This window comes from Tympanuchus pallidicinctus, unplaced genomic scaffold, assembly GCF_026119805.1.
Source record: "Tympanuchus pallidicinctus isolate F22 unplaced genomic scaffold, pur_lepc_1.0 scaffold33, whole genome shotgun sequence".
NCBI classification, from domain to species: Eukaryota; Metazoa; Chordata; class Aves; order Galliformes; family Phasianidae; genus Tympanuchus; species Tympanuchus pallidicinctus.
The window spans coordinates 1,978,729-2,039,676 of NW_026294751.1; the positions used below are offsets into that span (position 1 = coordinate 1,978,729).

Genomic DNA, 60,948 nt, shown 5'->3' on the forward strand with positions numbered 1-60,948 from the left:
GGAATCGGGCTGGTGTTGGCAGGAGAGCTCTGAAGGCACCTCCCATGTCAGCAGCACCTGTCTGATCCCAGGGATGGGGAGCTGGATGTCCTCGAGAGATGCCTGGGGATGCTGCTGGCACATGGGTGTCCCCTGGCTGTGCCCACTGGGATGTGCCACAGCTCCTCGCCCCTCCCCCTCTGCACCAGGGAGGGAGGCAGCAGCCCACAGTTAGGAGCAATCTCCTTTGTTTCACTATCAGAAAGATACAAGGAAGCAGCATTCCAGGTCCCAGGATCCCACGTGCTGCTGGTTTGGAGTTTGCTGGTGGGGGAGGTGGGTTCCAGTTGGCCCCCATTTGCAGCCTCACTGCACAGGGCTGAGCTCATTCTGCAGAGTGCTCAGGCAGGTAGGCAGGTATAGCTCCCTAATTGCAGGTTTGCTGCATGAACAAATTATTTCCGCCATGCCAGCACTTAACAGAAGCAGCTCCCTTCGGGGACACTCTTATTTCCCATATCACGAAAAATGTAAGTACTGTTTAGGGCCTGTTTTACCACTCCTGTGTTTGTGCAGCTCTCATTAGGAACGGTGGGAAGCGTTGTGCTGCGCTGAGGGGCAGTGACTCCAGTGCTTTGCATCAGCACAGCACAGCAATACCTCAGGGCTCCTTCAGAGGAGAAATGAGCTCAGCTTCCACCACTGCAATGAGCTCCCCAGTCCCTCCGGCTCCTTCATTTAGTCTGCAGTTAGCAACAAGGTGAATGTTAATTCCAGACCATCATTTTTCTCAGTCTTGCTGCTGTTTGTTTGTCGGCGTGCTCCTTTTTCCGACAACAATGCACCATATGGTGCCTCCAGCTCTGGGACTGCAGCCATGGGGGTAACAGATGCAAAGTGGCCCCAGACAATAGATGTTGAAGTCTGCCACTTTTGGAGGAGTGAGAAAAGCCACCAAACACGACATGAAATATTCAGCAAATGAAGCACAGCTGGGGCAGATAAAGGCCGTTGAGCTCCTGTGGGCACCCCTTGCAGGACGGCTGGAAGGCACAGCTCCAAGAAGCAGCTCTTGGGTTGGTGGAATGTGGGAAGTGCTCTCCAGGTCTGGGAGCTCTAAGAGGGCTGGGTTGTCTGATTTGCACAGAGCTCGTACTGCTCATTAGGGAAAGCATTAAGACGTGACTTACAAATGACTGTAGAGTTCTGCAAATGTCACTTCAATCGAACCGTTATTAGCTTATTGATTTGTATTAAGCAAGCAGATAAATACTTAACGGCAACAGCACTCTCATCATAAAGTGAATTAGTGCTTAAACTGTGTCTGGCTCATTAGCAGACTTAGTGCACCTTGTCACCACTCCCAGGACTGGCAGCCAAACCTCTTAATTACTCACTCATAGCAAAAGGGATCAGCTGAGCTGCCCCGACTGCAGAGCCGGGCAGAGAACAGACAAGAAATGGCCATTAGTTGGTAGAGGATGTTATAATTTTGTCCCATGGGCTGTTTTGTTTGCTTCATCAGTGCCTGTAGGAAAACGTCTCTGGAAGGAGAGTGGGAGCTGCAGCCACTGAGGCTCAGTGTTCCCCCTTCTGACCGCTCACCGTTCATACATCAGGACAGTCAGCTTCTATTCAGCCCCAGGTTTTCAGTTTCTATCTTAGTGGGTTTATTTAAAAAAGATCCCCGAGGTCGTGAAGTTCTTCCAACGTTTTCCCTTCAGGGGAGAAAATCTCTTTTCCAGTGTTTCCAAACGCTGTGAAATTCCAATCGATAACTGGGAAATGAAATTGCCCTCGGGCAGATTATAAACAAAGATTACCCCAACCAGGCAGACCCACTGCACTGGGACTGGGGCAGCTCAGCCCCACAACCAGTCAGGGATTCACTGTACTGAAGTGGGAGATGCCGATGGGAGGAGGTACCTGCTGGAGTGCCCTCCTCACTCTGCTCCATTTGTGCAGCTTCTCCCATCCAGGATTTGGGTTTGTGGTTTCCCACTGAAGTGGACACCTCCGCTGGGGACATCCCTGCATGGTGGGGCAGGCAGGCTGTGAGTGGGTTAGAAAAGTAATTAAAACTTGAGATGCCTTTCTTCTTGCAGCTGGGAACTGATATTGATAGCTCTCTTTCTTGGCTATTTCCCTCAGAAAAGCGACTGAATGTTAAAGAAATCCATTCTCATCACCCCCTGCGCTCTCCCAGGACACCCCACTCCCCTCTTCCCCTATCAGCAGCACTTGTGCCCTAATCACATCAGACAGGGCTGAGCTGGGACGGATGGGCACACACTCACCCACAGCTCCGCATCCCTGCGTGGTGCTGGGAGCAGTCTGGGCTGATTTCCCTTAGATTTGAGCAGGGAGTGAATTGGAAGACATGAATCATCTTGACGCAGACGCTGCTGAGATGGATTACCTGGCTTGGCAGCTCTCTCCTCTCTTCCCACAGCCCTGCTGGCTCGGTTCCTTTCAGTGCAAATTTCCAGCTCCCAGAGGCAGGAGGGCTCCTGCTCCCTGTGCTGCTCTGTGCTTATGTCCCCAAACAGGGACTGCAGTGACCTGGCCACGTTCCCCCTTCACCCAGCACTGCCAGACCACACTGCAGCTCCAGGCTACGGTACAACATTGCATACAGCAGGTGCAGGAGGCTCTCTGTGCCCAGGCTGTGTGCAGCTCACCAAGCCCAACATTTTCTGAGTTCTTTTTCCCAGAAGCTGCCTCTTTCAGGACACGGAGCTGTGATGTGCATGGAGGAGCCTTTTTCCCCATGCTCAGCTGCACTGCCCTCATTAACACCTGGCTTTTGCCATTGCTGTTAGTTGCCCTGTGGCACCTGGGGCTGGAGGCACTGTAAATAATGCTTCTCTCTGTTTTATGAACCATGAGCATCAATTTCTGCTGCTCTGACCAAGGCAGGGGATAAATGCATGACTTGCACACCGGCGTGGTTCCGCAAAGCAAGAAGCGCAGCCTCCACTCCAACCTGTATCACTGGTTACTTATGTCCCAAAACCTCCCCACCTTAACGAATTCAGCACTTCCCCCCACAAATGATGTGTAAAACAGCCAAATAACCCCATCCCTGTTGCACGGTGATTGCAGTAATCAGAGGCCAAGGCTGGCTCGTGCCCAGGGACTGTAAATCTGGAGCTCTGCAGGCGCAGCCACAGGCTGATAGCAAGTGATTGCCCTTAATTCCAGCTCTTCCCCTGCTCCAGGAGGGTTCATCCGGAGCCCCCTGGTGCTGCTCAGCACCGCTAATCACAGCCCTGTGCATTGCCAGCTGCTGGCTGCCATCTCCATTTCCTTTTTGCCTCCACCTCTGCTGGCACTGATGTTACTGGGAGGGGGATTTTGAAGCAGGGGAAATGCAGGGCAGGGAGCAGTGCCTTGCACCGGGCTGGAAGCAGTGCAGAGTGCTGGGGCAGGTGCCAGCTCCCACTGCGCTCACAGCTTCACTCTTCCCCATCAGTCCTCTGAAGCTGCCATCCCCACCACCACCATCTTCCCACTCCTCAGTGCTCCCACTGCAGCAGTGGGGCTCCGAAACCCAATGGGGGAAAATGAGGATGTGGATTTGTTTGCACTGTTTGTTGGAAAGGCAGTTTGGATTTTGAGGAGCTGCTTCTCCTCTCCTCTCCTCTCCTCTCCTCTCCTCTCCTCTCCTCTCCTCTCCTCTCCTCTCCTCTCCTCTCCTCTCCTCTCCTCTCCTCTCCTCTCCTCTCCTCTCCTCTCCTCTCCTCTCCTCTCCTCTCCTCCCCTCCCCTCCCCTCCCCTCCCCTCCCCTCCATCTCCCTTTGAACAAATCACTCCTTTTGCTCAGTCCCTTTCTCTAATTTTGCCGAGCTCTGAGTCTCAACCTCCCGTTAATTGGTTTTGCCCATCTTTGTGCATTCCCTTCAATGCGAAAATACCGCACACCAAATTTTAATTTTGAAAGCCTCCTTGTTTGTTTTATATTGAAATCACCCACGCCGCTCCGGACTCCAGAAAGAGACGCTTTCTCATTTCATTAAAAACTCTTTGTTATGATAAAAAGCGGCAGAAAAGAGATAAAAAGTGGTGTTTCCTTCAAGGCACATGAAAGCAGAGGAGATAAATCCCATGCATTGTAGGGATCAAACCCGCGTGGGGCTGCAGCGTGGTGATACCAGGAGGAGGGTGGGAGGAGGAGGCATGGAGCAGATCCATGCCTCAGCCCCACAGCCCCCAGTGCTCACAGTGGGGGGCTGCGTGTCCCCAGAGCTGCCTTGTCCCCTCCTGCTGTCCCTTTCTGATGCATGGGATCCTCAGGAGCTGTGCTGGGGGTGGCACTGTGAGCCTGGTGACATCAGGTTGGGTGTGAGGCTGCGTGGGCATCGCTTGGGTCAGATGGATGCAGTGTCCAAAGCCACACTGAGGATCACTCCCTGGTTTTCCATTGCTCCCACCAAACAGGACCTGAAAATCAATGCAAATGGAGAAAAGAAAATTCCTGCTTTGCACTTGATTGCTTCACTTCTTTTTTTTTTCCCCCCATCCCTGAACATCAAAGTGTCTTTCTTTTTCTTCTTGATTTTCCGTATTCTTTAGCGGTTGCTGAATTGCTATTCAGCTTTACTGATTTTTTTTTCCACCCGCTGCCATTGTAAAGGTCATTTAATTATTATTACAAAGAATTACAGAAAGATAGAGAGTTGTCTAAATGCCTTCAGCTGCAACAGGTTATTAGCATGGATTTTTTTAATGGCCGTGTTAAATGGATTACTGTTTGCAGCATTGCATTGAGGACAGCCCAGAAGTGTCAGGACAACACTGGGTGCGACAGGCAGCCCTGCAGGCTGCCCTGTAGCAGGAGGAGATGCTCCTCTGTGCATTCATAGATACCCAAAGGGATTCTGTGGACAATTTCAGAGCTGGTTTCCCAGACCCCTGCTGCTGGCTGTCAGAAACAAGAAATAAGCCATCCCAACGAGTCCCGTGGTTGTTGTTTCTGAGTAAGGCTTTAAAAGATGATGTTAGATGCTGGCAAAATGAGAGGTCTTTTATTCTTCTTGAAGATATAACATTGCTAATAGAAGAGCTGGTGATGTATGAAGGGTGTCTGGCTTGTAACACTGGGGAAGACGAGAACCGAATTGTTAGCTGGGTGGGGAGGAATGAGCACTGAAAGAAACATTAGCACTTAAGTGTAAAATGTCAGAATGCAAAGAGTACAGGTGAATACCAGCCCCATGGATGGCTGTCAGCCCCATGGCCATGCATCTGCCCCATGGCTGTGTGCCCTAAGGGTGGGTCTTAGCCCCATGGCCATGGGTATCTGTCCCATGGGTGGCTCTCGGCCCCTCAGAGGGGCTCTGTCACCCACTGATGCCCTTTCCCAGCACACAGCTGAGCTGTGCCTTGCCCGAAGCTGCAGCGGTGATGGAGGAGTGCAGCACCCAGCACAGCCCTCTAGGTGGGAGACTGCGAACGCAAATCCACTGCTTGTGGCCTTCCCCAAAGGTTGGGACAAGGGGTGACCTTCTCCTCTGCTCCCCTCAAAGTGCTCCTGGGTCCTTCTGGGGAGTGCTGGGCTCTGTGGGTGCAGCCCGTGTGGGTGCTGGGTTTGGGGCAGCAGTCTCAGCTTGGAGCTCAGGGACCAGAGGTACCCATGCAAGAAGTTAGGGCCAACCACCATCAGGTTACTGCTGCTGATGTTTCTTAAGGAGCTGTTGCACACACTGTCCTTCATTTCAACAGCACATCATCGTGCAGTGTCACTGCAGGATGGCAAAGAAAGACTTGGAAAAAGCTCATGAGACTTATGTCAGCTCTAAACATCAGAATGTGGGGGAAATTACTGTACAGGGAGTTCAAGACTACAAACTGAAGCAAATGTTTCTATTTCTGCTCATAAGATTCAGTCAGACTAGCCCCGAAATGTTATGTGCCCTTTCTCACATGGCACGAGCTGAGCATTAGCCCATCAGTAATGCACTGTCTCTTATACAGTGCATTCGCAGCCCCAGTTTTCATTGCACTTCATAGCTGGGACAAAGAAACAGAGGGTTTGGACAAATGTGTAAATGCTTCTTCAATCCTCTAGGTGGAAGACTGAGAAAAATCTAATTAGGGAAATAACTTGTCCCAGCAAGCAAAACCACAACTGCAGTCACTCTTTGGCCTTCTTTGTTCCATGTCAGCTGTGAATCAGGCATGTGGGCTGGGAGGATGGTGTGGGTCTGCGAGGTCGTCCATTGAAACAGTCTGACAAACAGACCTCGGAGCCCACAGATGGATGTTGTGTCTCTTGACTCCTCTATTCCATATGCTGTTTTGCAATAAACACATCACTTCTTCTGTACGTTGTTGTGCAAAAGTGGAAAGACAGGCTGAGCCCCAGCAGTGTGCTCCCACTCCTGTGCATCGGTTGGGCTGAGCAGTGTGGGGCTGGTGCAGGTCCAGCAGGGCCGTGATGTGCCTCGCTGTAGGAACGCCGTGCTGCAGCAATACCCTGCTGCAGAAATACCCCACTACATCAATACCCCATGGCAGTGACACTCTGCTGTGGCAGTACCCTGCTGCAGTCACAACAGCAGCAGAAACAGCCCGCAGTGCAGGGCAGAGCTTGGCACAGCACCGCGGCACTCCTTGCGCCGGGGAAATCCCCAGCCAAAGGTAGCGAAAGCACAGCGTTGCCCCACGGAGCCAGACTGCTTAATCCCCAGGTAAGTGGAGGGAGAGGCCAGCCTTGTTTGCACTTCTGCATAGCCCACATTGCACAATGGCTGCGAGCTGTGCAGAGCACTGAGCCTCTGCTCCCAAACCAGGTGGCTCGTGGCTGCCAGCCAAACATTGCTGACGAGCTTTGCCTCAGATAAGCAGGCTGATGAACTCCTTCCCTGCTTGTAGCTGAAGCAGGTAGGGGAGCAGCTGCTGGACCCAAGAGCTGAGTCACATCAGGTCGGCAAGCAGAGCTCTCACTGCCACTGACATCAGAGAGCGGTGCAGCACACTCATCCCTGCCCCAGGTGACGCACATCCATCCGGTGAGAAGGCTCTGAGGCTCTGTCCCACATCGTGCTGGCAGTGTAGTCCCAGCACCATGCCTGTCCTGGCCAGGATGAAGGAAATCAGAGCTTCCTGGGCCGTGCTGGATACCACTCAAATGCTCCCAGGCACATCAGGGAACAGCAAATTATGTGCAGCTCTAACGGGAGCAGCAGGGCTGTGGAGTGAGATGCTGCTCATATTCCCAGTGCTCACTGCAAGCCCAAAACTCCCAAAGGAATTAACCTCTTGAGTTTTAGAAGGGCAGGAACAGGGGGTTCCTTCCCTGAGACCTGGATGCACAGAGTCCAGACAGGGGTCAGCATCACAGGTCATCCCATTCCTGCTCTGCCAGCTGCTGCCAGGTGATGCTCCAGCTCTGTGGCCAGACCTGCAGCAGCAACCACGGAGCAGCATATGTGCCTTTTGCTCAGGAAGTATTGGAGATCTTTGCCACACATTGCAATCCTTCCAGAGACAAGCCTGTGGGTGACTGACAGCCCCAGCCCTAACCAGGGGGCACACTGGGGGCTCATGGCAGCGGGCTGGGAGCTTGGCAGGATCCTGTGCCACGCTCGTGGTTCCTCAGTTCAAAACATCCTCTTCCCAAATGACTGTGACTCCTCCAGAGGTATTTACTCAATGCTAGGCATAAATCCTCTGCTCTTCACTCCGCTGTGCGTGGGATCAAATCTTCCCCGACACTCTATTTAAACATCTTACGTTAATTCCACAAAATGTTTGTACAACATCCATTATTCTTTTAGCTGTGAAGTGGCAAACACTTCCAGGCACATCAGAACACAGCAAATCCACGGCTGTGATGCTGCACCCAAACAACGCTGGGGCTGAGCAGGCGGGGGCGATTCTGGAGATGTTTTTGGGGAAGGGACTGCGGGTGTTTCCCAGCAGAGGAGCAGAGCCTGGGAAGGGCTGAGCACTCGGTCACTGGCTGCTGTCACTGTCATTGCGTAACCACCTGGGTTTCCCCACCATTGTTTGTTCTTCGTGTCTGTTGCTGTTCTCTCCTTTGGACTCCGCTGTGGTAAACATGAGGTTACCCTAACGGGGTCCAGAGCAGGGCTTCTGAAAGGAGAGTGATTGGGAAAGCTCTGGGTCTTTCTGTGGAAAACATTTGCTGGGGAACTCATTGCTGGCACTTGGAAAGAATCATCTGGATAATCAGTCACGGATGCATCCTGGGCAGGATTTGCAGTGGATATGTGGGTGAATCACTTTCTCAGGCTCAGCCAAACCCTCTCTTTGCTGCCAGCACAGCCAGCAGTGGGTTTGGGAAACAGCACCATAGGGCTGTGCCAGTGCCTGGCTGTGAGCTGATTCCACTGAGCAGACCTTGGGACATGCTCAGTGTGGGGTTCCCAGTGGGGCAGGGGGTTCATTCTGCAGCTCCTTTGCAGGATCCCTGTCTCAGCATCCCCAGATCAGACCCAATAGTGCTGGGAGCCTCCAGGGCACCAGGGTGATATGAGGATCCTGTTGGATCTGTACCTTCAACTTCCAACAACGACACGGGTTTATAAAACCAGAAAGATCTCTGAAGGATAGCTCAGGAGAAATAAATAGCCAGGGTGTGCCCAACCCAGCTGTCATGGGGGAAATGAGCCCATTCTCCTGGAGCTAACACCAGGACCAAAGATGGGGATCAAGGCTGCTGCTTGGAGTGGCACCCAGGGCTGCGTCTATTGAAGTGTACAGGAATCATGATGCCAGCCACATCAATTCCTCCAGTGTGGTTCCTTCAGAGGGGTTTGCTCTCATCCTGAGCAGAGGAGCTCTGCAAGGAGCCTTAGGCTGCGTGGGGAGTCAGCACCATGCAGAGAGCTCCTAAACAGCCGGGAAATCAGTTCAGAATATTTCAGAGAAAAGTGAGCATGTATTTCTGCAGCTGCAAAGGGATCCCACACTCTTGGATGAAGGCAGTTAGCAACACCATCAGTACTGTGGGCATACAGGCTCAAAACACAAGCAGTAACTTCTGCAAATCCTCGTTACGCTTCTCCATTTAGTGCTCCCTTGTGCCGCTTTCCCTTTTTTTGCAGAAGCCTCGAGCAACCTTTGCCCCTTTCGAGTCTCTCTGGCCACAGCACAGAGCAGGAGGGCTGGAGCAGGGCTCTGCACCTCCACCAGTGCCCAGGCACAGCTCCAAGGGGAGCGATGCCGATCAACACTCGCTGACAGCCAGCAATGCTGCTGCCATCGGAGACGTCTTTATTGCAGCGAGTGAGAGGAGCAGATGGTCTCTCCGTCAGCATCTCCATAAATGTGAGTGCTTGTGGCTATAAAAGAAAACTGCCATAAAGAGATGTTGCTAAGCTTTCCTCTCAGTGTTATTGCTCAGCTTTCCTCATGAGCCATAGTGACCCTCTTCCAAATAAAGAGCATAAATCATTGCTTGCTTTCCCCTTTGACTCCTGGATGTGCTGAGAACTATGTAATAAATCACACTGCTCACTTTTAGAGAAAAACCAGCTGCAGCTCTGCCAGCCTCTTGGATCTGTACATCACCAGTGATGGGAGAGCTCCATGGAACTGTTGGTGATTGTTCTCACCACACAGGAACATGTGTTGATAAGCAGTGAGACCAGAGGCAGGTCACTGGTTTATTTGCAGTCTGACTTCTGGGCTCCAGCCATGGCAAGCCGGCACCTTTCTGTTCTGGGCTGAGCACCCTGGCACAGGGAGCCCATGGAATTCCATGCAGCCCATGGGCACTGAGCACATCTCCAAGTGAACAGTCAGACCTCGGGCTGCCTGCAGCTCCGTGGCTACAGGCAGAAGTTGTTTGCGTGGTCACACAGCGCAGCATTCGCTGCTGCCACTGCTGTCTGCCCTATTTCCTGCTCTGCGATAAGTGGGATTTAGGACTGTGGAGCTGACGGGAATGCACGGCTCCCGGGGCAGCCCAGCTCAGCCCCATCCCTCCCAGCTGCTGTCGGATGAGCTCAGGCTCTGAGCAGATAGGGATGTGCCTTCCCCTAATTGCCCAGGGCTTGTCTACACAGGCTTTTTAAGAAAGTTAACATGAAGCAACAATCTAAAGTGGATTAAAGAGCATTAAAACTCTGCATAAAACTCTCATTGAGAATTAAAGTGGCCTTAATTTAGTTTAATTTAGTCCCAAAGACTGCTAAATAAGGCCACCTCAATTGTCCTTAATTAACATAAGTGTTCCCATATAGGCATTTGTAAATGAGGTTTAATTAGCCCATTTTAAGAAGACAGATCTGAGGGAGCTGCCTTTGGTTTCTGTAGGCAGGCAAGCCAGGTCGGCGGCCACTTTGCTGACGAGGCTCCCAATTGAGGCCAAGGAGCAGTAGCTTTGCAGTGCTGGCATCCCTTCACCAGGAACTGGCCCCAGGCTAGCTTCCTCCCAAGCAGCAGATTGTAAGATCCTCACATCCCACCTATTTTGACTGCATTAAGTATACGAGTGGGAGATGAAAGGCTTTGCCAGAGAATGGGCTCTTTAAAATCTGAGATACAGGAGTGGTAATCCCTAGAAAAATCCCTAGAAAAGTGTGATGTCAGGACTTTATGGGACTTGTTTGCGAGCAAGAAACCAGACAGGAGAAGAGCAGTTCTTTGCATTGAGCCAGGAAGGAACTGGAAGGAGATGGAGCAGGAGCCCATCCCTGGGCCAGGGCTACTTCAGGCAGCCTGGCCACCACCAGTGCTGTTGGCTGCTTTGGTTTCTTTTTGGCTTACTGAAAGCACTGATTCTGAAAGATAACCCTTCCGCAGCAGGAAGCACGCTGCTGTCCACCCTGCCAGCCAGGTTCGGTGTATGACGTGGTCTGGCATCATGCTCCACCAGCCCTCTGCCTCCCCCTCTGCTCACCAGTTCCTTATCAGGAAAGGCCACGTGCCTGTGTGCTCCGCAGAGGGGATTTCCGAGCTGCTTTCCTGCAGGCGCACATCTCCAGCGACAGGGCTGAGACGTGAGCACCAGAAATAGCAGCCAGCAGTGCCAGAGGGGCTGCTCTCTGCCCTTTTGACAGAAAGGGGATGATGCAGCGCTCTGCCTTCTGCTCAACCCTCTGTCCTCTCCTCATTATCACTCTGTGCTGCTGTACCAAAGCCTGCAGCCCTCCAGCTCAGACTCCCACCCCTCTGGCACCAGCAATGCCTGTCCCATTGCCCCGTTCTGCCTCGATAACCCAGCAGAAAGAACACTGAACTGATGTCAGACCAATGAGGATCCGACCGTGTGGGACAGACTGGCGCACAACTCAGCATCTTTGCGGTGAGAGACCACTTCCCCAGCACAGCACGGTGCTTGTCAGCATCGAGACAAGGAAGCAGTGTGTGAGACAGAGTGCACTTCAGCAAAACGCTGTGGAAGTGCTCAGGTCCCATCATGGAATCTATGCAATGGTATTAGAGTGTCTCTGACTGAGTCGATGCTATTCGGACTCCTCTGATCATGCCTTCCGTCTCCTAGACAAGTTCTCTGTTGTGCAACTCCTTCGGCATTTCCCAGCCCAGGACAAGTCACTGCTCAAAAAGTGATGTTTGTGGGCTGCTGCTGTCAGTACCTCCTCCTCCTCTGTGCTGTGGAGCAGAGTGGGTCCATATCTTTCCAGACCACGTCACTTAAATGAGAGACGGGTTCTATCACATTGTACGGGGGCTCTGTCCATCAGTGATCCAAGCAGTGGCTTTGTTCTGGATATCTTCATGTCCTCAGAAGCCACAGCCTCCACAAGAGTCTTTGAAATGCCAAACAATTGCAGTAAACTTTCTCTTCAAAGCAATTTGCAAATGTAAAAAATATCAAAAGTAACCACTGAGAGTGCTGGGGTGTGGGCAGAGTCTGACCCCTTCTGACTTTTAGGGTGGAGAAGCCAACATCCCCTCTCTGCATCCTGGCTTCTTTTTCAATGAAAAAGGCAGCATATGATTGCTGTTTTTGCATAAATCAAAAGATCCAGCTCTATGGATCTTGCGTGGGGTATTTCCTATAAAAAGCACATCTGTGGCCATGCTTTTTAGTGCAACAGACTCGAGCCTGGAAGCAAAAGTACACAAACAAATGCTAAATTCAAGCTGACTGGAGAAGATTCCAAGGGAAAGAAGAGTTGGGAAAGCACCTACTTAAGTACTGACTAAGGATATTATCTCTGATCAGAATCTAGCCTCTGTGTGTGTGTGACTGTTGAGTATACAGTGCGGTTTCAGACATGGCCAGAGACAAGAAAAAATGATTGTTTCAGGGTAACCACAAGGAAGATGAATGCAAATGTATTCCTGTAACTGGGAGAGTTCCCTTGCTCCTAACTCGGGCTCTGGTACATGGCCTCAGGGAAGCAAATTTGCAACTACCTACATTTAATTGTTTAGGAGTGATTAATCAGAAGTCAGAGTGGAACAATTTTTGCACGTTGTGAAATGTTAGCTCAATTCCCGTAGTTACAAATGGTCCATCTAGTGGTTCTAACAAACAGCTGGTATCAGTCCTATTTGCTGCTGGGTGCTCTTATCTCCTTCAGAAGCCTGGTTTGATAAGCCTCTGCCGGCTGAGTCACAACTACCTGCATCACATCAGGGTCAAAGCTGCAGCTTGGCACGACAAACCCACGCCAGACAGCCCTGTGTGCCTAATGTGGCATGTAGGCACTCTACAGGATGGCCACCTCCGGCCAGGATGGGCCACTATAGCCAGCACCGCTGCTGCCAGCCCTGAATAACCCTGCAGCACCTGTCTGTCAGGTGACTGCAGTGTCAACAGTGCTGTGCCCATGCTTCAGCTGCTGGAGGTGCAGCTCATAAAGGACATAAAAATACATGGAGCACCTTTGCTGATAGGCCTTGTGGCTGTACATTGTGGCTGAACAGTTTTGGTCCCTTCATTACGTGAAAGACATTGAGGCCCTGGAGCACGTCCAGAGAAGGGCAACAAAACTGTGATGAGTCTGGAGCACGGGGCTTATGAGGAGTGGCTGAGAGAACTGGGGTGGTTCAATCTGGAGAAGAGGAGGCTCAAGGTCATCTTGTCACTCCCTACAGTGACCTGAAAAGAGGTTGTGGCAAGGGGGGGTCAGCCTCTGCTCCCGGGTAACAGTGGTAGGATGACAGGTGGTGGCTTGAGTTGTGACTGGGGAAAAAGGCTGGATATTACAAAATATTTGTTCTCATAAGAGTGGTGATGCATTGGCACAGGCTGTCCAGGGAGTGGTGGATCACTGCGCCTGGAGGTGTTCCAGAACCACGGGGATGTGGCACTGAGGGATGTGGTTAGGGTGAGGATGGGTTGGGATTGGACTTGGTGATGTTAGAGGTCTTTTCCAACCTTAGCAATTCCATGATTCACACATTCCTTTTGCTTAAAGCTGGCTACAGCTTTATAACTCGTCACTTTGTTTCTGTCTCCCTCAATCCTGTTTCTCTCCTTTTCTAGTTTTGGGTTTTCTGTGGACTGAAGTGTGCTGAAGTGCTTCATGACAGCTCGTAGGTCAAAGTCTGGTCTTTATGGTGCTGAGTTTCAGCAGGTGTAATGCCGCAGGTCAGGTGGGTGCTCCCTCAGCAAGCACCCAGCACAGCACCCGACATCTGCCTCTAACGCCGCAGCTGCACCTCACCTGAGCTGGTGGGAGGAAGTAGAAAAAAAGCCAGGGCTGCAGTCATTCCGAATCATGTCTTTTAGTGGTTTTAACCTCAGAAGAGCAGCAGGCAAGAACAAGCTGGAAAGCCATCTGAAGAACCAGCAGCTCCACGCGTTTCTGCGGGGTGTGCCGACGTGTGCTCACCCAGGGCTTGGCTCCGGGGCTCAGTGGGCCTCCTGCACCACGCACAGCCCAGCATCAGATCACAAAATCGAGAGTAAACAACGGCCCTTGCAGCAGAGCAGGAAGCAGGAACAAATTTCCCTTACGAACTCACTTGTCAGGGCACATCTGCCTTTATTGCAACACGATTTGCATAAAAGCCAGGTGTTTGCAGAAGAGGACCTGTCTCTACACCCAGCGTGGTTATTCTGCGAGGAGGCACTCGGCGGGGGGGGGGGGGGAGGGGAGCTGGAAAGAGACCAAAGGGAACCGAAGGGGCCGGGGGAGGCGGTTGGGGCAGGGGGCGCAGCAGGCCGCAGCGGGCCCCACGCGAGCCCCACGCGAGGCCGCGGGCCGGGCTGTGCGTTAGGCCGCACGTTAGGCCGCAGCAGGCGGCAGCAGGAGGCAGCAGGACCCACGCGAGGCCGCGGGCCGGGTTGTGCGTTAGGCCGCGCGTTAGGCCGCAGCAGGCCGCGCCGCCTCCCCGCCCCGCTCCGCCTCAGGGCCGCGGCCGGGCGTGGCACGGGGCGGATCGGGAAGCGGCCGCCGCTCCGCCCTCCCCCTCTCTGCCCTTCCGCGTTGGCGCAGCGCTGCCCCGGTATAAAGCGGGGCCGCCGCCCGGCCCGCTCCGGCCCCATGGAGATGCTGCGGTGGCTGCGCGGTGGGAGGCCGGTAAGGGTTGGGCTGGATTCGGGGCGGGGGTCCTGCGGAGGGTGGGGGGCTCTAGGAAGGGCTGAAGGCCGGGGTTGGGGAAGGAGAGAGAGGCCCTACGGGCTGTGCCGCATCGCCCCTAACGCCGTCGTTTCGGCCCGCAGGTCTGGAGTGCGAGTGAAGGCCAAGAGACAGCTGAGGGTAGCCATGAGTGCGGGCAGCTTGTCCTCCCTGCTGGGCTGCCCCGGCTGGCGTGAGGCGTTCCCAGTGTTCAGACAGCAGTTCAGTCGGCTGGAGGAGAGGATGAGCTCCAGAGATCCATGTGAGAGTGGTTACCTCAGCCTGGGCCGGGCTCTGAGCTGTGAGGAGGGGGTTGGGCCTGCTGTGCTGGGCATGGAGCCCGTGGGGAGCCCCGCACAGGAGCCCCCCGACAGCCTTGAGATGCAGCTGAAGGTGGACTTCTTCCGCAAGCTGGGCTACTCCTCCGAGGAGATCTACGTTGTACTCCAGAAGCTTGGTCTGAATGCTGATACCAACACTGTCCTCGGGGAGCTGGTGAAGCATGGCCCGGCTGAGCGAGAGCCCACAGAAACCCCTCAGGAGACCAAGGAAGCTCCTTTGGTCCCTCGAGGAGGAGCTGCCAACAAGACTCCTGCACCTGTGCCACCTCTGGAGGAGAAGGAGAGTGATAACCTGAAGCCCATTGTTATTGATGGAAGCAACGTGGCAATGAGGTGTGTCTGGGGCTCGAGAGTAGGCCCTTCTGGGGTAGTTTGTACTTAATGTGACCCTTAAGTGCTCCTGTGAGGTGGTGATTTTCTCTACTTCTGTAGCTGTGAGGCGTGCCATGATCTAACAGCCTGGGGTCTGAAAAACTCGGGGTTTTTCACAAAACTGGATGTTCTGGTGGTGGCTGGTAATATTTTCCAATGTACATCACCAGTGTGTGTAGCTATTTCTTGAGGGTGATGGCCCAGATGGCTCCTTCTACTTGTGGTCTCTACCAGCTCTTACTGTGGTCAGTACCTATTCTGCCGGTAGCGGATGTGTTTCATGGGGAAACAAAGTTTCCTTCCCTCCTGTAGCTGCTGAGGAGGATAACTGAAGATACATTGTCCTCTTACCTAATAGTTTTATATAAGCTTCTGTAGCACTGAGTTGCTCAATACCTAATTATGGGGTTAATTAGAAAAGGCTTTAATATGATTCTGTCTCTGGCGTTGGAGGCCAATCTCCAGACTGGGAGTCAGGTATTTTCGTGCATTGTGGAAGATGCTCAAGTTTGGCATGGGCCACTCTGCTAAAGAGTGGCCAATTCTGGCGCTTCTGACAGCTGTGATAGCAAGGCAGGGCTGCAGCCCATCTTCAGCATGTTGGATGTTCTGGTGTTGGTCGAGCAGTTTCTATCAGACAATGTAGGAAGGCCACTGGAGTTGTCTGACAGTAATTTGGGCTTACAGGAATCCTAATAGTCATGGGGCACAAGTATCCTTGCACTGGGCACTTTTCAGTTCAGTGATTCTCCTTCCACCTTTGTTTTTGGTCCCCTTATGATGGGAGTTGCTTGCCACCACCCCAGCTCTAGATGTTGAATTTTCCTCAGCTGCACACAAATGGGTGCCATTAGCTTAACACACCAGATTTTGAAGTTGGGCTCCGTGGTTAAGAAGCACTTCTTCACTGTTTTAGTTTAATAGGTCTTGTAATGCATGTTCGTGTACACGTGCTTGCTTATTAAAAGAAATGAGTGCACATAGCTGTTGTGTATGTCATTGTAGACTTCTTCCTAAGGTGAAAGTGCCGAATGCAGGCTTGTTTGCAGGTGTGGTTTTCACTGAGCCATGGCTGGCAGTTCTAAGAATAGAAATGAGAAAAGGTGGGGTACGATCTGCTGTGTGCCCAGCAGACAGAGCCTCCAAGTCCCCATGCAAACATGATGCTCCCTGGCCCCACTCTGTTGTCAACAGAATAAAATATTTAACTTTGGAGTCTTCAGGAGAGTCCTGTGCTCAGCAGCTGTGCTGTTACCTGAGATGTGGAGCTGATCCGTGTGATTCTTGTGGTGAAGTTTACCTTAGTTAAGTTAAGCTTAAACAACAGCATTGGTTGCATTGATTGAATGAGGAACCTCTTACCCATGAGAGTTACCCCATAAAGTGCAGCAGATTACAGCAGATGTGACTCAGGCAGACCAGGCAGTAATAACAGTGGCAACAGGACAGAGTTTGACATGAGAAACGCGGTCTGGCTTTTCTTTTTTTTTAAGCAACTTGCTAGAAGGGGAATTCCATTCTGAAACTTCCTGTATTGATGGTGTGTGATGTTCCCTGCTGATTCATTTGCAGTGTGTACAGCGGCCTCCCTGAACAGCTCTTGACAAACATATGCAAATCATAGTGGAAATTAGCTTTTACTTCCTTCTAAGGGAATTTTTTCTTGGCTGCTGCCAAATCAGATCAGCCTGGCTGTAGGCTCTAGGGTGGTAGCAGGGGCTCATAAATGAGAAATAAGCAGAGGATGTTAACCTGTGTCTGTCTATAGCGAAAGCAGTCTGATACTGGCAGAGTTCTAGCTAATCTTTCCTGTGATTGTTAATGCTAACCTTTCTGTAACTTGGGATTCTTAATGGAGATAAGTGTCTCTTTAGGTGTGTGTTCTCTTATTAAATGCATAGTTCTTCTGGAATAGTTCATCTGGAACAACTCTTCAGTTCTCTTAATAGCTTCCGAGAAAGGTGGCTTGCTGGAACCAGAGCATGCAGGCTTGGCTGGGTTTGACTTTTCAAGTCCTTTAGAAAACAGAAACTGTTGGATTTGTTTGCTGTAGAGGTGGGTGAGGGGAAAAAACACTAACCTTATTCAGCTAGGAAGTGGCTTTTTACATATGCAAAACAAATCTGGGTTATATTTAAGAAGCCTGGTGGACTTGCTTTGATATAGTACAGCACAATGTGATGACAGTTGGAGAATAATGCTAGATTCATAATTGCTTTACAAAGAAGCAGTACTTATTCCTAGACCTGGGAAATCTTGAATGTTTTTAATCCATTAATAAGATAATAGGTTTATTTCTATCCGAATGCATACAGCTTTTAATTTTCCTTCCTTTTAATGCTTTTTTTCATGATGGCCTAAGAAGTTTGGTGTTTCAGAAAGGGGGGAGAAGCTTAAATGTGTCAGCAAATTAGTACAGGGTTAAACACATAAGCTTGTGACTTTGAGGACTGGGCATGAGCTCAGCAACACTGCTGTGTTGTGTGAGGTGTTGGGGCATCTGCTCACCTTCCCTGTCTTCTTTCCTTTCCTCTCTGGCATTGTGTGAAGATGCTTCAGCCATTTCATGTGACCTGTGCTTCAGCTTTGCTTGCCCAGGTTTGATTTTTGTACCATCTCCCTTGTGCTCTTTAGGGATGTGTTCACCCACTGCCTCTCAAGTCTCCACATCTGGGGGCATCTTCCCTGATTACAGAACCCTGCTGTGAGCCTGTGTACAACCTGCTAGGCTCCATGTGCTACAGGAGGCTGTCTTGTACCTCACAGTGCTTATATTCATCTTTTTCTGCCTCACCTGTGAGGCCCTGTGTGCATTCAGACAACATGTAGCTGTGGTGTTTGCTTTGTGTTCTGTGTAATGCGCTGGGCTGTAAGTGTCTTGGAGTTGGTGTCCCTCTGTGATAGACAGGATGTGTTTGATTAAGCTTGTGTGCAGCTTTCAGCACTGACCCAGCTGTGCCCTGGAGCTGTGGGCCTGTTTCTAAGGTGCCTTTGGCTACAGAGCTCAATACAAATATCCAGAGGCACAGCTACACAGCTGTGTCCTGTGCAAGTCCACACAAGACACTTTGCTTACAGAAGTAAAGATTAACAAACATTTCTCACAAATGCCCCTAATTTGCTGTTCAATCTTGTGGCTTGACACCACTTATCTTCAACATAATAAAACATGTCTTGGTGTCACTACAAAATGCAGGCTTAGATCCCCAGAATGACAAATCAGGCTGCAACAGAGAGTCATTGAAAGTCTGCCAGAGCCATTATCAACAGCAAAGCTGATAACACTGTAAATAGTGGCACTGATAGAACACAACTGGTAGTTTCCTCATAGAGGTTCTGCAAACTTACTGATATGGAGTAATGAATAATGAAGCAGCTTTTAATATTGTAGGTGGTTTCTGACGCTGTTGCTAAACTTTGTGTCTTAGCTGCCAAGTGCTCTTGGGACATTGAGCACCGGTGAAGGGAAATGTTGATATTTCATGCAAATGTGCTATTTGCATGAAGCATCAGCAACTGAAGAGGCATCCTGCCTCAGTGCTGGTGTCACTGGGGTAAGAGTGCACAAAATGGTGTGTTTTCCCTTAGTTATCAAAGCAGCTTCGTAAGCAGATCCCTTTGTGGAAGTGCAGTTTGCCCTGGCTTGGCCGTTGGCACACGCTAGCAGAAAAGGACAAAGGAAGTTCAAGATCACGTTGTACTCAGGGCTAAAAATAAAGAGCTGAAGCAAAAGGCCCTGCTTCAAAGGAGCAGTTACAGCTGCTTTGTTCTTCCCACTGAAAACTTGGCTGTTTGTTGGTGTACTGAGGTGCTAAAAGCAATGGTAAAACCTGGTGCTCTTCCTTGAGATCGGCATGTAATACTGATTCTTACTGCTCCAACGCTGAAGGTTGTTTTAATTGCTGAATCTGTTTGCTTAATCTGTTGCCTCACTGATCTGTACATCACCTGAATATTGAAATCCTTTATTTTCTTCTTCACTGCAGCCATGGAAATAAAGAGGTGTTCTCCTGCAGAGGAATCCTTCTGGCTGTGCAGTGGTTTTGGGACAGGGGACACAAGGATATTACAGTGTTTGTGCCATCTTGGAGGAAGGAACAGCCACGACCAGATGTACTTATAACAGGTGTGGAAATATGAAAGCCAAGAGCAGCTTTTCAGGCTTATTGCTTTGTCGCTTAATGAGCTTGCAAAGTTCTGGGTAGTTAGTAATTAACTTATGAATGGAAGATCTGAGCAGTAGGAGATCCAATAAGCTGTGCTGACCAGTGAGATTTAAAGTCATTAAATTCTCCCTTAAGCAAGTTCTTGCCTGGATCAGTTGGAATAAATCAGAGAACAAAGAATGTAATACTGCTCTGCTTAACTTGTCCTTCATGATTTGAATTCTCCTTTCAGGGAAACACCTTTATGCTATATTTGACTAACATGTTTGACACTAGAAAGTACAGAGTTGCGATGCACTAGAAGTAAAACCTCAATAGGAGTACAGTCAGGTTTCTTCAAATAGAAGGAAGTTTGCTCTCAGCTTATGCGGAGCTGAGATTTCCAAGTAAACCTACTCAAAAGTAACGTGTGCACACAGTGTTACTATAAAATATGCCAGTCTTAAATGCAAATCAGTACCTTGTAAGCAGGATTTGGATGGGACTCCCTGTGTTTCAACAGCCTCATGTTCCTAAGTGTTCCCAGGTGGGAATCCACCTCTGATAGACTCAAAAGATAGTATGAAAAAAGAGGGGAGGGTTGCAAAGAAACGAGTTGGCGTGCATTTTGTTCTTTACAGTGTTACCTTATGGGTGGGAAGACCTTCTGGGCTGTGCACATTTGTGATGTGGTGACAGTTGTGTTTGTTGTAGATCAGTACATTCTCCGTGACCTGGAAAAGAAGAAGATTTTGGTCTTCACTCCTTCCAGACGGGTTGGGGGCAAACGTGTTGTCTGCTACGATGATCGATTCATTGTGAAACTGGCACACGAGTCTGATGGCATCGTGGTTTCTAATGATACTTATCGGGACCTGCAGAATGAACGTCCTGAGTGGAAGAAATTCATTGAGGAGCGTCTGCTGATGTATTCCTTTGTTAATGACAAGTATGTTCCCACAGCGAGGGTAACGAGGCGTGAAAAAGGGAAAAGGGTGGTAGAGAATGGGAGAAAACAATCCCATAGATACTTCTGTAGAAGGAAGAGAGACAGGAAGAACTCCTCCCTGGCTGTATAAGGTATGAAGAACTGGAGACAATAGCTGCACGTGGTTTGCAGGTAGGAGCTCTGCTCTGGAGGAGTTCTTGGGAAAGCTCTAGTGCTTGATTTCCTCCCAACGCTGTCATTAGCAGACCCAGCCCCAAGTGCTGCTTTTAGTCAGCAGCACAGCACAAAACCTCTTCTGTGCCTGAAGAGAAGCACTTCTTGCCAGTCTGTACCAGGTGATAAGCAGTGAAATGGGAAAGTTTTTTAGGGCTCATAACTTTTAATGCTTGGTGAAATGGGAGACTTCTATAAGAAGTGAAACCCTGACCCCAGAAAGTGAGCTGTTCCTGATTAAGATATCTATTTTTTTTTTTTTTTTTAAATTATTTTTAGGTTTATGCCTCCAGATGATCCATTGGGGCGGCATGGCCCCAGCCTGGATAACTTTCTGAGAAAGAAACCTGTGGTGCCAGAACACAAGAAGCAGCAGTGCCCTTATGGTAAGATTTGCCTTCTGAACCTCAAAGCTTCAGTCCCTGTACAAGTGTAACTTGTGCGTTTGGTAAAATTCAGCTGTCATTCCTTGCTATCGATGCTTTTTTTCCTTGCAGGGAAGAAATGTACTTATGGAATTAAGTGTAAATTCTACCACCCTGAAAGGATCAATCAACCCCAGCGCTCATTAGCTGATGAACTCCGTGCCAATGCAAGATTGTCTCCTACCAGAAGTACCAGTGCTGTCAAGGAGGAGAAAAAGGGCAAAAGAGGCTCCCAGGCAGAGCTCTTGTGCTCTGGGTCTACAGAGAGTGATAAAAGCTCTTTGCAGAAGATCTCTGCAGAGAGGAAAAGCTTGACACATAAAACAAAGCCCAATGATGTTCCGCTTCAGATCAAAGGCTGTGTGTCAGGCAGTGCTCCTGCTAACAGTGGGAGCCACAGGTCCTCTGAAAGGTACCAGCATCCTCATATGGACTCTCTGTCTTACATCTCTCAGGAGCATCTTGACTCAGGCATTGGGTCTCTGGAGAACCAAATGTCTGACATGTGGCCTTACAGATCTACCAGTCACTGTGATCACTCCCATGCCGAGCAGGTGACAGTCTGCTCCTGTGGTAGGCAGAGACCTGTCTACCCACACTCTCCCAGCTTAGAGCAAAACGGTCTGGTCTCTTACAAGCATGGTTCCCATAAATCTTCTGCCTCTGGTGCTAGCTTCTTGCAGTACAACCCTGAGATACCTCACTCAGGGCCACCTCACTCTTTCTCAGGCTATGGGGTACCTGTCCATCCAGCTAATGCTGGGCAGTACAGTCTCCCCAGTGAGTACAATGCCCCTTCTCTTCCTTCACTTCATTCTCGTGAGTACTGGTCTGAGCCCTACCAGATGCCTCCTCCCCAGGTGAGATCTACCAGCGTGCGAGATCCTCACTCAGTGCAGAGAGCCCCAGGGCCAACGTATGGTGATTCCTGCCAGTGGAGTGTCTCTGATCAGTTTGCAGAGGAGAGGGCCAATGTTCATGTCAAGCTGTGTGGCATATTCCATCCCCATTTAGTTGATGCTGTGATGAGCCGTTTCCCTCAGCTTTTGGATCCCCAAAAGCTTGCCGCAGAGATATTAACCTACAAATCCCAGAACCCAGGTATATGAAGCAGATGCCAAGGGTAGCCAGCATGCTAAGCTTGTGGGCAGTGTTTGCACTCTGTAGCTGCCATTCGAGGGCTCCTCTTTGTTCCCTGCAAGTCCCAGCTGGAGGCTGGATACCAGATGTGGCATGTTCACAGCGATTTCTGGTCTGGTCATGACTGTGTCCCTCTTAAAGATGTGAGAGTAGGTTATGGTCCCTGTCATCCTCAAAGGATGCTGAAGAGAATCTAGGTGCAGGACAGGAGAAAAGGCTGCTGTTTCAGAGCAGATCTTTCCTATGGGATTTACATGGTGAGTTAGGCACACCCTAAATTCCTGCAGTTCAAAACTGTGTATGGCCTCGTTCCTCCCGCTAGCTCAAGCTTTGTTTTGGCTTGGATTGTTAGCAGGCATACAGAGGGAGGATTCTGTGGGGCTTGTGAAACAAAAACATGTATGTGAAACATACGATCTCTAGTTGTGTGAGGCTCATTTCTGAGGACTGAAATGTGTTGTCGAGGCTGTTCCTAGCTCTTTGCTAAGTTATCAATCCAACGTGAAGTTAGGTTTAGCTGTCTTAGATTTGACTTTATTGGTGCACTTGTTTAGTGATACCCCTCCCACTTCAGCTCGCCTCCCTGAGCTGAGGCAGTTCTATGATATACACCACAAGTGCTCAGCAAGCTGCTCAGCTCCTAGAAGCACTGGGGGCTAGGAATAGAATTCATCCTGAGAAAGGAAGGAAGACCCGACGCTGCTCCGAAGCCGCAGTGAGCTGTGTTTGCTGGAGAAGGCAGTCAGTTGTCAGGATGTGGATGGCCGTGCTGTTGAGGCTTCTCTACAGATTGTCCTTGCCTGGTATCCTATCTTTGGCTATCTGTGTAACACTGACAAAGAGGATTTATGATACAGTGCCTTTTGTCTTCAGACAGCAATAGTTTTGAGCATTCAGTAAAACAGCTGCTGCCAATACTGTTCCTGAGGACTCCTTAATACTTTTCAAAGCTGTTGCTTCGTCTTCCTTCTCACTGATATTTTCCTGTCCCCTTCAGCTTTGTCAGACTGTAACAGCATCCAAAAATGTAGAATGAGACTTACTTGGTAAGGCTGTTCCCCTTTCGTTCCTTCTTCCTCTAAGAAGTTGTGTGGTTTTGTTTTTTTAATTGTAGATACTGTAATAGATTTTAAATATGCAAAAAAAAAAAACCGATTGCTGTAGTAATTGGTTCTGGTCCTGGAATTTCACTGTGTTACGGTGCAGGGATGTTTCCTGCACTGCAGGCCAGAAGCAGTTGATTTGTTGATGCACATTGTATCTGTGTTTTGTGTGTTGGGTTTTTTTTAAGTACGTCCATCTCGTGGTTAAACCAAGGCTGTCGAGTGGCAGATCATCAAGGGGAGAGTGGAATACAGTGGAAAGCTGAGGAATGGTTTTGTCTATTACCCACCTTCCCTCTGTCCAAGGAGTGACCTACCCAAACAGGCACCATGTGCCATAAAAACCACAGGGACACAGAAACCTGTATACCTGGTTAATGATGATACATTACAAATTAGTAATGTTTCATGTTAGTAAGCAAAATGCTTCTTAATTTTAAGTAACCTGATACTGCGCGTATTTGTAAATTACAGGAAAAAGAAAAGAAATGGTTTTTAATGTTATTGTCCAACAACTTGATGCTTGATGCTGTTGTTCATTAGTGCTATCCTTGACTCAGCCACTGTGTTACTTGGCGTGGTGTGTTTTGTTTTCCTGGCAGAGTGCTGATAGACTCCTGCAGTCGGAAGGCTAACGATTCCTGCTCCGAAGCTGACGTGTTACTGAACTTTGTGTATCATTATGCAGTGTGTAGGTTATGTACTGAGTGGAGGCAGCTGTGTGGAAGCTGTGGCGAAGTAAGAACCCGTGTTATATAAATAAATACTGCTGAGTTGAACTTTGGGCTCTGCTGGCTTTTTGGAAGAGGTTATCCTGCCTCCCTGGGGTTCCTCTGATGCTCTCAGACCTCTGCATGGAATCTAACAGCAGCAGCAGTGGCTGGATGTCGTTAATTGATCTAAGATGGTAGGTCTTAAACTGCTTTAGTAGGTAACACGTCCAGTTACTGAAGTGAACCCACTGTGCAGGGGATGCAGTGGTCGTTAAGGTGCCACGAGGCTGCAGTGCGATGGTGTGAGGGCATCTGACTTGTTGGTGTGACAGCTGTGCTGTGGTTGGGTGTCTCAGGTGATGGGGGTCACGCATTCCTGATCCTTCTGGGGGAACGTGTGGGTCGTGCAGCAGTTCTGTGGCAGAGTATGGAAACAAATGCACACGTTGTCCAGTTATACAGCACAGCTGAGCCAGGTGCAGCTGCCACGTCAAGCTTTGCTCTATAGCTTTGTTAGAGCTCAAAGGAAGTGCATAAGGGTATGAAGTGCCTGTTTCAGGTGCATCTGCTACCTGCTGTACTGTAGTGCAGCATATTATGTGACTTGGCATGGTTTTTTTTTTTTATTGCCTTTAATAAAGGTCATGCTCTTAATTTAATCCAAGGTTATTTTGAGTTCATAAAAAGGCAAGGAAAACAGTTGCTCCTGGTTTTTGAAGTGAAGCACTACGTGAAAGGTGACTTATCTGTTGCAGAGGACTCCTTTGGAGGCTGTTGTGTGAAGCCTAAGGAAGCTCATGGTGCACTGTGTGTGACCAGGACCTTGGTGATGGGTGAACCAAGTGATGTGTCAGCTCTGAACCTGGTGAGGACTTCTGTTTGTTGTAGTGGGACCTGCATCTGCTGCTGTAGTCGGAGATACTTGGCTGAGTGTGACTTAGGGCACACGGTGTGCCCAGCTCTGGGCTCTGCTGTTGCTGAGGGATTGCCAGCACATCCTGTGGCTCTCTGCTTCCTGGTGCTCTGCAGGGGAGGACCTGTCACGACTGCAGTGTCTGCATTATTTCTTGTCCATCTAAATAGGTTAAATCTTCTTGTCAGCTTGCTCGTAAATTAAATGCAGCCGAGGAGATCAGCTGCAGCACCCTGTGGGGAAGCTGTCTGTACTTTAATGGGGTGACAGTGCCAGGGAGAGGCCAGGGCAGGAAAATCTCCTTTGATGTGAAATAGAGGAGGCCGAGGGGCTGTGCTGTGGTGCTTAGAGGAGAGCTGTCTCTTTGTCTTCCCAGCAGTGCTAGAAATAGGTGCAGAGGTAGTTCAACATCATCAAGGCTTTGCTTCCTCTGTGCAATGAAAGGAAGGGGAAGAGCCCTCCTTTGGAAGTCAGTGCAGCAGGATATCTTTACTTGCCCTTTCTTCGGAGTACTGAAGAGGAGCACAGTGCTGTGGCAGAGGTTGGGGCAGAGCCTGCTGCATTGCCACCTTACCTCTGTGTGAAGTGCAGCCTGGTCCTGGAGGCTCTGCCTGCTGTGCCCCCAGCTCTCCTCGCTGAATTACCCTGTGAGCTGCCCGGCTCTCTTCTGCAGGAGGATTTCCAGGCTGTGGCTGGCTCAGCTCTAACATTTCTGTACATCTTTTGAGGCAGGAATCTGACCTCAGCCTCCAGCCAGGGCCATGGGAAAGGGGCAGGTGCTCTTACCTGTGTGGGGCAGGCTGTGCTACGAGGAAGCATTTCCAGCATGAAGGGTAGAGGGAGAGAAAGCAAGGCAGGAAGCAAGCAGAGATGCCTCAGCTGGAAAGAAGCTGCTGCTGTGAGATGGGAGAGAAGTGAAGCTGTGGGTGCTGCCTGCAGGCTCCTGCCAGTGCTCACCCTCCGGCCATGCTGCTTTACAGTGCTCCTCTGGGCCTTGTGCTCCTCAAGGCCAGGGTTTGCAAGTGACATTTTTTCCTTTAGGGAGCTGCATCAGAATGGCAGAAATGCTTTCTCCACCCCAGCAGCTCCTCAAGCAAAGTTCCCTGAGAGCAGCATGGAGCTCTGCCCCATGGCAGCACGGAGGGGAGCAGCAGCCAGCGTCATCCCACAGGGAAGCTGCAGAGCAGGAACAAGAGGCTGCCCTGTGCTTCCTCTGGCTGCCTCCCCTGAAGGCCTGCATTGCACAAATATGTTTTGGAGTAAATGCAGTGTCTGCTGAAGCAATAGGTCAGGAGGATTTGCATGGTGTAGTGGCCCAGGGGAAAGGTTTCTGCAGCCTGGGAGCAGCTCTGGCTCAGCCTGGGGGGAAGAAGCAGAGGGTAGCTGTGCTGTAGAGCTTCACCCAGAGCTGGGCCAGGGGCACAGAGCAGGCAGTGGAGAGGCTGTGCTGCGCCCACACTTGCAGGTGTGCTGGCCTGGGGTGCTTAGCTTGGATGCTGCTTTTCTTCTTGCAGAAGTTGACCAGTTTGTGGCTGAGTTTTGCTGCAGCAGTCCTGGGAGTGAGTAGCTTACAGGGCCCCTGCTTCTGGCAATTCTATGAAGAGTGGGGCTGTCCCATTTCAAGCACGATGCAGGAGCCAGGTCAATGCAGGATGAGTCAGGCTGCTGCTATTTGCATTGCATCAGTTCCCTGAGGTGTGGGCACTGCATGGGCACGTTGGGAGGAGCGGTCCCTGCATGCAGTGCCCTGGGAAGCAGGGGCTGCAGTGGGGCACAGTGCAGGACTGGGTTGGTGGCAGCTGTTACACAGTGACACAGGGTTAATGGACAAGCAGCAGCAAACAAGTCTGCCTGGTGCTGGCATGGAACTATGCCTACAGAAGCTGTGGGGCTGGACGCCAGTTCTGGCTGTAGGACAGGGTCATACACACTTGGGCTGACCTTCAGCCACGTGCCAAGGCACAGTTCTGTGCTGATGCCAGGCACAAACTCCATATCGCAGCAAGCGGCAGCTGGAGAGGAGGCAGAAGAAACATGGAGTTTTCTCCTGCCCAGCTCAGATAGTTGCATTCCCCTTTAGCTGGCACCTGTTGGGAGCTGCTCAGAGCTGGGCACGCCTGGCTCCACCACTGCCAAGCTCAGAGGCAGCTGGTGGTGGCCCTGGTGCTGTACCTACAAGGAAGGGCTGAGCACGGGGCTGGAGCTGCAGTGAGAGCAGCTGAGGAGCAGCTGGTTTGCATAGGCTGCTCAGAAGGCAGGATTATCTGCAGGGCGGCAGGAAATGCTGCTGCCACACGCTCCTTTGAACAGCACGAGCCTATCTGCACATCCACAGTGAACGTTTCCGTAAGTGAATCACGGCTGCAGCACAAATTCACCTGGTGCTCAGCACAGTGCTGGCTGCTGCCACGTGTTGGGCTGCAGTGAGGGCCTGGGGCAGGGCTGGGCACCAGGAGCTGCAGGCATCATGCTGAATAAATGAGACCTGCAGGAAGCAGCCATCCTTTATTTCTTATCAGCAGAAGAGAGGCTGAGGGCGTGCAGCCCCCTCTGCTCTGGGGGAGGTGGGTTGGTGTTGGCTGCTCCATGCTCATACTGGAACAAATCCCACCTCCCATCCGGAGCTGTTCCCCATGCTGCGTCCCTCCACCAGGGGCCTGACAGAGTTGCAACACGTGTGGGAAGATGCTGATGGAGGGGATGTATTCATCCAAGAAGGAAGTAAATGGGGCAGTGCTTGGGTTTTGCAATCCCTCCGTTGCCACAGCTCCTCCAGCTCGTGAAAGGTGATGGTGGGAACTTTCAGTGACCACAATCCTTGTTCCGGGACACTCCCGAAGCGTTGCAACAGCTGAGGAGGATGCTGGCTGGGTCCCCAGGGAGCACTGCCATTGCTGTGGACACAGCAGTGACTTGCCCTGGGGCAGAGCAGGAGGCAGTGGGTGGCCTTGAGTGGCGCTTGGCTCCCGGGTTTCTGCACTGAGTGTGAGGACAACTTGTAGCACCGTGTTCCAGCACAGCACTGGCTGCAGTAAGAGCCACAGCCAGGACCCCGTCTCCAAGTGCACGGGGAGCTGGCTTACAGCGAGCTGCCTCCTGGCAGTTTTGTATTTTTGGGAAATGGCTGCAGTTCTGCTAAATGGGCTGGGCAAGGCAGGGCTGGGCAGGGCCCGGCTGGCACCAAATCTATCAGATGAGGCTGATGAGATGGGCACATACAGGGACATGGAAAAGTGAGGGGACTGCAGTGTCCCAGCTCTGGGTTGAGCAAGCCCCTGGTACCCAGCTCTCAGTGGCACTTACAGCTCCTGCCTGGCACAGAACCGCAGGCTTCCAGAAGCTGCCTGGGCATGGGATGAGCTGACAGTGTTGCTCCATGCAGCAGAGCCCTTTGGCAATGTGCAGGGGCTGGGAGCCCCTTCCCCAAACACCAGCTCCTTGTTCCCCTGCTGCAACCTCACGGCCCCAGCTCTACCTGCAGGATCCTGTCCTTCATTCTCATTCAGCATCTCGGCTTCTCCCAGCAGCTCAAGGCTGTCTCTGCTGTCCCTCTGCAGGAGCTGGAACAGGGTATGAGTGACTGTATTGGGGGGGAGGGGGAGCAAGGGGATCCTTGAGATCCTGAGGACCCTGCAGGGGTACCCACCCGTTGCCGCAGCTCTTGCTGCTCCCGCAGCAGCTCCAAGAACCGACTGCTCCACAGCAGTTTCTCAGCCCCCAGCTCGGTGCAGAGGAAGCGGACATCATCCTCCAGTGCCTCCAACCTCCCCACTGTGGCCTCGTTGGCATCACGCAGCCGCTGCAGCTCCAGCACTGCCCAGGCACCACAGCTCTGCTCCACCTGAGCTGGCACCAGGGTCTCACCTGCCCCTCAGCACCCACCTGTCTGCTCAGGCTCCAGCACAGCAGCAGCCGACCCGTCCTCCTCTTCCTCGCCCCCCTCACTGTCATGATCCACTCCCAGCAGCTGGAAGGCACCGTGGACTGAACCCCATTGTGTGGTGCCCATAGGGACCCTTCTGCCACCCAGCACCGCGTCACCATGAGTCCCCGCTGCTGGAAAGCCCCTGAGGGCACTGGGGGGTGTATGGTGGGGGGGGGGCTTTACCTCTTCAGCAAACTGGAAGGTGATGTCCCAGCAGCTTGTGTAGCACATCAGAAGGTACTGAGGGAGAGCACAGTGCAGTGGGACCCACTGAGGATGACAGGGTCTGAAGGGGGAGCAAAGACCCCACATCCTCAGGGCTCTTCACAACCTCCTGCCCAATGAACCCGGTTGCAATCCTACAACAATGCGAAGCCCACACATGCATGCAGTCCCATAGTGAGGGAGCCCCATAGCACCAACCCACAACAGCCTCCAGAGCCACTGCAGCCCCTGCAGAGCCGTCCTGGAAAGGGACAGGAGCTGCCAGCACCCAGAACGCAGGAGCTGCCTCCACCACGGCCTCCCTGGGCTGCGCTGCTTCCTCATGGGGATCCTGCAGACAGGGATTGGAATGGAGACGTGCTGCAGATCCCAGGACAGGCAGTGGCTGCAGGATGCTCCCAGCCCTGCCAACAGGAGGGCGAGCAGCCCTCCTCCCCCATTGCTGTGCCCACTTACCTGGCAGTGCAGCCCAGCTCAACTCGGGCAGGAGGTGCAGGGAGAGCTGCTGGGCAAGGCTGTGGAGGCTGCTGCTCCTCCTGCCTGCTGCTATGCCTTCAGCCCGTTGCTCAGGATTGCTAAATGCCTGCCTAATCCTCTTGCTGATGAGGCTGTGCCAGGGATTAGGGGTACTTCTGCTCTACCTTCAGTCACCATAAGGACAGTGGCTGCTGGGCCACCACCGCTCTTTGCTCGGGATTCATCTTCTGCAAGCAAAGGACTTTATTGTAACTGTATTTGGCTTTCATTGGCATTGAAGTAAAGCCTGGGCAGCCAGGTTCAAGGTCAGCTGTCCCGGCCTGGGGAGCTTTACACCCTCCAGCTGTGCAGGAAGAGAAATAAAGGTCTCAAGAAATAGAGGGGAAAGTTCAGGCGATGCCAGCCTGGCCCAGGCTCTGCCACACACCCCTGGTGCAGGTGGCAGTGCTGCTGTGCTCAAACTGAGCAGACTCAAACTCCCATTACAACAGCACCTCGAGGGAGCTGATGCTGCAGCGCTATCACTGCCGACAGCTTTTGCTCTGGGACGCGCAGTTCTGCTCCCTCTGCTGGAGCAGACCCCAGTGGACACCGTGGTTTCTCAGTCTGAAAGCTGCAGCAGGACGGGACGGGGCTCCTTGAACACCGTGATGGGCAGCCATCTCCTCAATCAGAACCGACTGAGTCTGTTTGTCCCTTTCCCTCAGGGACAAGCACTGCTGGGGAAGGTTGCAGCACCCCCAGTCCATATTGCAGGGACGCAGACCCGACGGACGCTTTGCCATAAAATCTCCGGCACGTGAGGCTCTCTGTGTGACATGAAGCCCTTTTGCTGTTTCTCTGCAGGGGAGACTTTCCAGCCCAAAAGGTCCAACGCTGTCCCTGAGGTCAGAGGTGCAGCACGGACCCCTCGAGGTCAGGCCTTTATAAACCTTGCTTTGGAACGGCAGCACCAGGGAAAAAGAGCCCCAGAGAAAAGCAGCTTTTGTACCAAGGTCAAGTAGTCAGAAACCATCAGCTAAGTCGTCTTTTTTTTCCACAGCTATAGCAAAGCAGGCCCTGTTAGGACTGTATGCTATTTCCTACATCTTCTATTCCTCTCTCTTTTACCTCTTAAGAGGAATAAATTTAAACACAAAAAAGTAGGGCAGCTTTACTGCTCTCCCATTAAGCCACTCTGTCCTAGCAGCTCCCTGTGGCCGAGCAGCAGCACCAGCACACACTGCTGTGGGCTAAGGCAGGAGCCACCAGGAGCAAACACAGAGCTGCCTCCATTCCCTAACGAGAAAACAAGGGGGAACTGTGCTCCTGTGTTCACCTTCACCTGCAGGTCCTGCATGGCAGGGTTGCATAGGGGAGATGGTGGCTGCTGCTGCCACAAGGAGCTGCAATGCAGGACCCCAGGAAAGGAGAAGTGCAGCAGAGCAGAATTCAGGCTCCGCTGTAACAAGTGCACATAGAAGTACATGGAAGGCTGTAAGGCAAGTGCTACAACTTTTTACACAGCACTCTCTCTCCCTCCGAACTGATTAAGCAAGCAAAAGCATCCCAGCACAGGAAACTGGCAATACCCCACCTTGGGAAAGGCACAGCTGCTTTCCACACTGCTATCTTGACTCGGCCACTGTGAAAAGCACCAAACATTCACCCCTCTGTGTGCTTTCCCAGCAGCAATCCAAATTGCTCATCCCTTATCTGCAGGCACGCCGCCAGCAGCACTGAGGACTGCCTGCCATCCAAGCCCTACCTTGATGCAGGATTAGTTGAACATGGCTGGAGATTAATGCCTGGCAATCCTTTCAAGCACTCCATGTTATGTCTACCGCAGGAGAGCAAGCACAAATGATTCCTCCAAAGGGTCATGGGACGAAAGCAGCTGCTATGTGAAAGTGGAGGAGCTGCAGCAAACTCCCCACAAAGCTGACGGAGAATAAAAAGCACCGGGAGACAATATTTTGACTGAACAGAACACGGGAAGAGAGACGAATGTGACTTTTATTGTTTATGTACAAATGAGGGAAGTTTGTATTAAAAAGAGAATCTACCCAATGTCAAAAGATAGCAGAGAGCAAGGTGGCTCTGAGCTCCAGCCTCCTCTGCGTCTAAAAGCACTGTGCCAACTTCAGGGGATGGCATTCAAAAGAAAAGTCAGAGAAACTGGATGACTGCTTTGTTCTCTGCTTACCTACAAACCAAACTGAGCTGTTCCACAGAACGAAGAGCCTTCCTCTCTACAGGCATTAAAACAAACCAGAAGCCCATTTATTAACGATGCACTTTGGTTTAAAAAAAACAAAACAAAACCACAAAGAAACAAACAAAACCACAAAGCTACGTCTCAGTAACAAAAGGAACCTAAGTCTTACAGCGTGGATGGGACACAGTGAATCACAGCCCTATTCCAGCAGGAAAGGAAATGCCTCCCCACGGTTTTACAGAGGCAGCACTAAGATCAGCCAATTGAAGGAAGCTCCTGACTGAGCTGGAAGCACAGAATAGCCAGGAATTGAGGACTACTACTACTACACCTTCATCTCCTGTCAGTCAGGGTGTCTACAAATGATGCAAAGACATGTCCAAGGCTTTCTCCCCCTTGAGCTGGTTAGAGTGGATGGCTCCCTTCTGCACACACGTGGCCAGAGAGCTGCCACTGTGCTCGTTCAGATGACTGGAGTTATTCTTGGTGGGGATTCATGTAGGACCGGATCCCAGAATCTTCAGCACTGATGTGTCTAGTAGTCCTGCAGAGACAGAAGATGGGCACGTTAAGACCTTTCTACTTCCACCTCTGCTGGCAGAGCTGGGATTCCTTGCCTTCTCTCATTCTACACGCCATGAGCTGAAGGCAAAAGAGAAAAGAGATTTGTTTTCAGCCCAAACCAGGTGCTTTTATTGGTGCACTTCATGACAGAACAGAAAGATGCAGAACAGCTTTTTTGTTCACGTGCACACGGCTGAAGTGCAACCTTGCTCCGTAATGAGCCCACCTGGGCTTTTTCACTATCAAATCTGGAAGACAACGCTTACACTTCATCCCTACACATTCCCCAAGCACAACAAACAACATCTCCTATCACGGCAGAGGAGGCTTTCCAGGATGAGCAACAAAAACAATGACAGAGCACTGATACTTACAGCTCTCGGCTTTTTGTTTAACTTGAGATCAATCCTGTGGTTGGAAAGATAAGAGAAACGTCCATTTCAATACACGACACAAACAGTAGGTTGCAAAGAACCAGCTACTGAATATGGCACAGGCTACGACAAAGGCTATTCGGTTAATTCAATCCACATTCTCGATTGGGCTGAGCCAAATCACTGTCCCAACATTACAAGAGAACAGCAAAGAGAAGGAGAGTGGATTCTTTGTTCTTTGCCACAATGCATATTCCGTTCCATTCAGGAAAAGAGTTAATAAAAATCACAGGGAAGTTGTGCAGCACAAGGAAATACTGTTACACATGCATGCTCTATGTTCACTGTTAGATGTGTAACTATGCCACAGGTAATTATCCAGACATAGTGGCAAGGGTTATTTACTAGGGACAGAGAGAGGAGTTTAAGATGGCAGGGATTACAGGAGACAGAGGTACGGAGTTGGTTATGGATGTCCAGAAGGAAACAACCAAATCTACACTGATCTCCTTCAGAAGCAAAGCCAGAAGAATCAGTTTTTAAACGACACGTTTAAGTTAAAGAGTTGATCTACTTAAAAAACGGAACAGAGAGGTCAAGGAGAGTGAAGTTAATTTAATTTTGCTGAAGTTATTAAATAAAATGTTACCTCCATCACGCTTTTCTGTTTTTTAAAAAAACTTCCCAGCCTAACCTAATATACATACCTACAATTAAACAGATAAACTATGGGTTAGAAAGGTCTCAAAAGGCACATTGGTGTCTACACACTAACAACACAGCACAAGTACTAATTCAAGTCAAACTTACTCAAAGTCATAATCAAACATGCCAGACGGGCTGAGGGGCAGCATTTGAAAGGAAGAAAGCAATAGAAATTAATACACTAACGAATTAAATAAATTAGTCGATTAGCCACCCTAGCGAGAATACTACAAATAAATAAGTAAATAAACCAATGAAAGCCAGTGTTCAAAACGCCACAAAGTTCCGAAAGGTAACTTGAAGGTTCTTGAACCAGAACGGGGCACAACAACAACAACAACATAAGCACTGCAGGTCTGACAGAGCCCCAGCCCCAGGTGGATGGTGGGGATGGAGGTGTTAGGAGCGGTGTTACGCAGGGAGCGCTGCGTGCTGAGGGCTGCAGAGCTCACAGATCAAAGCACGGATTTGCTCACAGAACCCAACGGGTGGTCAGGAAGCAGCGGCTTTGGCTGGATTACTGAGCAAAGCAAAGCTTGTTCAGGCAGAGGTGGAGACAACCATGAAGCTGCGTGGCCACGCAGGCGCTCGACGCTCCCTCAATGCACACCCCACTCCCCTTGCACCCAAACATCCCTTTGGGAGCTCTCAAGTCCAACCATGGCTTGCTGCATTCCCACCCCACCTGTCAGCACCCAGCACTGATGGCACTGCGCTCTGCCCCAAAGCTCTGCTTGGCGCTTCTCAGCGCTGGGTCTCTAAGAGGAAGGAGGGCTGTTTTCCCCTGAAACACTTTTTAGCCATGAGAATCATCATCTGGGCCTTCTGTGGTCTGAGGGAACAGAGGGTGGTTTCAATAAAACACTGCCACGTGAGCTCCTGCTTTAATTGTCAGGAATTATTACCAGCTATTCACACAAGCTCTGCTCAATCTGAATCCAACTCTCCTCGCTGCCACTGGTGGCACAAGAGTGAGAAAAACTGGAGCTACGTGGAGTCAGTGCACCTTCAGAGCATCCATTCCCAGCACCTCCCAGTCCTTCAGGAACAGGTGAGCAGAACTCAAACGCATGCTGGAAATGAAAGAGCTTCTGAATGAGCTGTGCCATTAAAAAGATTGAGACTGGCTTTTGTTTGGTTCAAACCTTGAAGATCATTTGGGCTCTTCTGCTGAAATTTAGGGGACAGCAGCAGCAATCGTTAGCAGCAATCACAACTTCTAACAGTTTGCATTGCAGACCAACGTAATTACTTTCCACTACCTGGCCTTGTTAAGCATTACACAATATCTGCAAAATCCTTTCTGTACTTGGATGCATCTCTTAGGATGATAAGAATTGCCATACCAGTGCAGACCAGGGCTCCTCATGTCCAATATTCTGTCTCCAACAGTAGCCCGTATCAGCTGCTTCACAGGAAGGCATGCAGAAGAAAGCCCAAAGCCACACAAGCTTCCAGTAGGGCAGTTTCTTCCTAACTCTCATCACTACAGTTTGGGTTATGCAATGGAGCAAAAGAGTTTATATTATTTATGGCATTTGCACTGGCCCCCACTGTCCTGCAGCAGATTGCTTCGTGCTCCATGTAAGTGCTCAGCAGTGCTCTGTAATCTGCTCTCATGCTGTACCTCAGTTGTACAGACTGCTTCTCTGAAGTGGTTTAGAGATGTACTCTGCTACTTCTGGCCTTCCTCCCAACTGTCTGCGGGCTAAAAAACACTTCTGAACTGCTTCTGGTTCCTAGCTCAGGAGGAACCAAAAAGGACATCCAACACTTTGGGATGTGTGCCTGATGAAGGCTGCTGCGGGAAGAAAATCCTGACCTAGCAATTAAAAATGCTAATGACAGAAAACCTAACTAAGAAGAAGCAGTAGTTAATTAGTTTGCAGGCACTGTACCTACCTCGGTGTCTCTCAGACCTTTTCCCAGCAGTCACTGTGACATCTATCGCTGCTATTTAAAACATTTGCAATTGAATGGGAAGGCTCCTCAAAGAGGAACCTCCACCCGGACCCAAAGCCAACCAGCTCAGTAATGATACCTAATGTGCAGGTTACACTGAGCCAGGGAAAGCAGCTCTCGAACTCAATGATTCCCAATTTCTGGGCCTTCAGCCCACTGTGCCTTGAAGGCAAGCCTTAAGGGGTAGAAGTGGTCGCCTAAATTCAATCATAAAGAGTTGAGGAGAGCTGTTTCACGTGAATTTCAGGGCAGTTTAATAACAAAAACTAGTGGTCTGTGTGATAAAGCAACTTGTACAAGCTGTAATCAAATGACCATGGGACATGACAACAGAAAAGGTTTGGAGTAGAAAATGCAGTAAAGATACTGAGAGTCAGCAGCCCCCAAAACACTCTAAGTTGTTTTCCCATCCTCCTTCTCCAGAGAAAGCAGTGACATTCCTATCTTCCTTGGCTCTGTAGAAACCAAGGAACAATCACAGGAGACCAGGACTGTAATCTTCCCCTACTGCAGGGAAGACAGCTTTATTCTGCTTGAAAGAGAAAAGAACCGACGAGGCCTGGTCAAAAACACCACCGTCTCTGAGCTGTGAGTACCCTGTGCTGACTGTTGAGCTGCCTCACATGCCTTCCCCTCCCTGACACAGCAGGAGCACAGGCTGCACACAGCTTCCAAGCAAGTGATGTCACCAAACGACCTGAACACTTTGTTATGCTCACAACTTATCAGCTCCCTTCACATAATTAAGCCCGTTCAACAAGAGCTAACCATTCCCAGTGCGCTACTAGAAGGCTGCTGGTGCCACTGACCTGTGCCGATTTTTGTTCTTCCGTTTTTTGTGGCTGCTGTGGTGGCTCCCAGAAGTGGAGGAAGCGGCTTTTTGGGGTTTCACCCCCTGCACAGATCCATCCAGCTCCTCAGCATCCTCCTGGCTGGGTTCGTTCTCCTGATTGTGGAAGTCTGGAGAGGTGTCGCTTTCCGTCCCGCTGCCCGGTTCACCTGCAATGGGATGAGAAGCAGAGCAGCCCAGTGGTTACGTCCCCACACTTCACATCTCAGGCTGCTCCTGCAAAGAGTCGGGGAGAAGAACTACAGACACTACAGAAACTGAAGTTTCTGGTGCCAAGAACTGGAAACGCAGCACCTGATCAGCACACGGTGAACCCAGAGTTATAGAATCATAGAATCACCAAGGCTGGAAAAGAACCACAGCACCACCCAGCCCAACCATCTACCATCTACAGTTCTCACTAAACCACGTCCCTCAACACAACGTCCAAACGTTCCTTGAACACCTCCAGGGTCGGTGACTCCACCACCTCCCTGGGCAGCCCATTGCAGTGCCTGATCACTCTTTCAGAAGTTATGGCGACAGCAGAAGGAAAGGTCTGCAGCCTCCAGAATTGGAGCTCTCATCTTCTCCCACAGCCACGTGCAACTGATGGAGAGACACAGGCACTGAAATGCATCGCTTCAGTCCTTGTTTCTCCATTCAGAGCAGACAGCAGAGCCCAGTGAAGCGAAGATGGGGCCGAGCTGTGAGGAGAAGTTTAATTCTTCCCAATTCTGCCAACGGAGGGAGAAAGGAAAAGGTGACTTACGCTTCTCAATGAGCTGATCCTGAACTCCAGCTAACGCACTGACCGCCTGGAAAGAAATGGGCAGTTAATGACAGCAGGGATGTTGCTTAACAGATGTCTGTGGGAACTCAGCCCCGTGGGGGTGTCACGGAATCACAGAACGGTCGAAAAGGAGCAATGTGAGCAGGGGGTTGGAAGTCGATGAGATGTGCAGGGTCACAGGGGGGGGAAGGGGGGAGCATCCCTGCAGCACTCACCGCTGCAGAAGTGACCGAGGATTTGCTGAAGAGCCGCTCAGCCTCCTTAAACTTGCGGTTCCTGCGGTCGTTTTTGCTGTTGGAGTTCCTGCAAAGGAGAGAGGAGGATGGAGGAGGACCGGGGATTGGGGGGGTGGATGGGGGGGGGGGGGGGGTTGGAAGGCGGTTGGGGAAGGGAAGGGGAGGTTGGTCCGTACTTCTGGTTGGTGAGGTAACGGTCCCATCCGCGGATGATGTTGCCGTACATCTGCGTGTCCTCCAGGTAGCTGCCTTCGAACGCGTAGATCTGCCGCTCCAGGTTGGCCAGCGTCTCCTGCCGGGCAAAGCGCTGAGCGGGCCGGGCCCCGCCGCACGGCGACGGCCGCGACCGCCGTTCATCGCCGTTCACCGCCCGTCCGCCCCGCCGCCTCCCCGCCCCGCTCCGCGCCCAGCTCACCGCCAGCTCCTGTTTGCGCTTCACCAGCTCGGCCAGCTCCCGCCGGGTATCGGGGATCTGCGGAGGTCCGCCGGCCTTGGCGTGCAGCGCGGCCATGGCGGCTGCGGCCCTGCGCTGAGCGGGCGGGGCTGCGGGGAGGAGCCGGCGGGGGGCAGCGCTGAGCTCCGCGCCGCCCCGATGGGGAAACGGGAACTGCGAGCAGAGCTGAGGGCCGGCGGGGTTCACAGGATGGCCGGGGTTGGAAGGGAGCTCAGGAGTCACGAAGCTCCAAACCCCGCCACACGCAGGGCCACCAACCTCCACATTTCACAGCAGCCCAGGGCCCCATCCAACCCGGCCTTGAACACCTCCAGGGATGGACGGGGCATCACAGCCTCTCTGGGCAGCTGTTCCAGCACCTCACCACTCTCATAGCAAAGAACTTCCCGCTCACATCCAACCTCAATCTGCCCTCCCTCAATTCAAACCATTTCCCCTTGTCCTGCTGTTATCTCCCCTTTCCAAGAGTTGATTCCCCTCCTGTTTCTAGGCTCCCTTTAGGTACTGAAGGCTGCAATGAGGTCACCCTGCAGCCTTCTGTTCTCCAGGCTGAACAAGCCCAGCTCCCTCAGCCTGTCTTCTGCAGCCCCCTGATCATCTTTGTGGCTCCTCTGGACCCTCTCCAACAGCTCCCTGTCTGTCTTACACTGGGGGCTCCAGATCTGGACGCAGTGCTGCAGATGGGGCCTCACAAGGGCAGAGTAGAGAGGGACAATCACCTCCCTGTCCCTGCTGGCCACCCCTCTTCTGATGGAGCCCAGGATCCCATTTCTGAGCTGCAGTAGCACACTGCTGGCTCATGTTCAGCTTTTCATCCATCAGGACCCCCAGGTCCTTCTCTGCAGGGCTGCTCTCAAGGACCGCTTCTTCCAGTCCCTATGGATGCCTGGGATTCCTTGCACTTTGCTGTGTGGAACATCATCAGGTTCACCCAGGTCCACCTTTCCAGCCTGTTGAGGTCCCTCTGAATGGCACCCCTTCCTTCCACCGTGTCAACAGCACCGCTCAGCTTGGTGTCATCAGCAAACTTGCTGAGGTGCACTGGATTTGGGGCTGTGCTTGAAGCAGCGCTCAGATGGAGGCTGCAGCACAAACCAGCAGGCACAGCAAACAAGGCCAACTCCAAGCCCAAGGCTGAACCCCTCTGCCCGCTCAGCAGCCCAAAGGCAGGGCTCTCAGGGCTCCCCGCTGCTCCACAGAACCCATCCAGCTTCAGAACCTGAATAATGAAAAAACTCGCACTGAAACGAAGGCAATCAATGATGAGACCTGAGATCAGATGCTGCGCCGCTCCCAGGCAGAGGCTTATGTTGGTTCTGTCACCACTCGGCGCAGCGCAGTCCCACCGTCAGCAGTCTGTGCTCCCCTGCCAGGCAAACCATCAGCAGTGGTACAGCAAAACAAGAGCTGTGCTGCTGCACCACACGGTAACCCCAGCCTTCCCCCATAGCTGAGGATTGCCGGGGTCACTTTGGTGTTTCCTTCACAGGGACACACGCAGCCCAAGCTGGACGAGATGCACTCACAGCCCTGCAGAGCAGCGAGGCAGCTGCAGCCCTATCACCACCCCAGGGATCACTGAATCCATCCAGTCCTGCTGCTAAAGGATCAATAGTCCAGTAACAAACATCTGCATGAGTTACAACAATCTGCGAGTTCTACAGCTGTTAAACCTCTTAACAGCTGCAACACGTTCCCTCAGGGTCAGCATCTCTCCCACCTTTCCCTTTCAAATGAGTGCATCTATTGCAGAGGACGCAAAGGGGGAAAACGGGACATTAGAAAAACATCACAGCTAAAGGTAAATAGGGCTAAATTTACAAATTCTTTATTTAAAAACCTCTAGAGTGTGTATATATAAAGGAGAGCCTTCTAGTCAAGATCCATCCTGCTTACTACTTGAAAACCTACATCAGCAGCCCATATTTACACCATAAATCCAGTGTGCATACAGCACAGCACGTTTGTATACACAGTGTATGTACACAGCATGTCAGAACAGTGTGTGTGGCCACAGAACAAACACCCAGGCTGAGCAGTCAACAGTGTAGAAAGTCTTATGTTTCCTTTATCAACCATAGGAAGAAGACATCCACAAATAGGCAAGATGCATTTTCTTTCATTGAGTGGAACTGGCTTTGTTTACCTCTTCCTAAAGCGTTGTTTTCTTTTCCAGTAGGGCAGATTGTTACAAACCAATGATAGTTCCTTTTTTTTTTTTTTTTTTTAATATATATAAAGAAAATTTAAATAGTGCAAACCAGTAAAAACATGCCACCACATAACAAGTACAATTACAAACAAAAACATTAAGTTACTCATGGAGCTGACAGAAACAAAGGCCCAAGCTTTAGGAGGAGAAACTCAACATCCATCACAGTTGCAGCATTCTTTGCTGCATTGCATACTGGATGTGCACTGATGTAGACCTCAGCCCTCCCAAACCATATTACTGCAGCCTAAAGCCCCAGGAAGCAGTTCCTTTTATTTGGACTTACCTTGGAACAGCACATCCTGGTGAAATGCCCATTGCTCCGAGTGCTCACAGTGCAAACCAACAACCCAGGACACACAAACACCTGGGGGGGCTTTGCAATATTTCTCTTTAGGTAAATTCTCCTGTCCAGAACTCCTAAATGGCCAAGGAAATTTGGCAAACTCTACCAAACAAGACATGTTACAAAAAAATGCATCGGGTTACACTTTAACTAAGATCTCAGTTCAGTAGCATTCTGAAGGGATTATGACAAAACAGTTAATAAAAATATTTTTAAATACGCTTGCTGCGTTCTACATCATTTTTTCCAGAAGAAGAAAGTCTTTGAACATTTGCTGAACGTTTCCAGCATCAGAACATTCACATCCAGGTGCCTTTTTGCTTGTTAGGATGGGAAGAATGACCTGGATTTCCTGACACGCAGACCTACCAGAGACAAATATTCAGTGGAGTCCCCCGAAATAAACCATGAGAGCCATTCAGCAACAGAAGAAGGACTTTAAGGCAGTGAGAAGCATCAGCGCTTTGATGCTCCAAAGTTTACATCCCAATGCATGTTTTATTGAAAAAAAGATTTCCCTCCCCTGCTCCCCCGTCCCCAATTTCCTTCTCTTCTGTTAACTGTCAGACTCTTCCTCCTTCTCCTCCTCTTCGTCATCGTCCTTTGCGTTGGCCTCAGATTTATCTGAAGATTCGTGGAGGAGAACATACTCCCTGCTGCTGAATCCAAATTTCAGTACGTCCTTCTCCTTCAGTTCGTAGTAACGCTGCGGCTCAATCCTCTGGTTGTTTAGAAAAGTACCATTGCCAGAGCCAAGGTCGATGATATACGGCTTCACTCTGCGGCCAACTGTGCCGTCGGCACGAGTGTGCTCCACAAGCCTGGCAAAACAAGAAAACCCACATCATTCTGATCACAACACAGGGATTTTCCAACCCACCAGCCTCACTGCAGTGCATACTTAACCGTACTTCAAAGATCTGAGCAAGAACAATGAGAGTCATGAGAGATGGGACACGGAAAAGCTCCGATTCTGACAGAACTGCTTCACCCCTAAAACTTCTTATGATGCAACACAGTAATTCCTGAAACAGAACAGATGGCTGCTCCTTAAGAGAGCAACTCTGTCTCCAGAAGCACGCAACCCCTGCTGTTTCCAAAGGAGATCAGCAGTCTTTGTTGTGAAAGACCAAATGAAAAGCTCTCCTTGAAAGGTTTTTTACTGCCAATTCCACCTGCTAATTACTCCAGATACAGATACAGTTCTGTATTTAATCCTGCTGTGGCTTACTAAAGACTATTTCTCTCACTAAAAGGCTGCTTATGGTTAAACGAAAAGGAATTATAGATATTTCTGATTATTGCTATGCTAATATGCTCCAGTCATACCTCAATTCCATTTATCTAAAAACCTCTGAGCAAAATGCACTTTCTAAACTGTGCACATCCACTTTGTTTGATTTTTTTTTGCACACGAGTGACCAAATAACCCCAATCTACCAGATGGATACAGAGCAATACTGACCGGTACTGGAACACAGCGTGCTGCTTGGAGCAGGAGGGATGGTCGATGGGGATATCTGCTATCCTGCGGTGCCTGCCCAGCAGATAAGCACTCTGCCTGTGAATGTACATGACTGGCAGGAACTCATCATTTTTGAAAGGATAAAGGCGCCATCGTTTCTTTGGAATCCGAGCTTCTGGGGGCTCGCTGTACTTGATCACGACGCCTCGGAAAGTGTTGGTATCCTCCAGAAGGGCACCAGACAGTTCAAAGCTCGGTTTTTCTTTGTTTACAGCTTTATCTTTTGGTTTATTATCAGATTGCCTGTGTTCTGGATTCTGGTCGAGACCGCTGCTCTCGTTATTCTGTCGATGCTCTCGTCTTTTCTCATTATAGAACTCCCTCTCCGCTTGCTGCTCACGGATGTTCTGAACATCTCTCTCTCGCTCGTGGCCTCGACCCCCAGGCCTTTCACTTGGATTTTTCCTCCTGTCTGAGTGATCTCTGTGCCTGTCTCTCTCACCGCTTCTGTCTCTCCTGTGTTCCTGCTCTGATGCGTGTCTCTGCTTTCGCTCCTCGTTTCCTCTACGAGGATGGTCATCTCGTTCCTGAGGAAAAGAAAATAAAAGACTTCTAGCAACGGAACTAGAATAAGAATGAAAGAACAGCAGGTTCAGTTTCAAAAGAGATCACAGATCAATATATGAAAAACAGAGACTGGAATATGTGACATGTATATCTAGATAAAGTTATTTCCTTGCAAACTGAACTTGGGCTGAATAACGCAAGACTGAGGGAGAGCAATGCATCATCAACATCAGGAAAAAGGAAGCTTTCAGGGTCAGCCTGCAGAAGTGACAGAGGCTCACTAAAAGGTACAAATAATCGGTTCCTCATAGCACAACATGAAGCAGGGAGCAACGAGATATTACACTCCTAAAGAGATGCTCTACAAGGATCAGAGGGCTTCCAGATCAGAAGCCGGTTCCGTACCTCCGCACGCATCTCACGGCCGCAGCAGGACGCACCCCGGGCCCCGCCGCCACTCTTGTGTGCAGAGCCGAGCGGCGGGCAGCTCACAGAGCCGGGCCTCGCTGCTCCCAACGCCATTTACCTGCTTTACCCTCACAGCCCCGTGATGCGGACTCCGGCTCCGCCTGCCGCGCGGAGATTTGCTCCTCCGGCCGGACTTGCTCTTCCTTTTGGGCGATCTTTAAGACAAGGACACGAAAAGTAAGCGGGGCCCGCGGGCTGCGGGCCGCGGCGCGGGGCCGCCAGGAGGCCTCCTACCTGCTGCTCCTGCCGCGGCTGCCCCGCCGCTCCTCGGCCGGCGGCGATTGGCTGCCACGCGCCGAACGGGAACCGGACCGCCGCGGGCTCCGCTTCTCGGCCTTCACTGCCACCTCCCGCCGCCGCCGCTCCCGTCGCCGTTCGGCTGCGGCCTCCATGGTGCCGCGAGCCGCCACAAACGGAAGTACGCGCCGCTTCCGGCCCGCGCGCAGTCACCCGGAAGTACTTCTCCCAGAGCCGCTGTATAACGCGCCTGCGTAGGCACGCTGCCTTCCGCTCCGCGCATGCGCCTTATGGAAAAAAAACGAGCGGCGCGGTTGCCATAGCGACGGCCGCCGCCATGATCCCGCCGCCGGACTCGCTGCTGCGCTACAACCCGCCGATGCTCGTCAGCCGCCGCACCGAGAAGCGCTCCCCGGAGGTGAGTGGGGCGGGGAGGAGCGGCCTGTGCCGAGCCCGGCCCGCACCCACCGCTCTCTCCCCTCAGGCCCTCCCGCTGAAGGCCATCCCGCAGCCCTCCCCGCCGCCGGGTCCCGTCCCGCCGCCCCGACCTCGCACGGCCGCCGCCGCCGCGTCAGCGAAGGAACCGCAGGAGATTCTGAACGCCATCCTACCGCCCCGGTGAGCCGGTTGGGGATCCGCCGAGCCGTTCCTCGGGGCCGCCCCGCTGAGCTGCTGCTTTTCTGTGCAGGACGTGGGAGGAGGACAACCGGCTGTGGGTGCAGGAGGTTTCCAGCGCTCCCAGCACCCGGCTGGACGTCGTGCAGCTGCAGGAGCAGCTGGACCTGAAGCTGCAACAAAGGCAGGCGAGAGAAACAGGCATCTGCCCCGTGCGAAGGGAGCTGTACTCACAGTGCTTCGGTCAGTGCTCCTGGTATCCACACAGCTGCCTTAAAAGCACAGCCTGGAACAGGCATTGTACACATATATAAAAGATACAGGGGCTTAGCATTGCGTTAGTTATACACAGCAGTTAAGTTAAAACCCTTTGCCACTCCTAGTGTTGCCAGCAAGAGATGGCTGTTTGGTTAAACCGAGTTCTGCTGGAGTGCTGAAAGCTGCATAAAACCATTACAAGTGTGAAGGGTTTTGCTGTTATGTGTTCTTACCTTTCTTGTACCACCCCTCTACTTCATGCCTGTGGTTTTGTTAGGTAGCACTTGATGCTACAGCTGTAATACAGCAAACAAAATTATGACCGTCTCCAGTTACATCGATGCTGCTTTTGTGGTGCAGAGAACAGGGCAAAGACAACTAGCCCTGCACATTGTGCACACCCAGCATTCCCAACTCAATGTAACTCTGTCGCTGTACCTTGTCTTTAAAGATGAGCTGATCCGTGAAACCACAATTAACTGTGCAGAGCGAGGACTGCTGCTGCTTCGAGTCAGGGATGAGATCCAAATGACAATTGCTGCTTACCAGACGTTGTACGAGAGCAGCATTGCCTTTGGCATGCGGAAGGCACTGCAAGCAGAGCAAGGCAAATCTGACATGGAAAAAAGAGTAAGCTGGTTTGTTACCCTTATGCTGTATGGCATGAAGAAAGCTAAGCTATGGGCTTCTGTATCAAAATCAGTTATTTCTGCTTCCACTGGATGGCAGTAAAGTGTATCCAATACTTGCCTTAAAGGCTGCGTTTCATAAATGATCTGCTACTATTCCTGTAGCATTTTAAAGACCGTACAACATAGCATTGTCTCAGCATAGTAGAAAATTGATTAATGGCAAACAAAACATGAGAGATCTGTATTATTTTCCGAGATTGAAGAGCTAGAAGAGGAGAAGAGGGAGCTGGAAAGACTGGTGAGCGAAGAGAAAGCAAAATGTGAAGCTATTGAGAAACGTGAGACTGAAAGGCGACAGATAGAGGAAAAGAAACACACTGAAGAGGTCCAGTTCCTGAAGAGAACCAATCAACAGCTGAAGGTTAGTAAAGAAACGCAGTTCTAATTAGTGATGGTAAAGCCAAGCATTTTGCAATCAAAGATTTAAAAGGAACTAATTTTATCCTTTCAGTTCAATAGGAGTTCCATTTATGATGCATTTGTATTAATGCTTTAAGTTCTCAGTGAAATGGGGAAAAGAGCACAAGTTTTATGCTTTCTTACTACAATTATTTAGCAGCAGACTTGTAGTACAGTGAGAATGCCCTCACACATTCCTGCAACTTCCCATTTCAATGTAAGATAATAGAACTATGGACAACACAAAACCTAGGAAGGGTGAGCACACGTCACTGACATCTCTAGCCTCCAGAAATCTGTTACATCACATTTGAGGTGTAATTACTGTGATGGAGGTAGAAGCATTCTTCCTATTCACTTGTTGCTCGTGGAAAACACGTTATGTCCCATGGTGATCTCGACTGGATTACTGAAATTGTTTTGTATCTGAAAGGAGTAATTCTGTATATGCTACTTTAATGAAAGCAGAGCTTCTGTCAATTACTTTGCTTTCAGAAGGGAAAAAAAAAAGTGTAATCATAACCATAAATGTTTCTGGCTGGAGCTGAAATACTTCCTTTACACCAAGCTGCCCTCCTGATCTTCAGTATTGTTACAGTTTTTCCTTTCTAAACCATTAACAGCCTCAGGCCATCTTGAAGTGTTTTAGGGCACAAAATACAGTAACTGTTGGAGCAAATATGTGCAGGGCTGAAGCCGTGTTTCCTCCTTGAAGTATTTTAACAGCTGTGCGTGTATCACTGTGGTAGTTTATTTTTATGGCAGCTTTAGGAAGAGAGCAATCTGAAAGCCCTGGAAGCCTCACACACTACATGCTTCTTAAGCTCTCTGATCAATCTCTTCACTGGGCGTCAAGTTGTCTCAGGAACTGAAAAACTTGCTGTTCCCAGCTACTTCTGTCCTCCAGTCAGTTTGTGTTCCAAACCCCAGAGAGCCAAATATTTAATTTAGCTAACATAGTCCAGCCTGAAATCGGAGAATTCAGACCACTGTTTCAACAGCTTTTATTTAATTTCCTCCTCAGTGCTTTACATTATAAAATGAGTCTTTCATTGTATGGAGCCAAGGCCAGCTCTTTTCTTCTCAGAAAGCAACAAGTGTGTATGCCAAGAATGAAAAGCTAATTTATAAAACATGTAGTGAGGAATGGAGTAGCTAGGGAAAAACCCCTGCTCTGTTCCTCTTCAGTACCACAGTATCACTCAGCTCTTCTCTTTGAATATCTAACAGACAATTTATCACTGCTCAGCCACACAGTTTTTATTTTCTAGATTAAATCTAATTTGACTGATTCTCCCATTTGCTTTTCAGGCTCAACTTGAAAGCATCATTGCACCAAATAAGTAAATTTTTTGTTGGCCTCCAGGCCAGAAGAACTGTCAAAGTTTGCAATTAATGACAAAGATTTGTCTTCATAAAACAATACTGAACTTTCACTTACCGGTAACTGAAAGCAGTTTAATTGCATTATTTCTCCCTTTTTCTCGTTAAGAATTGAAATTTAAAACCTCAGTAACAACTGTGCCTTCTTCCTGTGCCATCACAGCATTCAGCTCCTTGATATGAACATGGCTGGGTCTTGCTAGTTGGCAATATGCTGGATGATCTTCAAAGCAATAAACTAATAAATGCTTTTCCAGGCAAGCATCTCTAAAGTTTTTACTCTGGAAGTGTACAAAATTAATTCAGAGGCAGTTTATGAAGTGTCTACACTCACGTGTGTCACATTCACTGTTAGGTTTTAGGTAGCTCTTGGACACAAGGCAGTTAGAGCACTTCCTGAGCACGTGCAAGTCAGTGTTATTTATGTACCAAAATCCTTCTCAGCAACCAGCAGCAGTCACCTAAGATGAGCAATACCAAAGCTCTCCCTGTGCTTATTTCTAATGAAACAAAGATGTATCCAAGCAGCACTTCTCAGTGAATGCAAATGACAGTTTCAGCTGAGATATCTACATAACCAGCTAGTTACAATCAGCAAACAGGAATAGGAAAGAGAAGCTCGCTGTGCTCACTGAAACAGCTCCATAAAGCTCATTTCCAGCAGACCAAATCTGAAGAACATTTCAGGAAGTGTTTTTTTGCAAATGCAGTGTTTACTGGCCTTAGATGGTGATGTGGAAATACCACGATCCAGTTGCATAAAGAACTTTCAGATGATGCAGAAAAAGAACGAGATGTGACTCCTGGGAACAAGACAGGCAAGTCAAACTCAGCTTTGACTGGGAACTACAAGTTTTATATTGAAGAAAAAAAAGCCACCGCATACTGGAGCTGTTTTATGTAAAATTTAATAGGATCAACAGTTATTGCTTATGTTTATATTTTTTGTGCTTTGATCTCTGTGCCTCCGAGCCACTTTTTTTCTTGTTCTTATTCTTATTTTTCACGTTGTGAGTTTCATAATACCGGACTCCAACTTTCTTGGAGCGCTGCTGCCTCTCAGCTCGTCTCCTCTGTAATGCACACAAAATGTGTTAGCACGTCCACAGCACCCACTGCCTGCATTTGTCTGCATTCTTTCAGTGTTCACTTTCCATTCCACAAACCTTACGTGAAACAAATCATTTCCTATAAACCATTACTGATGTGAACAAACAAACATCTATAAAGAATCCACCCACTCAAGCTCTTAAAACGTCACGTGAGAGGATGCAGTTTAATCCCTACAAAAGTGGAGGAGAATTACAAGAGAACTGATGTGCAGGAACTGTGACCAAACACGCATGAATAGAATTCAGTCTTCCACTGTCAGTCTTCCTCTGACAGTCCTAACAGTCCATATATATTAATACCCCCCCCTTCTCCCCCCCAAAAAACCCCACCAAAATAAACAAATCCTTGTGCAGGATTTGTTTACACATCACTTTAACATGCTGCAAATACCAAGTGAAACAGCCTGTCTAGACTCAACAAACACAAATAAGAAATAGGAGCAGCAGCTCTTGCTGTAGACAGGATGGAACAGCCACTGACTTTTGCCCATCTAGACCCAAGTTTTCTCATCTGTCAGATTTAGATCCCTGCTCTCTTACCAGCATCGCAAGGTAAGCAGAACAGCTCTCTACAAAAGATTTCCCTTTCATTTCCCTTTCAACACTGTCATTGTTACCTGCTGGCTCCTCTAATGGCTGTATGGCCAGCTGGAACGTACTGCTGTCACAACAGACAGCTGATGTCAGGTCTCAAACCTCTCCAATAACAATGGGCAATCCATGCAGGAAGAAGCCAGCCCAATTACTCCACTTATCTATTACACAACAGGAGATCACACTTACTTCTTTGGATGTCAGCTTCTTGCAAGGCTGTTTACCCAAGTGGTCTTCATCCTCCTCCTCTTCTCTATTCCTTTTTCTTTTCTTTACTGTGCCACCTGCAAACAGCAAAGATCACGTTCTGCAGCATCTTCCACAACACCCACGTGCCCACAGAATTAAGACTGGGGTCACTGTCCCATCCATTTCAGCAAAGCAATCCTTTGGTGGTATTTTAAGAGCTTTTACCAAAACAACGTGTCCATCCCTTACCAGAAAACCACTTCTGGTAAGCAGATTGCTTAAAGCCTTACGTAAGTCTAGAAAAATATCCATCTTGTCAGTATAGGATTCTTCCACATTATTTTGCCTTTAATCAAACTTGCTTTGGAAACTGAAGACAGACTTGCAAAAAGTGACCACAGTAAAATCTATAGCCTGAAGTAGCTCTGTGCTTTTATAATGTCACAAAATGCTTCCACCCCCTGCTGTGTAATACTATACCATGTGGAACGGATGTTGCTGAGACTGCAAACCACCCACAGCACCATTCTGCTGAGAGCACAACATTTGTCTTTATCTTCACTCAGTAGCTGAGGGCATGTTTTACTACCCAGACCCTACAGTCCTACAGAAAGGCCACAGCAAGGTCATGAAGCAGTGAACCCTTGGGTTCACAAGCAGAGGTTTAAGAAACAGCTCTGCAGAAAGAAGAACTTGCAGTCAGGAGCCAATGAAAACCCTTTAATCCCTGTTTTCTCTCTCATTGGATTTCCAAGCACACATCAGGAACTTCTAATTTTGTTTTACCTTTCTCTTCATTTTCTTTGGTCTCTTCAGCCTTCTGCGTGGATTTTGCAAACACTTTTTCACTCAGCTGCTTGGGGATTCTACCAAAGATAAAACAGGCGATAAAAGAATGTCATAACACAAAATGCAGCCATATCTAACAAGTGATCAATCTCCAGTAGGTCCCAGCAGCCTGTCACCAGCAAAGCCGCAGACTCTGCATGGAAGAAATATTCCAGTAAGCTCGTCTCTGGAGTTACTGGACTCATGCATTGCACAAAGGGCAACATTTAACACTTCACCTTGACATCTCAGTCCTTTACTCTGCTAAAATTGGGCCTGCTACACAAGCTGGGATAGTCTTGTAAATGCACAGACTCAGATACAGAGAGGACGCTGCCCTCTGTATTACTCAAGAAAGGTCAATAGCAGGGAAAAATGCAAGGGAGAAATACTGCTCCCCACAGGTTTCTAAACCATAGCTGAAAAGGCAGCTTTCCAAAAGTGAGAAAACTTTGTTATTATGGCCAGCAGGAATTCTTAGAACATTCTCTCAAAAACAAACTGCTGCTTAGCCAAAGCTCAAGCATTTATGGCTCAACTAGCGAAGCCATGGCAATGCAGCATAAATGGAGTGAAACTACAACAGAAACTTATAGTCTCCTTCCCACCCTCCCCCAGGAAAACACTCGAGTCACTAAACAGATTCAGATACCTTATTGCTGAGAATCTCTTGGCTTTGGCCTTATCCAGGAATTTTTTGCATTTTGCAATCTTCTCCTCCAAAGCCTGAAGAACTGCCTTCGAGCTTTCCTTGGCACTCGGTACAGTTGGCTGTGATTCTGCCTCTACTGAATCTTGATGTTGCTCATTTTCCTCTTCCTCTTCTTCCTGTTCCTCCTCTTCAGGACAATCGCTGTCTGTTTCATCAAAGCCTGGCACATCTACAGGAATTAGGTCTTCTTCTGAGAACTGAGGTGCTACATTAATCCTCCCAAAGTTTTGCCGAACGTTTGCCATGAGTTGCTTCATTTCTGTGTCTGTGTTGTTCTTCTCTTCTGTTGCCTCCATACTTGATGTTACAGACTCAGAAGTTTCCTTCTCGTTGTTAGATTGGCTTGATGTCATTGCTCCTTCCAGTGCAGGTGGCTAGGAGAAAGGGCATAATGGATATATCATCCACAGCCTGTCCCAACATCCCTTTGGACAAAGCCTAAAATAACTAACATGGTCATTACTGACACTTCTACTAGTCAGACGATTGCAAAACAGCTCAGATGTCTCTGTGGAAGAATTCTTTGCTACCTGCTCCTCTCCATGTAACTACCAAATTTAAATGACTGTCATCTGAATCACGTCAGGAAAAGCCCAAGTTACACAGTGCTCAGGCAAAAGCACCAGTGGGTATCATTAAAAAAGGGAATAATATGCAAGAAGAGGCACGAGCTTCACATCCTCACCTCAGAACCTGCTTCTGCATTTGGTGGCTTCACAAAGAATGGAATTCTGCCCCTCTGCCAGTCGTTGAGAACCATCTTGCTGACAGTCTGCACATCAGGCTCACCACCCTGAAAGAATTCAGTAACAGTTTCTGTCCTTGTTTGCAGGGCATATCATCTTCATGTTATCTCTTTGCAACTGAAACATGTTTCCCATGTTCAGTGCAGAAACAGACCCCCGTGCTCTTCCAACCCGTAAATGGAGGATGCTCTCAAACCTTTAGTAGTTTGCCAGTCCTAGAAGCAAGCTTCTCCAGGAAATCTTCTGTATCTTCCCAGAAATCAATTTTGTATGTCTTCCTGATGTACTCTGGTTTGGCTCTTTCCAGCACCGCACTAATGTGGTCTTCAGGGCTCTTAATCTTTTCAACTTGAACCTAAAAATGAATGCTCAAGTTTATCAACCCTTTGGAAAGTGAACTCACCACACCGAAAACAGCAAGAATTCTCCCTGCACACAGCATAAATACGTACCACTCCCTTCAGAACAATGTCTGTTTCTGAGTCTCCAGATGGATACACAACCCCTGGGCAGTCAATGAGAAAAATCCGCCTCATCAAAGTGATGTACTGCCACACCTGAAAGACACCAGTGGTCCCCACGTTATCTCCTCTCACGTACAACTGTTAGTTCAGCTTTTCAATGCACAGGTTTAACACACAGATGTCATCTCAGAAACCTGGCATTAGCACAGCACTGAGTCAGGGCAGCTGAGCGCTCAGATCGCACAGCGCTGCGGAACAGGCAGGGTGGCAGGCACAGAAACTCAGAAATGCTTCTGTGCAGCAGCACTCCAGAACAATGCCTGGCTCATCAGCCATCCCTCAGACTCAGGGTCATACAGCCTGTATAATTTCAGTGACTTGAAAATGTTAACGAGCCAATTTTACATCTATTCTGCCTGTGGCATTTAATATTTTAAATATTATTTTTATAATCTTCAGAACAGCAGCGTCTTCCTACCTTGGTTTCACCTGCAATGGGAGCCACATTGCAGACCTTCTTAGACCGCAATGTGTTGATCACTGAGCTTTTGCCAACGTTTGGGTACCCAATAAATCCCACACTGATCTGTTTCTTGTCAGAGTGTAACTGTTAAGAAAGGACACATCATTTTAATACCTCATAGAAAATGACAGAGTTACTACTGCAGTTTTAAGAGCTTCTGGTCTTGTATGACAAAGCAAAGGCAGCTCCAAATCTACCAGCTTAAAGAAAACTGAGGTCAGCTCTTTTCTATCTGGAGAAATGTACAAGGGCAGAATCTATCTAAGAACTCCAGCCACTGAAAGAGAAGGAAGATGCGAACCCAATGTGTTTCTTGCTGCTTTAAACTTACTTGTAAATGCCTTAAATTAGAAACCTTTTAGACTGAAAAACAAAGCAAATACAAACAGCAGCAGGGGACAGCAGACAGCTGTGGTCTGGAGGCAGCCATTTTCTCTTGTCTTGAGGTCAGTTACTTTCTTGGGAAAGTGAAGATACTTAAAAGGAGCATCCTAATACAGCATGCATACATGCAGGACATTAACAGGCCTAAAATACATTCCCTTCCTCTGTTCATTCACATCAGACCTAAGAGTGCCAACTGAATACTCTATCCAGGGGTAGTGTTTCCCATTTCCACAGAATGAAGCTTGTTTGCTGACAGAACGGCCAAAAGAAAGTGTGCTGTACCCCACACATTAAAACAGAAGAAATCCCATATGAACCCCAACCCCCTTCCAACCCCAAACAACACAAAGGCCCACGGTTGTTCTGTACCTTTCCAAACTGCCTTAGAAGCTGTATGAAAGCACCTTTGCCAAAAGGGTTTGTGAGGCTGGCATGAAAAGCAAGTGTTGGGTATTCCTGGGAAAGGACAGCAACCCAGCGCTTCTAAAGAGGAAAACACTGCTCAGTTATCAATGCTGTGCTGCAAAGGTGGGGAAACAATTTGATGATGAGAACCCAGCACTTTCACTGCACTCACACACACAACTGTCTATAAAAAAATTGCAATGTAAGAACCTTTGAAGCATTTTTATCAGCCCACCAGCTAAAAGCACTGGCTATTGTTTTCATAAAGACAATTTCCCCCAAACGCCTTCATTGCTAGCTAATTAGTTTAACAATATAAAACAGACCAGCTGTGGTGGACATGGATCTTAAATGTACTAACATTTAGCATACTCTGGAGACATCAGCTGAACAGTTAAATCCAGACAGAGGAAATAGGGAATTTGTGGCTGATGACTGTTGCTCAACTGAGCCAAACTTGGACTGATTTAAATGGTCATTGTTACTTTTACAGCGAGCAAGCAGAGAGTTCCCACTGACCCAGTTACATTATGCCCTAAAGAAACTAGAACAAGGACTGGCAACAGAATTAGAGGCTATGAAAGGAACAAAAAAACATTGAAGGGACAAGGCTGTGCTTACAGTAGCCCAGGTAGGAACAAGATCACATTTGTTCAGGACAAAAATGAGATGTTTCCAGTGTTTCTCTTTTTTCAGGTAAGATTCCACATGAGGGGAGCGAGTACCCATAGGATCTCTGGCATCAAGAACTTGAACAACAACATCAGATGAGTCTATCACCTGGAGGAAAAAAAAAATACATATATATCACACAGAAGGAAAGTCACCATTTCCAAAATCTAAATTAGTAATTTCCTACATTCTTCTCCTTATAGCATAAAACCTTATAGCCCTTAGGAACAACTGTTACTTTCCTGTAATGATCTCAGACTCTACTCTCTCCTCCCTGCTCCCCTCCAAATTTAGGCTGGACAGCTGTGAGCAGCCTTTATGCACTACAGCTTCTAGGAGCACTTGGGAAGGGAAACACTACAACCAAACAGTGAAGTTATTTGCTTAAGCAGACAAAAACAATGTTCTCCATCCATTCCATAAGGGATGTTTGCTGGATTAGTATGAAACACACAACCAAGTAGGAACCTGCTGTTAGTCCACTAAGCATCTACAGCAGGGAGCTGTCATTTCATGACTTGCTTCAAGCCAAGTGAATTTGTTTCACAGCTATTTCCTGCATTTTTGGCAGAATCCTATTGAAATCTGTTTTGCTCTATCATTCCCAGCATTTTTAGGCCTAGATGAGAAAGTTCTAAGCTGCATTCAGAAATTCAGAACAAGAAGTCAAGCAGTTTAACAACTAACAGTCACTGAGAGCACACAAACTGCACCGACCAAGCTAATTCATTCTCAGACTCCACTCCTCTAGCAGAGGTGGTAACTCATGGAGAACTGAAGGTCAAAGCACTCCAAAGATCTTATGACAAAGATCTTCAAGATCGTCCTTGAAGAAGCTTAAGGGCATTTAGCTGGTTTATTTGTGGTAAAGCCCCAGGAATTGTTCATTCTGCCAGCTCAGCTTTCGATCCTATATTTTGAGGGTGTTTGCTCCACTGGAACAAGAGCTCAAGGCTCAAGCTCAGTCAGGCAGAGACTTGAAAATGAATCTCCCCTCTACTCTACAGCTGGGTTTTTTCCTGTTCTAGTTGATGGCCTGGTTCAACACCAGTGTTAGAAGAGAGTGTATGGCTTTACATTAGTCAGTTCAGTTAGGCTGACAGGAAAACAAGCAAGAGAATTATACACTCAAATAGACAAACAGACACTTTTGTTCTAAGAAACCATACAGCAAATTCAGCAGATCAAAAACTTTCCTAAGGTGGCAAGATCAATAAGTGTGCTATTTTCAGAGCTTTTCAGAGCACTGCCACACAAGATTTCCAAGCTGTGCTGCAGAACTGGACTTCACAAAGGCTAAAAGACAGACAAATGCCTGCTGCAAATTGTAAGTGTTGCTTACCTTGTACAGCTCACCCCAAATTCTTTTTGACTGTCCTTTCTTAAATATTTCCTCTTGTGCTTCATCCCTGGAAGTGGATCACCAGAGACATCAAACAACCACAACAACAGGGCTGTAGTGCTGTCTTCTCTAAAGCCAGTTAGCCATTTACAGAGAGAAGAGGAGATTAGACCCAGTCCCTTATTTAACCCAATATCTGAGTTCACAAATTGTCAGATGTGCAACAAGCAATGAATTAGCAGTGAAGACAGAAGGGTCCCATGGAAGCAGCAGGTCAGTTAAATATAGTGGGACAAAACAGCTTAAAATCCAGCCAAATTCAGCTGATTTCTCGTTGCATTCTCATCAGTCAGAGACTGGCAGCATTGATAGAGGTACTAGATGCACTTTTTTTTCTTTAAGTGAACGAAGCTGATGTTTAAGAAATGTAAATAGAGAATAATTTCTCCTTCCTATCTACCTTACACCAGTGTCTTCTGTGACCAGGTCTCTGTCTTTGCCCTGATCATAACATTCTGATGAGGCTTCGGCGTTCTCCAGCAGAGACTGCACATCACTTGCAGCAAGGTTTGGCCTTTTCCTCTGTGCTTTGGGGCCAAACGTTGTTTCAAATGTTTCTGTGTCAAGAATGTGAACTCTGGATGTCTGTGGAAAGATGGAGTGTTAAAAACCAAAAAAACAAAAGAAGAAAACACACCACAATCTCTGGTTTTCCATCTCTGGTGACACACAGCCAACAAGATCTCAGTGCAATGCAATTCTGTAACCTCTAACAGGAGTTACAGGCACTTTCCTAACAATGTTTGAGTTCTGCAGCTTAATCTTGAGAAGCACAAACGTGGATATTTAACAAGCAGCAAAACAGCTGCACTTGCCAAAGAATTATGCTTCAGTTCTTTCTGCATAAATGATGTCAAAAGTAATTAAGGCTACAATGATGAAAATTCAGCTGCTATCTTTGATCATTTCTTGTTTTTCTAACAAGTGCACAAATCTCGCCAAATTCACAGGTTTTTGTCAGGGATAATTACAGTCCAAACTGTCGAATTTGAAGCTTGTAATGAATGCCAACTTTTCTTGGAACGTCACACAATTCATAGCTGAAAGAAATAATTTGTTTTTGTAACACTTATTTTAGTTTACAGTAACTATGCCCTTCATTTAGGTAACATTTTTTATGACACAAACCTGGCAACTTCCCATGTGAAAAAGTATCTAACAATAATCCAAAGCAGTATTTCAGACATTATGAAAGCACTCTGGTAACAACTCAAGGTTTACGTGCTTGAAACTCAATTCTCCTTGAAACGAAGGCAGCGTGCAGAACTTCTGATTCAAGATAAAAAGCACACATTTGAGTTCAGACATTCACTGCATGAGGGGGCACACGCTAACAGAACGATGCTTCTGGTCTGATTGTCACATCAACCATTGGAAGCATTAGAACATGAGGTAGCAAGCTGAGATGGTCATTTTCAATGCCATATTCTAACCTAGAGTGCTTTGAAGTAGATTTCCTGTGAGAAAATGTGAATTCCATAACACAGACCTCACAAAGCACAGGGAAATAACACACTGCTGCTTTGCCTTCAGCATCTGCAGCGCTGTGGCCTCAAAAATATCCCACCCCAAGATATTTGCCCCAATTCCTCCTGCAATGCTTCTACAAACATAGCAAATTTCCCACTGATAAATAACACTCATGATACCTCTGTGCACACAACAGCCTTAAAGCAGTGCAGATGAATGATACTCACGTGAGGTTTAATCCGATCGTGGAAAAGGGACATTGGTAACTTGCTTTGCTTCATGACCACTCTGTATGGATCTTTCATGACAGTTTCCATTTCTTCTTGAAATTTTTGTAGGGATGACTGCTTGATCACACGAGTATTCCCTGCATGTGAAAATCAATACTGCATCTACACCACTCCCCATCTTTAACTGCTTCAGAGAATCCGAGTATGCTATGAAAATATAAACACTTCAACTGGAATAAAAAATACCAGTAGTAAGAAATAGAAGATTTCACTTGGAAAAAATATTTGAGATTGGCATATACAAAGCACCCCCTTTCCATCACTCAAAGTATCCCCAGAACACTGAGGATATGTAGGTTACAACATGTACTTAACAGCAGCACATGGAAAGCAAATAACCAATGTGTTGCACGTGCAAAGTGGAAGCCAATGAGCTTGCCTGTTGTGAGGGGTATTTCACCTTCATTTCCAGGTCTGTCCCACACAATGCTGAAAGCACAATTCTGAAATAAGCCCAAACTACAACAACCCACAAAGTTCAACCAATTCTAAGCCTCCCGAATTGAGAGCCCGAAAGCTGAGAAAACTCACCAAACCATTTAATATTTGGTTCCACTCTTGCAACTGTGCCTGGTGCCACTGTTGACTGATACTGCAGAGGTTTAATCACTTTGCCACGCTTGTTTCTAAGTGAAAAATGAGAATGCATGTAAATACACCATGAAGCCATGCGCCCCCATAGCACTTTCATTCACTAAAGCCACCTTTCAACCCCTCAGTGCCAATCCATGTCCATGCTTGCACAAAGACCATAGAATCCTAGAATGGCCTGGGTTGAAAAGGACCACAGTGACCATTGAGTTCCAACCCCCTGCTGTGTGCAGGTCGCCAACCAGCAGCCCAGGCTGCCCAGAGCCACATCCAGCCTGGCCTTGAATGCCTGCAGGGATGGGGCATCCACAGCCTCCTTGGGCAGCCTGTTCCAGTGCCTCACCACCCTCTGTATGAAGAACTTCCTCCTAATATCCAACCTAAACCTCCCCTGTCTCAGTGTAAAACCATCCCCCCTTGTCCTATCACTGTCCACCCTCATAAACAGCAGCACAGCACTGCTAGTTGGACAAGCTATCACACCTGCTGGCACACGCTGCCCTGCAATGATCCTAGGCTGATATTTTTTCTGTTTGCTGTGTCAAAACACTGAGAAATGTCTCTGAAAAACACCTCACCAAGCATCTTTGTGTTTTGAACTCTATTTATCAGAGGTGGCTTGGGGTCAAGCTAAGTACTTCAAGATAACTGATAAAAGTTAGCATGCAACATACAAACACACATACACACACACTACAGTAGCTTTCCTGCAGCACACCCCAAAGCTCTCAATTCTCACCCCAGCTTGACTGAACTCTTCAAGACTGCATACGAATATCTTATTGAGGTGCAAGGCCTACTTAAGCATGACTTCCAAAGATATTACTCTCTTTTCTTTCACATGCTGACATGGAACCTTTGCAATCAGTTCTACCCATCAGCCTCTACTGAACACCAGCCAGAAGAGACACTTCCACCTCGAGACTTGGATTAAACTTAGTCATTTTTCACAATGTCATACCTCCCCCAGTCATACCTCAAAACAAATCAACAGCTGGCAAAACAGAACTGCTACTCCTAACCAGCAACCTCAGAACCCTCACAGCACCAACATCGTAGCAGAGGTGCATATTTATAAGGTAGGAACTGTGCCACAGCTGTAGGTTCTCACGTGGGTCTCTCAGTAAGAGCCATACAGATGTCAGGCTCTTCAGGCATCCTGAGGTGCACTCTGGTTGGACATGAAAGAATTCTGAGTATTTTGGGATTTGTGACATCCCAATGGGGATCATCAACTCTTTGAAAGGGGAGATAACAGCAGGACAAGGGGAAATGGTTTGAAGTTGAGGGAGGGGAGAGTTAGGTTGGATGTCAGGGGGAAGTTCTTCACAGAGAGAGTGATGAGGTGCTGGAACAGCTGCCCAGAGAGGCTGTGGCTGCCCCGTCCCTAGAGGTGTTCAAGGCCAGGTTGGATGGGGCTCTAGGCAGCCTGGTCTGGTATTAAATGTTGGTGGCCCAGCATGCAGCAGGAGTTTGGAGATTTGTGATCCTTGAGGTCCCTTCCAACCCCGGCCATTCTGCGATTCTGTGAATGGGAACACATCAGCTGTTCCATGTCACAGCTTCCCAGCTACATTCCCTGACACACATCGATTAGAGTTCAGGATCAAGTTCCCCAGCTCACATCATGCCACAAATCAGCCCAGTAACCAGACGCTGCCACCACACGAAGTCCCAGCAGCCGCCCACTGCGTGGCTCCCGACCACAGCACACGACGGACAGGGGCACTCCACTACGCAGCACCGGGCACGGCCGCGCTCACCTCCGCTCCTTCTGCCGGTACATGTTGAGACGGCGGATGGTGGCTCGGTCCCGCATGTTGTTCCCGCCCGCGCCAGCCACGCGATCTGAGGAGAGAAAGCACTGTTAGACCCGGCCGGCACAACTCGGCCCGGCCCGTTACCATGTGATACGACACGCTTAAGATCGCAACGCCGCACGTACCGGGATTGGTGCTGGCGCGGGACGGGTTGATGGTGCTGCGGCCTTTATAGCGTGGCTTCACCATGGTGCCGCCGGGATCGGACCAAGCGGAGACACCGCCGCACTACACGCGCGGCTTTGAGCCGGAAGCAGCGGCACGTGTACTTCCGGCGTGGGGGCAGCGCGATGACGTACTTCCGGCGGCTCCATTTCCCGACTGCGCAGGCGCCCTCAGGTTGCTATGGCAACCGCTAAGCACCGCCTCACACGTCCGGTTGCTACGGCATCGCGTGGGCCTCGCCGCCCCAGGGCCTGGCTCTACTCCCGATACCCGCCGCTACCCATCGTTACCCACCTCTCCCCACCGTTACACATCCCGCCGGAGAGGCCAGGGGACGCCGGTCCCCATAGGGGCTGTGCCCGCACCCACCGCCCGGCTTTGCCCGCCTAGTGCCCGCCGGCTCCCGCTGTGTGCCCGGGGGCGCGGCCTCCGGTTCTCCATAAGCTTTCCTCTGACTTCTTCCCAATCCCCGGCTGTCCGCCCTGGACAGTGAGCAGACTGCAGGCGTTTCAAAGGGCTGTAACAACGAGAGTGCTGGCACGGGAGCCCTCATTGTTTTTGAAATGTTGTTTGTTCACAGAAACATAATAAGAATCATTTGGGAGCTTGGCATTAGGACTTATTTCCATTTGCAGATGAATGCATGCGGTCTGCTGATGCGGGGATGCTGGGGGGAGCGCTGGGGAGCAAGCTGCAGGCAGCGGCGTGCACTGGGGTGTTTACAGGCACAAAGTTGTTTGTCCCGGGCTCCTGGCACCGACTGGTCAAAATCACAAATGACAACACACTCATTTACATGCACGTAAAGAATTGCATGGACCTTGCAACAGTCTAAACGGAATTTTAGGCAAATTACAGTCCTGAAGACTACGCTACGTTCAGCCAGATTTCACTAGAAATTGGAAAGATCCACACCTAGGAGGAATGACCCAAAGCCTGCTGAAATGGTGTTAATTCAGCGCAGAGGTTGGGCTGGGAGCAGGCAGCTCTGCACGCTGGGGAGTCGTTTGCCAAAGTGAAGGTCTGTCCCAGCGTCCCTGAATAGTTATTAGTGGCAGAGAATTCACGGCTAGTTCAATTTCCTCGCAGTTCTGCTAATGCTCTGCTAACTCCAGAACAATAACAGAGCTTCTGAGATTGTGTTCTTTTAATGATTTTCAGCATTTTGCTTTTAGGTAGAGCACGGTTCCTTCTGCACAAAGTAGTCCTAATTAGTCAGACTTCTGAGCTGCTTTGTGAGATGGCAGTCTCGAATTTTCAGTGTGTTTTGTATAAGCCTTTTTTTTCTCTTAATGGAATTATCTGTGCCTCGGGCCTGTAACAAACACAGTGATGTGGGCATAAAAAAATCAATTCCAAATTGTAGATAATTGTTTAAACTATCAGACTCGAGGCTTATGTAGAAGAGTTTTCTCAGGACAAGTGTGTTTTCTATTAAAGTTGATATTAATCTGTCAGAAAATCCTTTTGATTTTCCAATTTTTAGACTAAATAGTTGAGTAATACTCGCCCTGTCCTTCCCCGCTCTTTCTTCCTTCTCCTTAAGAAAACACTCCTTTTATTGTTTGCAAAATATCTTGGAAGGCATCCAGAAAATTGCTGCCTCTTTCTTTAAAAGAATAGTAATAGCGTTAGACACGAGGTTATGTCATGGAGGGCTTTTATTGGTAATGCATCTGAGTTAATCAGAAAATTTCCACTTTGAAAGCTTTGGCACAAGCAGCTTTTTCTCCAGCCTCGCTTATGGTGAGCCCTGTCATCCAAGCCAGAGTGGGCCCCATGTTTTCTGTCGTAAGGAAACATGATGCTGATAACATATGGGAATTGTATTCAGATTGGAAGAAATTCATTTTTTCAGCTGTACCCACCTCTCAAGTTTTTCCAGACTAAACTTACTGAGGCTAACTGCTAGCATTTAACTTGCAGCATCTCTGGAGCTGTGGTTGTTGGACTTGCTTATCAGCTAACATATGGGTCAGATTATTTTATTTTACAACTAATTTCACGTCGCTGTGTGATTCACCAGCTTTTCATTTACCATTGATGCATACTCTCAATGTTTTAACTTTTTTTCTCTTCTTTTTAAGTTACTGGCAGTGAGATGTTGTCCATACCACGTACTGGGTGGGACAGGGGGCTCAGCAATGTGCACCAGGCCCAGCGGATCTGCCAAACACCCTCACTTCCATTGACAAGACCAGCCTGACCACTGCTGAATTGAAAGCATTTGGAATTTTCTGTGGCCTCTTCCTTGTCAAAATCCCAGTGTATGTGGTTATGTGATGCCATCAGAATGACTCACTGCCATAATTGCATATGTTCTAAGGGGTTATTCCCATTGTGTTATTAAAAACTAGTGATGTTTGATTTTTGGCAGGGACTGTCTTCCTTG

The 60,948-nt window shown here is 49.1% G+C and overlaps 5 protein-coding genes across 12 annotated transcripts; 2 read left to right on the forward strand and 3 right to left on the reverse strand.

The window, feature by feature from the left end:
• Positions 1-14,329: 14,329 nt before the first annotated feature.
• ZC3H12A (zinc finger CCCH-type containing 12A) lies at positions 14,330-23,956 on the forward strand. Its single transcript, XM_052698786.1, has 6 exons — positions 14,330-14,450; positions 14,594-15,163; positions 19,189-19,328; positions 20,062-20,296; positions 20,789-20,895; positions 21,007-23,956. The coding sequence occupies exons 2-6, from the start codon at positions 14,637-14,639 to the stop codon at positions 22,041-22,043; spliced, it is 2,046 nt and encodes a 681-aa protein (XP_052554746.1). The 5' UTR covers positions 14,330-14,450; positions 14,594-14,636; the 3' UTR covers positions 22,044-23,956.
• A 7,451-nt stretch (positions 23,957-31,407) lies between these two features.
• MEAF6 (MYST/Esa1 associated factor 6) lies at positions 31,408-37,634 on the reverse strand. Of its 7 annotated transcripts, none has more exons than XR_008210228.1 (8): positions 37,506-37,634; positions 37,267-37,382; positions 37,070-37,157; positions 36,834-36,879; positions 36,042-36,231; positions 33,215-33,272; positions 32,566-32,599; positions 31,408-32,171 (listed from the first exon to the last, which is right to left on the reverse strand). XR_008210228.1 is itself a non-coding variant. In XM_052698808.1 (8 exons), exons 1-8 carry the CDS (start codon positions 37,599-37,601, stop codon positions 32,163-32,165), a joined length of 609 nt encoding a protein of 202 aa, XP_052554768.1. In that variant the 5' UTR covers positions 37,602-37,634; the 3' UTR covers positions 31,408-32,162. The 7 variants fall into 7 exon arrangements, 5 of the variants coding, with proteins under 5 accessions (XP_052554768.1, XP_052554771.1, XP_052554766.1 ...); XM_052698808.1 differs by lacking the exon at positions 33,215-33,272 and adding an exon at positions 33,376-33,405; XR_008210227.1 differs by having other exon boundaries at positions 32,140-32,171; positions 33,215-33,405.
• A 1,706-nt stretch (positions 37,635-39,340) lies between these two features.
• SNIP1 (Smad nuclear interacting protein 1) lies at positions 39,341-43,046 on the reverse strand. Its single transcript, XM_052698790.1, has 4 exons — positions 42,837-43,046; positions 42,661-42,757; positions 41,568-42,154; positions 39,341-40,923 (listed from the first exon to the last, which is right to left on the reverse strand). The coding sequence occupies exons 1-4, from the start codon at positions 42,992-42,994 to the stop codon at positions 40,659-40,661; spliced, it is 1,107 nt and encodes a 368-aa protein (XP_052554750.1). The 5' UTR covers positions 42,995-43,046; the 3' UTR covers positions 39,341-40,658.
• Positions 43,047-43,146: 100 nt separating this feature from the next.
• Positions 43,147-46,447, forward strand: DNALI1 (dynein axonemal light intermediate chain 1). Its single transcript, XM_052698805.1, has 6 exons — positions 43,147-43,257; positions 43,324-43,457; positions 43,528-43,697; positions 44,164-44,342; positions 44,601-44,765; positions 46,115-46,447. Exons 1-6 carry the CDS (start codon positions 43,177-43,179, stop codon positions 46,148-46,150), a joined length of 765 nt encoding a protein of 254 aa, XP_052554765.1. The 5' UTR covers positions 43,147-43,176; the 3' UTR covers positions 46,151-46,447.
• A 631-nt stretch (positions 46,448-47,078) lies between these two features.
• Positions 47,079-58,660, reverse strand: GNL2 (G protein nucleolar 2). Of its 2 annotated transcripts, none has more exons than XM_052698785.1 (16): positions 58,517-58,660; positions 58,335-58,419; positions 56,512-56,606; positions 55,918-56,057; positions 54,621-54,805; positions 54,161-54,227; positions 52,768-52,926; positions 52,111-52,224; positions 51,310-51,438; positions 50,820-50,924; positions 50,564-50,722; positions 50,307-50,414; positions 49,562-49,995; positions 48,868-48,947; positions 48,082-48,176; positions 47,079-47,259 (listed from the first exon to the last, which is right to left on the reverse strand). In XM_052698785.1, the coding sequence occupies exons 1-16, from the start codon at positions 58,578-58,580 to the stop codon at positions 47,110-47,112; spliced, it is 2,169 nt and encodes a 722-aa protein (XP_052554745.1). In that variant the 5' UTR covers positions 58,581-58,660; the 3' UTR covers positions 47,079-47,109. The 2 variants fall into 2 exon arrangements, 1 of the variants encoding a protein (XP_052554745.1); XR_008210226.1 differs by lacking the exon at positions 47,079-47,259 and adding an exon at positions 48,562-48,758 and having other exon boundaries at positions 48,100-48,176.
• Between the last annotated feature and the right edge of the window lie 2,288 nt (positions 58,661-60,948).

What these genes read in the sequence shown, in the direction of transcription:
- ZC3H12A (XM_052698786.1), top strand. Translation starts at nt 14,637, where the DNA reads ATGAGTGCGGGCAGCTTGTCCTCCCTGCTGGGCTGCCCCGGCTGGCGT. An exon ending in ACCAGATGTACTTATAACAG is followed by an intron (nt 19,329 to 20,061) that starts GTGTGGAAATAT and finishes TGTTTGTTGTAG; the next exon opens with ATCAGTACATTCTCCGTGAC. An exon ending in GAAGCAGCAGTGCCCTTATG is followed by an intron (nt 20,896 to 21,006) that starts GTAAGATTTGCC and finishes TTTTCCTTGCAG; the next exon opens with GGAAGAAATGTACTTATGGA.
- MEAF6 (XM_052698806.1), bottom strand. Translation starts at nt 37,601, where the DNA reads ATGGCCGCGCTGCACGCCAAGGCCGGCGGACCTCCGCAGATCCCCGAT. An exon ending in AGCGCAAACAGGAGCTGGCG is followed by an intron (nt 37,383 to 37,505) that starts GTGAGCTGGGCG and finishes TTTGCCCGGCAG; the next exon opens with GAGACGCTGGCCAACCTGGA. An exon ending in CCTCGGTCACTTCTGCAGCG is followed by an intron (nt 36,880 to 37,069) that starts GTGAGTGCTGCA and finishes ATTTCTTTCCAG; the next exon opens with GCGGTCAGTGCGTTAGCTGG.
- SNIP1 (XM_052698790.1), bottom strand. Translation starts at nt 42,994, where the DNA reads ATGGAGGCCGCAGCCGAACGGCGACGGGAGCGGCGGCGGCGGGAGGTG. An exon ending in AGCCGCGGCAGGAGCAGCAG is followed by an intron (nt 42,758 to 42,836) that starts GTAGGAGGCCTC and finishes CTTGTCTTAAAG; the next exon opens with ATCGCCCAAAAGGAAGAGCA. An exon ending in CACGCTGTGTTCCAGTACCG is followed by an intron (nt 40,924 to 41,567) that starts GTCAGTATTGCT and finishes TTGTTTTGCCAG; the next exon opens with GCTTGTGGAGCACACTCGTG.
- DNALI1 (XM_052698805.1), top strand. Translation starts at nt 43,177, where the DNA reads ATGATCCCGCCGCCGGACTCGCTGCTGCGCTACAACCCGCCGATGCTC. An exon ending in GCTGTACTCACAGTGCTTCG is followed by an intron (nt 43,698 to 44,163) that starts GTCAGTGCTCCT and finishes TTGTCTTTAAAG; the next exon opens with ATGAGCTGATCCGTGAAACC. An exon ending in GAACCAATCAACAGCTGAAG is followed by an intron (nt 44,766 to 46,114) that starts GTTAGTAAAGAA and finishes TTTGCTTTTCAG; the next exon opens with GCTCAACTTGAAAGCATCAT.
- GNL2 (XM_052698785.1), bottom strand. Translation starts at nt 58,580, where the DNA reads ATGGTGAAGCCACGCTATAAAGGCCGCAGCACCATCAACCCGTCCCGC. An exon ending in ACAGAAGACACTGGTGTAAG is followed by an intron (nt 54,228 to 54,620) that starts GTAGATAGGAAG and finishes ATCCACTTCCAG; the next exon opens with GGATGAAGCACAAGAGGAAA. An exon ending in GGACTGGCAAACTACTAAAG is followed by an intron (nt 50,415 to 50,563) that starts GTTTGAGAGCAT and finishes GAATTCTTTCAG; the next exon opens with GGTGGTGAGCCTGATGTGCA.